Genomic DNA, 60,948 nt, shown 5'->3' on the forward strand with positions numbered 1-60,948 from the left:
GCAGGGGCTTGCCCATTCCTATCTCAGTCCCATTCTGTATGCTGGCTAATGATCACTATCCCAAAAAAGCATCTTCAGTATCACAATGTCCATAATCTAATCTTTTTTTAAATGGGTGGACATCTTAACTTTGAATTCCTACACACATTCTGTGAATCTTTTGCACTTTTGGTACGTGGATTATTTCAGTATGAGCTATGACTTTAAATACTCTGTAATGTTTCATTTCTGAGAAAGAGGTACATTTGAAATAATTTGGATGACAGAGGCACCTGGCTGGCTTAGGTGGAAGAGCACATGATGGTTGATCTCAGGTCATGAGTTGGAGCCCCATATTAGGTGGAGAGATTACTTAAATAAGTTAACATTTTGGGGATGCCTGGGTAGTTCAGTCGGTTGAGCATCTGACTCTTGGTTTTAGCTCAAGTAGTGATCTCAGGGTCATGAGATCGAGCCTCTGGTTGGCTCAGCGTGAGTCTACTTGGGTTTCTCTCTCCCTCTCTCTCGGCCCCCCATCCTATTTTCTCTATATGTAATAAATAAACAAATCTTTTAAAAATAGAAAAATAAATAAACTTTTAAAAAATATCAAAATTTTAAAACAGTAATAACCTGGACGACACAAATGACCAAAATTTTATTACTAACATTTCCTGAAATAAAGCGGAGAGACTAATATCTAGTTACCTGATCTCATGAAAAATTTGCATTTGACTTTCACTTTCTATAAAAGTGTTGGAAATGTACAAACCTTTGACAAAATCTAGGAGCCGTCGATCTAAACAAATCTCTGATTCTATGTAAAACCATACAGTTGGTTTCCTCAATGCTTTGCAGCATTTATGATGGGCAATGATTCACGAGGGCCCTCATTCCCTATGGGTTTCTTTGGATAGAACTGCAGGTGCTAAATTGTAGGGAGCAACCATCTCTGTTGCATGCAAATGTTTGCACCTGAAAATGTTGAGGTGTATTTTTAGACACGTATTTAAAAGTTAACATTATCATTTCATGTGCTTCCCAAGATTATCTGAATCTCCATTCCTTTTGCCAGATGGCATATTCAAATGTTAGCTCTAACAGTGATCTTTGGATGCCAATATTATTTCCAATGATTTTTTTTAAATAATTGAGGATAAGATTTGGCTATAATATATTTATAATGCTCAAAATGCCCTATCAAATATCAAAGAAGGGAAAAAAAATCATATGTCCATTAGAAAATTTAAAAGTATCCCAAACACATGTTTCAGGCATTTTTTCTCACTCAAACTATTTAAATACCCTATGCATGTTTCTTAATAATAAATAATGAATCCTGTCCTTCCCGTTTTTAGGACGGTCAATCGCCTTCCTTTGTGTTTGCAAGAGTCCACGGATGAACACAAGTGTTTGAAATATAAGCTGATGCTTAAAAAGAGCTTTAAATAAAAAAGGAACTTAAAAGATGAGAATTATTGTCTGTGATGGAGAGAAAAGAACGCATTCATGTTGGTTCTTGTTTGATCAAACGGGAGGGGATCGCAAGGATCTTATGGATGGCGTTGATAGAAACATGCTTTATTAAGAGTGGTTTGGTGTATTTACTACTACTAAGCCTACCGCTACATCACCAGCACTAGTCGGGTAATTACTAGTCAGGTGTGTCAGGTGACATTCTCAGCACTGTGTCTAGTAATGCATTGAATGCATTAAATCATTTGGTTTAAAAATGGATTGGAGAAATTTGGGAAGAATTGGATTGGAGAAAAATTGGATTGGAGAAACTTGGAGCAGTCCTGTTTTAGGCAGTCTCACCATCCCAATATTATGGATGAAGTTACCATTTCTGGGGGTACCATCATGTGGAAACCATGCTTGTGGCTTTCCATTAACTCTTGTTCTCTCCCATTTCACAGTCATCGGCTCATTCCACATGCTTGCCCTATAGACTTTAAGACACAGCATCGGATAGGAGAAATGGCGGCTTTATAGAGTTTGCTAACTTGCTCTCATCACTGGGTGAGGTCACACCCTGGTGCTGCTCCTCTGGTTGTAACCTGTCTGACCCACAGAAGAATTTTAGTGATGTGAAAAATTAGAGTGATAGATTTGATATATTTTTCTTAAAGTATTGGCAGCCCGGATGGCTCAGCGTTTAGTGCTGCCTTCGGCCCAGGGTGTGATCCTGGAGACCTGGAATCGAGTCCCATGTCAGGCTCCCTGCATGGAACCTGCTTCTCCCTCTGCCTGTGTCTCTGCCTCCTTCTCTCTCTGTCTCTGTCTCTGTGTCTCTCTCTGTGTGAATAAATAAATAAAATCTTTAAAAATTTTTTTAAAAAAATAAAGTTTTAGATCTTACATCGAAACTAAAATGCAACAGTGTCTGGCTGGCTCAGACGGTAGAGCATGTGACTTAATCTCAGCATAGTGGGCTTGGAGCCTAGAGAACTAACTAAATAACTGAATGAATGAATGGGTGGATGAATAAATAAAGTAAAATGTAATTCTTATTTTGAAAAACAATCTTAAAAATACAATAAGTTATGGACAATGTATCCTATGATTTTTAAAAATTCACCGAATATTTGAAAATGGGCATATTTTACTTTTATAATCAAAATATACTTAAACTTACAGATATTTATGTTTGATTTGCTTTGGCTGTGAGAATAGGCATGATCACACCAACTTCCCAAATTTCTCCAATCCATTTTAAACCAAATGACTTAAAATTTCTAACTCTCCAAAAGATTGGAAAGATTGTACTATTAAATTGATAACTTAACTATTTTCATTGTACTTATAATGTCTGAGTGCCTTTTAAAAGGGACATCATGAATGAAATAATGAAATAATTAAGAAATAAAAATAAAGGAAAGTACATGGATATCATATCTGCTGGATAAAGGAAGCCATTAATGAAACCAGTAATTCTTCAAAAAACAGGATACTGACAACTGGTTCATTGAAAAACCGACTCCTTGCTCACCTGTGTCTATCTATGTATCTTCGGTTGGATAGTATTATGCACAAAAACAGGTTTATTTACCTTTTTATAAATGCTTTTTAAATTTTCCACACTCCGATGACTTTGCTGGTTGAAGTAAGTGATCTTGAAATTATAGTAACTTTCAAGTGTGAAATTTAAATGGGTTCCAATGGGAATGTTTCATTAAACTTTTTGTGTTTCTGCCTGGTTTATGGATGATATTTATTCTATATTTTGTTACCAATAAACAAATTCCCTTAACTTTAATAATGAGATTAATGAGTATTTTACAGTGTTATAAAAATTGTCCTTGTATTTATTCAGCCAATCTACATACTTAATAAATCAGTAGATTCTCATCTAGTAAAGTATTTAGTTTTACCCTTCACACAGATACATTTTAGTATATTTTGAGTGGGGCAATATGAAAACAGATGAACAATGTGACCCACATTTTTGGCATAACAGCAGGTGTTCAAACCCAAATGCTTTAGTTGTGACATATGATTTCCTTGACATAGAGGGTAACTTTCAGGAGCAGAGAAACAGCTTCTCCCAAGCTGGAAATATGTGTGGGGTCCTGGGAGATGTATGCCTGGTGTTTATCTAGGGAAATATCTGGATATCGCGTAGCATGATTTTTTAAACATGTCCCTGTTACATGTTTCATTTACAATTTCCCATATAATCTAATACATTTTATATACGTTTTCAAATTCTTACAGGACACCAGAAATTCAAAGAAATTCTGATTTCAATGTTTAAAAAAAAATGCCTTGATCACTATCTTTGACCTGTTGCTAAGAATTCATTGTCGATTCCCCTGGAAACGCTTTCCAGTACAGATGACTAGGTATTGAAATCTCGTTAGAATAGAAAAATACATGAAAAGCTAAAACAATTTTCTAGGTTGTTGTTCTGGCTTTTTGTGTTGTTGTTGTTCTTTTTGTTGCATTATTCAGATAAGTTGATTTTCATTTTGTTCATACAGATTTGGTTTTAGTTAAACTAGAAAGATTATTTTGAAGTTATTAGGACAGTCTTTTTTTTTTTAATTGCTTCATTCCACTTGTATGCATTATTTCTTCTAACCAGAGGAGTTTTTGTTTGTTTGTTTGTTTGTTTGTTTGTTTGTTTGTTTGTTTTAAGTAGGCTCCATGGGGGCTTGAACTCACCATCCTGAGATTAGGAGTTGCATGCTCTACAAACTGAGTCAGTCAGGTGCCCCCTAATGAGAAGTTTTTCTTTTTAATTTTATTTATTTATTCATGAAAGACACACAGAGAGAGGCAGAGACACAGGCTGAGGGAGAAGCAGGCTCCATGCAGGGAGCCTGATGTACGACTTGATCCCGGGACCCCAGGATCACGCCCTGGGCCAAAGGCAACTGCTGAGCCATCCAGGCCCCCTAATGAGAAGTTTATAATCAAATTCTACACTATTGTTGCTATATTTGGTTGATTGTTATTACTGAGTAGTTTTGAAATATATTTTTGCCTTAATTGTCTTCCTCACAAAAGTTCTTTCATTTGTAACACTGAAATAATTAAAGAATATGCAAAGTTTGAAATTTTCTTGATATAATTTAAGTAGGAATTTTAGTTAAAGAAAGGAAACTAAAGCAAAAATAATACTAATAAGCCTTTTTTTTCAAAACGGTGTATCCACATATTTTCAAGTATTAATAAAAAGATAATTTGCCTCTCAAATACCACAAATGAATATTTAAATTTCTCTTGAGAACCTCTCTCACTATTTTTGTTTCAATTTAATTAAATAGCAAGGTAGCATTGATTTCACAAATCTCTGAATCAAAGCTCTCTACAATACAATTGAAGAGGATTTCTAAAGTGTAACTCTGAAATGCAAAGGGAAAATTCATTATGCTTTAAAGTGAAATCCCTTTATTTGAACTGAGTAACATGAAAATGCAGTGACACCTATGATTAAGCGACTGATATTTTACAAAACTAACATCCCTTCGTGTTTGAAGACTATTGATTTCAAAGGGATCCCACACAGAGTGTTATGCAACTGTGGGCTTTGAATTTGCCCGTGAGCTCTTGAAATTAAAAGCTATTCACAGGTTTGGGAAACTGTGGCAATCCTCCTGTCTCCTCACTTCACTTCATGTCCCACATCTAATCTGTTAGATGAATCCCTTTCACTAAACGATTAACATATACCAAGAATCAGGTACCTCTTTTGACTGAATTCCACAGCTCCCTCCTATGCTGAGCTGCCATTTCTGTTCCCGTGAATTTCTGCCAGCGTCCTTCATCTTCACACTTGGGCACATCCCCAAGACTTTTCTCAACACAGACCAATTCGTCTACCTCAACTCTTTCAAAGCACCTGCTACTCTATTCTTTTCTTCTTAAATGCTGTTTATTTTATTTATTCTATTCTTTATTGTCTGTGTCTTCTACTAAAATATAAGGCTGTCAAGGGCAAGGATCTTTGTTTTGCTCATCATGAAACTATACACAGCACTCTGTCCGAAACACTTGTTTACCAGAAAATAGGTAGGCAATAAATAAAGGAAAATGTGAATACATGAACACAGTCCCTACCATTCCTCTTAGAATCAACTTAACTGAGCATTGCATTATACCCATATGGGTTAACAACAACATTTTGTTTTTATATTTTGGGTTTTTTTCTTCCATGCCATCTGATTATTAAAATAGTATTGCCATTGATTATAAAGCTTTGTATCATTTTCTATTTAGTCTGAATCTCTAATACAATAAAGAGTCAATGATAGATCCATATTGTGACTTTCTAGGTGGAGAAGGAAATATTTTCCATTTGTTTCACAGCATCAGGTGAAGCCGAAATTCAAGCAATACCGAGACTAGAAAGTGGCCTTCAGTTTGTGATTGTGTCATAGCTTGTTTTTCATATTTGGTAACTGGTCTTATGAGGGAAAAAATCTAAAGGATCCAAAATATTTAATCATGAATTTAGTAAAAGAGATAATTATGATATATTGGGTTTTAGTTTGTAGATGCTTGAAAGAAAAAAACAATTATATTCTGTTTATTTTAGGCATAATAATACATTTACAAAACTCTTAGTTGCATTGTGATGTGGAGATGTTGACTACAAATGGAAGAACAATGTGTGTGCTGCCAAAGTGAGCACTATAAATAGGAGAATAAAAGAATTTCCTTAGTTTTGAGAAACTGTGATCCTACCATACAATATTATTCAGTGAAGTTTATTCTGAAGTTTAGAATTCTCTTAGGTGAAGTGCCGTTCTTGGTGCTGAGGAACCCGCAGGTGTCTGACATAAAACAGGCATGATTTTGACAAGCCCAGTTCATTTTGAAACACTGTCAGGAAGTATTACTTTTGGAAATGTTAAAAAAGCCAGAATCACTTTTGAAGCAGATAGAGAGAGTGCAGGCATCTGTTTCTTTGATTTTTTAAATACACCAAAAGCAGTAACATTTATATACTGGATATTCTGTATTCTGGCTGCACAGAATTAGGTAAAAATGTAAAGTGGCTGGTACATGCGTAATACAGTAAGACCTTTGAAATTTATTGGTATTGATACCACCCATATTCTATTTATGTTTTTATTTATATTCTAGTTAGTTAACATACAATGTAATATTAGTTTCAGGTGTACAACTTAATGATTCAACACTCCCATATCTCACTGGGTGCTCATCACACATGCACTCCTTATTCCCATCGTCTATGTATTATTTTCTTTAAGTAGGATGGGCACCCGGTGTGGAGCCCAATGTGGGGCTGGACCCTGAGATCAAGACCTGAGCTGAGACCAAGAGCCACCCATCTAACCGACTGAGTCACCCAGACGCCCCATCCCATCGCCTATTTCACCCATCCCTTCCATACCCCTCCCCTCTGGTAAGCATCAGTGTGTTCTCTATAGTTAAGATGCACATAGCATGTTTAAAATAAAACATTGTACTTTTTCTATTTATCTGATAAAATAGAAATTGTTATCAGGATTCATTTAGAAGCTCAGGAAGTTGAAACCACTAATAGATTTTCATAATCTAGACATATATATATTCTGAGTGAAAAAGAAAAGTATTGGGACGCCTGGTTGGCTCAGTGGTTAAGTGTCTCCCTCTTTCTCTGTCTCTTATGAAGAGATGGGTAAACTCTTAAAAAAAAGAAAGAAAAGTATCATCATATCAATAGATACATTTGACCAAATCCAACACACATTAATGACTAACACTGTCAGTAAACTAGGAATAGAAAGGAACGCTCTCAACTTAATAAAGACTATTTATGAAAAACCCACTGGTAACGTGGTACTTAAAGATGAGAAACTGCAAGTTTTCTCACTAAAACGAAGAAACAAGGCAAGGATGTCCCCTCTAACCACTGCTTTGTAGCATTGTAATGGAAGTTCTTCCTAATGCTCTAAGACAATAAAATGAAATAAAAGGTATCTGGATTATGAAGCAAGACATAATACTGTCTGTGCTCACAGATGACACAATCACCTACGTAGAAAATCCCCCCCCCCAAAAAAAAAATCAACAAAAAAAGAAAGCAATTACAGAAAGGTTATAGGATACAAGGTGAATATACAGAAGTCAACTGTTTCCCTATGATTCAGTGCAATTTAAAATTAAAACCAAAATACCACTTATATTTGTACTTTGAAAATAAAATACTGGGTATAAATCTAACAAAATATGTACAAGATCTACATGATAAAATCTATAAAGCTCTGATGAGTAAAATCATGGAAGTAGATAAATGGAAAGGTGGTCTGTGATAATGGATAGGAAGACTGAATATTTGTCAATTCTTTCCAACTTGATCTATAGATTTAATCCCAATAAAATTTCTAGCAAGGTATTTTATGGATATCGAAAAACGGATTCTAGAGTCATATGGAAAGGCAAAAGACTCAGAATAGCCAATACTGTACTGAAGAACAAAACTGGCGGAGCGATGCTATTCAGCTTCAGCACTTACTATAAAGCTAGAGTAGAGAAAACAACAACAACAACAAAACCCAGGGTGGTATTGGTGAAGGAATAGATGCATAGATCAATGGAACAGAATAGAGAGCCTGGAAATAGACCCTCATGAATACAGATCAAGTCATCTTTAGCAAAGAAGCAGAGGCAATATCGTAGAGCAAAGATCATCTCTTCAAGAAATGCTGTGGAACAATTGGACATCCACATGCAAAACAAACTAATCTAGACATGAATCTTACACTCTTCGTGAAAAGTAACTGAAAATAGATTAAAGGAAAATGCAAAAATGATGAAACTCCTAAAAAATGATGTAGGAGAAAACCTAGATGTCATCTAGGTGTGGTGATGACTTTTCAGATCTCACACTAAAGACACAGTCCATGAAAGACAGAATTGACAAGCACCACATCATTAAGATAAAAACTTTCCACTCTATGAAAGACAGTGTCAAGAGAATGAGAGGAGAGGCCACAGATTGGGAGAAAATATTTGCAAAAGTCACGTCTAATAAAGGACTGTTTTCCAAAATATACTAAGGGACCTTTAAAACACAACAATATGAAAACAACAACAAAAAAAACGGATTAAAAAAAATGGGTCAAAGAACCTCACCAGAACAGATATGCAGATGGCAAATAAGAGTCTGAAATGCTTCAGACCATACGTCACCAGGGAGATTACGCAAACTAAAACAACGATGAGATACCATGGCACACCTATGAGAATGCCCAAAATCTGGAACACTGATAGCACCAGATGTCCGTGAGGATTCGGAGCAACAGGAATTCTCAATCACGGATGGCGGAAATGCAAACTGCTATGGCCGCTTTGGAAAGATAGTTGGGTGGTTTCCTACAAAACTAAAGAAACTTTTACAAAAGATCCCATAATCACACTCCTTGGTATTTACCCAAAGAGTTGAAAACATGTCTACACAGAAAGTTGTGCACGAATGTTTATAGCTTTATTCACCGTTGCCAAAATGTGGAAATAACCAAGAGGTCCACTAGAAGGTGAGTGGATAAATAAGCCATCGCTGTGCTTGTTCTTTACAATGGAATATTTATTTGGGGCTAAAAAGAAATGAGCTAACAAGTCATGAAAAGACATTCTGGAACCTTAAATGCATCTGCTGTATGTCAAGTACCTTCACCTGAAAATAATGAATACGTCAAAGAGACATATTTTGGGGTGGCGTGTTTGGATTCACCAAAAGACAAGTACAAAAATGTTATTAGTAATAATCAAAAACTGGAAGCAACCTAAATGTCCATCACCAGTAGAATGGGCAATTAAACTGGGATATTCCTACAATGGGATACTATACAGCAGCTAGAACCAACAAATTAAAAACCCTCAATGGAAGAGTAATGTATTTCTGGAATACGGAGGGCTCTTGTGTCCTCATTTCTTCTCAAGCTTCAATTCTGTGTCCTTTCTGCTTATCACAAGGTCAAGGAACAGGGAAGATCTCATGGTACCTCCAACTCCACACCAATTCTTGTCCTTGATTAGTTTGTAGGGCTTCATCTACTAGGAGTGCAGTATCACCCCGGTTTCTGATTTTCTCTCAGTAGTCATTGACGATATCACTTGTTCCTTGAAATCAACAAGTAGCTCTTCTTGAAAACCCATATTGCGTTTTTTTAGCTCTCTATTCACCTTTCTATCTAATCCATCATATTAATAAAAAACTATATCTTTGTACCCGCTCTCTGCCACTAGAAAGAAACCTGTTAAAGCAGCATCAAAAGTTTAAATTCATCTTTATTCTCTCAGAACATGCTGTATTAGATGAAATTTTAGAATCCCTAATTAGGTAGCATGCATTTAAATTTAATATAAAATAATATCTTAATTTAGAAACACTGCTCCATCTTCTTTGTGTTTCATGACGTCATTTCATGCATAGTTTTCAATACATTTTAAAAACATTGTCTTCAAAACAAGGATAATCCAATGCAGTTGTTCATAGCACATCAAATTTATATCCATCAAAGAAAAATTTGAAGTCACGCAGATTTTCATCCCAGCGTGATGCTGTTAATGGACTTTTATTGCAAGACACAAGTGCCCATTTCTATGACATTAGGACTGTATTTTTCCATTCTACAAACAAAGCCTTTATGGCATGACTTTACATGTGGATTTAAAATGTTGGAAAATCACGTGGGTATTTTCACACCCTCAAGAAATAACACTAAATATTAATCATGAAATTTAATATGTTTAATAATAATAATTAATAAAAGTAATGAAATATTTATTTAGTATTATATATAGTACATAGTATATGTATTACTGCATATGTTGTTGCTATATTATATATATTATATATATTATTATATTAATTATATATTATTATATATATTATATATATTATATTATATATAATTATTATATATTACTATATATAGTAATAGTATAGTTATGTATTAGTATACTAATATATATTAGTCATTAGTAATGACATATATGTACTATCAGATTATTATAAATTATATACATAATAATCATATATGTATAGAGTACTAAAATACATATGTACTTATATATTATGTATTAGTAATATGCACTTATCATTATTAATAATAAAAGTGATTATATATACTATATATAATATACATAATCAGTTAATGTAACATATATTACTAATTAGTTATGACATATACATATTAGTTAATATATACATATACTTAAATTATTTTGCATATTTTTGAAAATAGTAATGTATTATATTCATATATTTTTGCAGACAATAATATATTAGTTATTAGTAATCATGACATTAACTATGACTATATATACTACATATGCCATGTGATAACTGAAATACATATAATTATATAATATACATTATATTTTATACATATAAACTCATGTATAATACCATATATTAGTAATATATATACCAGTTCTTTTTTTTTTTTTAAGATTTTATTTATTTATTCATGAGAGACACAGAAAGAGAGGCAGAGACACAGGCAGAGGGAGAGGCAGGCTCCATGCAGGGAGCCTGACGTGGGACTCGATCCCAGGTCTCCAGGATCACGCCCTGAGCCGAAGGCGGACGCTCAACCGCTGAGCCACCCAGGTGTCCCTATATATACCAGTTCTAAGTAATGATCTACATATAAATGTGTAATTATATATGCTATATCTACTATACATAATTACTAATAACTAATAGGTATCTGTATATAACAGTTATTTGAGGGATTCATTTGAGGGTCATGTAGCCTCTTCCAAGATTATATGGGGATTTAAATTCAGCCAATTATCAAACACCCCTACCTGGACACCCCAATCTATAGGTTGAACATGCATCGCAGACCAGTCTGAGAATTCCATCCTGCCTTGTGCAATCCCAGCGTAGCTCCCCCAAAGCCAGTCTACCTGCTAAATCTTGATCAGCTCTCTTCCTGTCTCGTTCCTGTTTGCAGCACTTTGGCTGAGAGAAAGAAACAGGGAGGCATGGTGTGCATGTGCTTCACTTCCATATGCTTCTGTCCCCTCTTGTCATCCATTGTCATCCAGGGCAGTCTGTGCTCTGTCTTGGTTTTTTTTTTTTTTTTTTTTTTTTTCATATTTAGGTCTCTACGTCTCTGGGAATCATAACCTTCAATGTCCATGTCTGCAGCAGAGTGAAATTTTGGTTTTACTGTTGACCTCAGTATTGATTTACATACTCAAGGACCTTCCCCTCCCCCAACCAGGACTCACTATTCACAGCAGTCAATCAACTTAATTGGTTTTATTGACATTGGTGCTTCCAGTATTGGCTTTGAAAGCGGAAGCAGTTTGGAAGAGTCAGACCCCAGCAGCAGCTGGATGGAATATGTGGTGAGAAGCAGGCAAACGGATACGGTTCTTCACTCCTTCTTCCAAAGCAAACCCTGAAATGACTCCATAATTCGGCTTTACAGAATTGATAAAAAAATAAATTTTTATTAGTATGAAAGACGAACAGAAAACTAGAAGACAAAATATGGGTTTTCAAGAAGAGCTTCTTGTTGATTTTTCTAAATGTTGAGACAACCTATGTCTTAACTGAAGAATGAGAACCAGGAACAGGGTCTTGTAGGCTCTGCACATAGTGACATCATCCATTAGGTGCTTACTACCGCGCTGTTTCCACCCTCCACTTTCCTATCATCCTCCAAATAGATACTGTAAGCTGTGTTTAAGGGACTTTATAGGGACACCTAGTTGGCTCAGTAATTGAGCATTTGCCTTTGGCCCAGGGCGTGATCCCGGGGTCCTGGGATCAAGTCCTGCACTGGGCTCCCTGCATGGAGCCTGCTTCTCCCTCTGCCTGTGTGTCTGCCTCTCTCTCTCTCTGTATGTCTCTCATGAATAAATAAATTTTTTTTAATTTTAAAAAAGAGACTTTTTAATAAAATCTGTTACCGACTGTGTTTGAAAGATCACCATGTTGCACAATACAAGCTTTTATAATTTAAATATAACAATATCAGTGAAACCAACGCTCTCTGGACTCTAATCCCAATGCTTTTATTCACGCAAACAATTTATAATAGGAATAAATGAAAGCATAGGAACAATGAGTCTAAATGTGGAAGCGACCAAGTTGTCCTCCCGCAGGAGAATGGAGAAGTAAATGCTGGTCTGGTCCACACAATGGGATGTCATTCAGCACTAGAAGGAAACAAGCTATCAGGACTTGAAAAGATATGGAGGATCATTAAATGCGTGTTAGGAAGTCAAAGAAGCCGATCTGAAAAGGTGGCATATGATATGATAATAGCCAGGTGACGTTCTACAAAAGGAAAAACTATGGAGACATATGAAAAACATCAGTGGTTGCCTGGGTTTTGGGGAAGAAGCGATGAATTAAGCAGAGCACGGGAGATTTATTTTTAAGATTTTATTTATTTATTTATTTATTTGAGATAGAGAGAGAAAGTGACCGATGGGGGCGAGGAGCAGAGGGAGAGGGATAAGCAGACTCCGCGCTGAGCACTCAGCCAATGCGGGCTCTACCCCACGACCTTGAGATGGTGACCTGAGCTGAAATCAAGAGTTCCATGCTTAACTGAGTGAGCCTCCCAGGCACTCCATGGAGGATTTTTCCGGCAGTGTATGATACCATAATGGTGGATACAGGGCATTCGACATTAGTTTAAACCCACAGAATGTGTAACACCAAGGGTGAACCTGAGTGTAAACTATGGAGCTTGGGTATTATGAGGTATCGATATAGATTCATCGATGGTCACGGATGCATCACTCCAGTGAGGGATGTGGACCATGGAGAAGGTTATGCATGGGGCAAGGGATGGAGGATCTGGGCAATCTCTGTACTTTCCCCTGAAGTTTACTAGGAACCTAAAACTGCCCGAAAAGTATGACGTCTTGGCAGAAAGAAGAAGTGTAGGTTTTGTGCACCTGCTTCATAACTTCCATCCCAAGACTGTGATGTTTGAGCATGCTCGCTAGGTCATTCTGCAGGCTTGTGCTACGGGTGATATGTTAGCTTCTGAATGCAACGGTGAGTCTTGCCACTCATGTGGGAATTTGGGGACTTCTGTGCAAAGGGGCAGGAAGATATCACCAGAACTTCAATTCAGTGGCAGGTATGCAAAGTGAGGATGTCACCTCCCCATCTGGTGGCAGCCTGCAAAGCATATGACAGGGGGAAGATTTGCACCAGCAACCAGCACCGTGCTGAAAGTTGCAAGACATCTTTTGGAGAAGTGAGTCAGCAACATCATCACCATGACTATTAATGCCTGACAATAACAGCCTTTTGGTGCCAGTTTTTCCTCAGAAATGGCAGTTTATAGATAGCGTAAAATCCAAACATTTGCTCACAGCTCTCTCTTTGCTCCAACCCAAGAAAATGTGAGCCACGGAATTGCAGAATAATGATGTTTTTTAGAGTGGTCACCTTGACCTTGCTGTAATCGGAGGGGAGAAAGTTGGCACGTTGACTCCTATAAATTATTGAAAAAAAATGCCCACAAAATTCTTAACACAGGAGAGTTTACAAGGAGACAGTTTTCTCCAGCTGGTAGGAGAAGGCGAAACCAAATGCACGAAGGCTGAGGAGGAGATGCTGTGCCATCGCTGGATTGGAGGGCATGGTTGGAGGGAGGCGTGTGCAAAGAATTTTACTAAGAATTTTTGGACCCCTTGGCACATGTGTCATAAGTAAGGGATAGCTTGAAAACAGTTAATATTTGAGAAAAAAAAAGCAAGGACAGAAATATGTTAGAATGAACATATTTGTCCACCATATTTATTGATATGATACATATTTTGATATATATTTTGTTGTGCGGTAAATGGTAAATGGGATCAACCATATCATAGGACAATGTATGGTTCTCCATGCTTAGTGCTTTGAGGGTAATGGTGCTCCAGACCCTTCTTTGGATGACGGCCTTACAAAGTTGGGGGATGGAGGTATTATAAGGTCTTCTGCTTCCTTTCGCGAAGAAGTCAGTGCCATGGATACAACGCTTTCTTATGTGGAGTTTGCTCGATAGGCGGAAATTATCTCAAGGAGCGTGCCAGCCCCACATCCCTAAAAACCGAGTCATGAATCCTTGCTTTTCTGTCATCCATCAGCTGTTCTTCTGTATGGAGTCTACATAATCTGTGGCTGGGTTATGGGGACAATGATATGGACACTGTGTTTGTTAGTCTTCATGCACGTTACCCATTTGGAAGCAAAATAGGAGAAGACCCCCCACCCTCAAAAGCATCTAAATGGATAAAAGCTGAAAGTGATGCAATCCCCCCAAAAGCATTTAAATACATGGACAAACGTTGAAAGAGATGGGACGTAAATTGTTTCAATCTCCCCAACTGCTCAGCACAGAGATTAGGTTTTAGACACATTTTTATAAATCCCACCCTGTGTTTTTGCATAAACCACGTTGACAGCAGTAAGAATAAAGCCAGGAATTGCTTTTTATGTTCCAAGACTCAGTTAGTTCCCCTACTCGAGGTTGGAGAAGGCTTTTCATTCATTGCAACTTTGAGAATGAAAAAGTTCATGGAGTCATGGCGGCTTGGGCCCCCAACATCGGGGGGCTGAGCCTCGCAGTCATCGTGAAGAAGCCATGTCTCACACGCTGTTTCTCCAACGATGGCCCTATCCATCCTCCATGGGCTGTTGCAAAAAAAAAAAAATTACTTTTCATAAGTCGTGTGAAGTCAAGTTTCACAATCGCCTGTGGATGTTTTCATTTGAGATGTGAAATCGCCAGGAGGAAATTTGGAAGGTGAAGAAAAAAAAAAAAAAAAAGAAAAAAACTTAATAGGGTTTATGTTTCTGTATGCAATCTGGTTTTTGTTAAATTCTGTTAACACATCCATTGTTACGTGTGTTCTAATTTCTTCCGTTGAATTTTAAGTGTGAGTTGACACAGGTCTGCTAAACACGTAACCGAGGCGCAGAGGCATGTACAACAGAGTAGAAAATGTATGAAATGTATGAAATAAGATGAATGCATTATGGCTGAGAGTGTATTTTCTTATGAAAAATAAGACCTCTGGCTGCTGTGTCCTAGTGACCGCCAGCTTCATGGGTCTGCCAAACGGCAGATCCATTTAGCCAACTATTTCTCACCGTATCTCGCTTAAACGTGTTTCAAATGTAAAGCTCTCACATTCCTCCTACAAGCCTACGTGTGTCTCTCTCGGGACACATCAGCATGTCTGAAAATGCCAGGACAGAAAACCACGTGTCACCCGTGACTCCTGTGTTTGTCTCACCTGCACGCTAATCCTGGATCACTCCTTGGTCTGTAGTATGTGCTTAATTAAATGCCTGCAGGAGGAATCAGCCAGGCAGTCTGAGTGAACGGCAGAGACCACGTACTGTCCAAATCCTGGGATATGTGGGATAGGATATTGGATAAATGGATTTGAGGGAAGGGGAATGACCAAAGTTGCAACTGCAGGATGTAAATCTCCAGGGGGCCAAACCCAAAAGAAGAGACATCAAAGAGAATACATAGAAGCGACATTCGGAAAGTCTTGGCCACGAGCTTTGTGGGTGCGGGGATCTGAAACCATGTTGGCTACTTCCTATCACCTTCTTCCTGTATTTTTTTTAAGTGGTTGATCTTTATATATATATATATATATATATATGGAAAGTCACCTTTCCAAGAGTTGGACAACTACAAAATAGGAATAAAATAAATCATTCTAAATGTCAAAAAAAAAAAAATAGTGCTTAAAAAATAGGTAGCTGGGACATGTAAGAAAATTTTTAAATAATCAAATTTCTTAAATTGGGACTTAAAAGAGCTCAGTCACCTCAGTGAGAATCCTCTATGGATGAAGAGAATGTAGTATGTGTGGGGGCACCTGGCTGGCTCAGTTGGAAGAGCATTGACTCTTGACCTGAGGGTCATGGGTTCAAGCACCACGTTGGGTGTAGAGATTACAAAACAAATTTTTAAAAAATTTTAAAAAATGAAAAAATAAAAGAATAGTATCAATGATATACAAGGGAAGTTCCACTCATGCTACTCAAGCTTATCAAATTCTTGAGGGGCACCTAAGTGGCTCAGTTGGTCAAGCAAGCACCTTGGGTTTAGGGTCCTGGGTTTGAGCCCCACGGCAGGCTCCCTGCTCAACGGAGAGTCTCCTTCGCCCTCTTCCCCTGCTTGTGCCCTCTCTGTCAAACAAATAAATAAATAGGGCAGCCCTGGTGGTACAGCGGTTTAGCACCGCCTGCAGCCCGGGGTGTGATCCTGGAGACCTGGGATCGAGTCCCATGTCAGGCTCCCTGCATGGAGCCTGCTTCTCCCTCTGCCTCTCTCTGTCTCTCTCTCTCTCTCTGAATAAATAAATAAATATTTTAAAAAACAAATAAATAAATAAATTTTTAAAAAAAAAGTATTCCTGACTGACTATAAAAGGATAATGAGGTCAAAACTGCAACATTTTTGCAAAAGGTTCAAATATCCATTGCCAGACAAATGTGCTAATGCCTTCCAGAGCACCATCAGCCGCTTCTTTGGGGGCCAAATCCATGGCGTTCTAAAAATAAATGATAAAGTAGGCTGTCCTACTGAGGTGAACTTCTGTCTCCTTTCGAGTGGGATCTTCTCCATCCTACCTGCCTCCGGCGAAAAGCCTGTATCCACAAAGACAATGAAGACTTGACACAATTATGTCAAAAGTGGGTGTCACAGAATTACTCCCGTCTATTTCCCCGTTTAAAGTCTTTTATTTCGCCTGACTGTATCATTTATAAATTGTAAGTACGTGATGGGATTTGAAGCACCCATAATAGGACTGAATTCTCATCCCCATGAACCACATGTAGACATAAAGACAGTGTGGATCGCCTGGGACTTGAGGTTAACTTTAGCACCAGGGGAGGCTTTTCCCTTATGTGTTGATGCAGTAGCAGTGTCAGGCATCTGCAGAGAGCTGGAGCTTGCAGATCGCACTTGCTGATTGCATCGCACACCTTGATGAGGGCAGAGCCCGGGAACGTTTGCATCCAACAGCCTGAGGCTGGCGGCAGGGATTGGATTGGACAACCTGGAGAGTGGTTGGCAAATTTGAAGGCAAGTCCTCAAGTTTGTGCGGATCCAGGCTGACTTCTTTCTTTTCTTTTAAATTGTTTTAAATAAACCTTTTATTTTTCATTTTTTTAGATTTGTGGAGAATTTCCAGTGATGGTACCAAATGCCCAGATAGCACCTGCAGCCGACTCCACACTACGTGGGGATCCTGCATCCTTTGGTCAAAGCTGAGATGCAAACGTTGATGCCTCCTCGGTAGTGAAAGTCCAGTTTACCCGGATTCTTGCCATTTTTGTTAAATAGATAAAGATGTGCCAATCACCTTTATATGCCAAGAGGGTGCTTTTATCTCTCTCTCTCTTTTTTTTTAAGATTTTACTTATTTCCGAGAGAGAGCACAAGCATGAGCGGTGGCAAAGGGAGAAGGAGAAGCAGACTCCCTGCTGAGGGGTTTGATCCCAGGACCCCAAGATCATGACCTGAGTCGAAGGCACATGCTTAAGCAACTGAGCCACCCAGGCACCCCTGGAATGATGGTTTTTAATATACATTTTCTAAATAAACGCTTGTAGCAAAAGATGCATATGTTGAACCTGAGGCTGATGGGTTTTCATTGATTGTCTCAAGGTTGGATGGTTTGCACTTGACTTAGCCAGGACGGACAATGAGGAACCATGTAACCCAGAAGACAGGATGAGTCTGATTTCTCTACTGTGTTGACGTTCATTTTTATGAGCAAAATAGGTTTGCTGCTGAATCTGGTTTATTTTTTTTTCATAATCATTCTTGTTCCGATTGCCAATTGTTCCGAAGCCAATTTATACATTATATTTAAACTCTACACAAGCCAGAAAGTGCCTCACCTACCGCAACTCTCAAACCTGAGTAGGTTTGTTTTGAATAGCAAGAAGCTTACATGGGATGTTTATTTGTTCAACTGAAGCAAGAATACCTTCTAGGTCAACTTCAAGAGACAATCAAAAGTGATGGAAACCATCAAACAATTTACACTATCTCTTTAGAGTCTAAACACTTAAATGCAAAATAAACATCAACCCAAAGCAACTTTCAGTGGGCCTGAGGTAGCTCTTGATGACGGTGTTTGGCAGCTGCGTTGTGATGAGTAAGGGCAGCTTTCTTCGGGGAGTTTTATAAATCCAAAACACACCACAAAAATGGCATTCACAGATTCCGTATTGATAGGGAAAAAAAAAAAGTGTGTATTTTATTGAACTTGATTTTTTTTAAAGGCGATGCTTCTCCTGGATAATAATTCAATGCTTGGAAGACAATACTGTTAACTTTTATCTCCAAGTATTCCTTTTCTTATAACTAACGTGAATAGATGCTTATCACAACACAACTATGTAGCTCGCTAAATGTCACCAGACGACGTAGGCGTAAAAATCTATGGCTGAGGGTCAGTCTGTGGATCACCTCCTAAAACTGACAATGACTGAGCCACCAGATTTACTGTATGAAATCCCATCAACCGAGACTCGTTGAAACTTTAAAAATCATCATTTTCATAGTATGTGACATCATAATGTTCCCTCGTTCAGGATTATATATTCGAAGCATCATCGCCTGTTAAGATATTATAAAATCAGCTCCTGCAATTCTTTGGCGCATGATGTTGCTGGGTCGGTAAAGCTACATTGTTAAAGATACCAGAAATTCTCTTGAGATGGATTAAGGAAAATGGAACGAGAAGGCATCTTAGAGCATCAACGACTTCCTTCCTTTCCCTGCATGAAAGCTAGAATGAGTGATCCGTATTGGAGGTTGCTCCAGCCATTATAAATGGTGAAACCAACCCAAGGACCCCTCAATTTAAAGTTAATTGACAATAACTGGACCTCTGTATTTCACTTGCCACTTCCTTGCCATAGATCAGGTCCTGTGCCTTTGGTAGTCTGTTCTCTTTTTTTTATTCATACACACGGTGTCATTTTATCACAAAACAGTCCCTAGAGGAATGTTGAATAGTATTTGAAGCAAAGAGCAAACACCTGTCTTAGGTGATTCAGATTTTGGTTTTTAGGTCATCTCTAGAGAGGCTGGGAGAACCACAGCTACACATCTGCTTTGGCGATTTGTTTTTTCCCCTTTTGCACATTCACGTGTGTGTTGCCACTCCGTGGGAAGGAAATCTCATTGCTTTGCAACTCCTAGGAAGACCTCATGGCCAGATCTCCGGCAGAGTAACAGCCTTTGTTGATGACGTCCCTCCCTACCTGGGGAATCTGGGCCAGTTGATATTCTCAGAAAAAAAAAATTAAAATTAAAAAATTCTTCCAAAATGCAGCCACAGTTAATTATTCCTTGTTGTCAAAATGCACCTAAAATATCTCACGAGTTGTCAGCATGCCACCGTGGAGAAGTGACACGTTTTGACAACTACCTATTTGTTGATTTGGGGATTTACATTGCATGTGACAAGAGTATTTTACGATATAAGTACTGACTGTTCTTTCTTCCGACTAGTTCAGTTTTCCGCAGGAGTTAGCTTTCTGGTGAAGGTCACGATGCCAGATTCTGGTTTGGCCTCAAAAGGAAGTCTTTAGTGTCACAGGAATGCAGCAGAGTGGTGGGTGGGCAAGGGCGGAGGGTCTCTACCCAAGTTAATAAGGGGGAAAGCAGGTGGCAGCTGCCTAGTGGGCTCTGGCCATCTGCAGATACGAGAATCCGTGGACATGACACATTACGGCAGTCGGCATTCTCTAGAATTTGCGAAAAGTGATTTTATCAGAAACAAGCCTAGATAATTCTAGTGACGACAGACTTAGGAAGTTTGTCTCTACCGTTCATTATACAGAGTTCTCATTTAAAACGAAAACGTGCGGGGCGTGTCACATAACACATTTAAAAAATTGCTAGCTTCATTAGGAAAAGTTAGTCGGATCGTTCAAGTGTCTGATTTTAAATCGCTAGGAATTAAATAATTCAAATGAAACGATTGCATCTATTATTTTTAAAATAATAGAATAGTCGAAATAGAGAGGAGGAGAGAAGAGAGGATAAGAGAAGAGACATTGGTCCTCTGAGATGCCCAACAGGTGCAGCCCCTCTTTCTTACCTGCGGAGCAGAAGAGTTGGAGGAAGAGAGGCTCAGTTGGAGGTGTTATTCTACAGATTTCCTTCTATGTGAGGGAGCAAGAAGTATATGGGATAGGCACGTCCCTAAAAATATGCCTGCAGAGAAAATAGGAAAATAACATTTGGCTTTAAGACTGTATCGGATACCTGACATCACACATACTAGGATAACATGTTTTTTTTGGGTCTTAAAAGTTTAATCCTTTCCATATATACTCATGAACGGTGTGATGGAAGATGGAAAGGATGTCATGCTTCCCTACACACATAATCTTGGTCTACTTGGTTAATCAGTAGGGCACGGTTTTCGTTCATCAATGTAGGTAACATGAGGAATCTAGGGTATTGATAACACAAATTATGCTCTACAACTATGTTAAGTCATATTACCCATCGTCATGGCAATAAAACTCATGGATCACATCTCGTGCTGTTCATATATTTAATACATGTTTTAGAAAGCCATTCATCATCAAAGGCAATGCAGGTAATTATATATTTTTTTATTTTTTTCTAAAGATTTTATATATTTATTTGAGAAAGGAAAAAGAGAGAGAGAGGACAAAGGAGAGGGAGAGGCAGATGGAGAAGAAGCTACCTCACAGCTGGGAGCTCGACTCGGGGCTCAATCCCATGGCTCATGACCTGAGCCAAAACCAAGAGTCAAACGGTCACCCAGGTGCCCCACAATACACATAATTTTAATTGGCACTCCCCTTAGATGTTTCAGGTGCAAACGATAAGTCAGAAATAATGAGAATTATTTTGAAGTAACTTCCTTATTGGTGTTTACTTCAATTTCTAGTTAATTTTTCAGGCAACTGTTGTCTCAGTCAACAGTAAACGGAAAGTTACATGTTTCTCATCTTTCTTGAAAGCAGAGGTGAGTGTAAGATGTTCGCTAAATCACAGCTCAGTAGAGATACTTGATCAAGAAAAAAAAAAGACATTCAATCAGCCCGATTTTAATGAACACCTACACCCGATTTTAATGGTCCTGCATTGCAGCCGTAAAGAAAAGAGAGTGCATTTGTAGAAATGTGTGGCACTGGACAGGTAATCAATGATAAAGCAGCCCAGTGGGATCGTTGGGAATTGCAAGGGCCTGTTGACACGCTAATGTAGGTGCGATGAAATCAGGACAGTCCAGCCACTCTCTGGAAGAAGAGTCTTTACCGCAGGTCATCTGGCACTTATGTTCTATTTTTCTTGGGAGAGCACTTGGTGAGCTTTGACTATATTTGAGGTTGACTCTGAGCTGCTGAGCTTTGGTGTCTGGATGAATCACTGTTTTTTTGAAGTCGGGCATGGGGTCGCCGTGTGTATGAGTCTGAAATCTTGTCTTCTGCTCCCATGTCTGAAATGAACAGCACTGTGATTCTTGGTTGACCTCATTCCTGTGGGAGAAAAGGAAAAGTGAGACCATCTTTGGCAGCTCTTTCAAGTTGATCTGTTTATGTAAACCCTCAGGGAAGACCCAGCATACTGCCATGCATGGACACAAATTAAAAGAGAGAGAGAGAGAGAGAGAGAGAGAAATCCATCCAGACTTTGAATCTCTTGTTTTCTCCTTCATGTTCTGCCTAAATCCCACCCCTACATGTGGAGAAACTTATAAGCCACTGAGCATAAATAATATAAACTGACATAAGAGCATAGGCCAAAATATCTCTCAAGCTGGTGTTAAATAGAGGTGGGAGGTGTGTACTCAAATATATGTGACATTTTGGGAAAAAAAGGTGTGAAACAGAAAATGGTATCTATTCAGGAATGTAATGCAAGGCTCATGCTTTCCTTAAAAAAAAAATGCAATTTTTACATTACTTTAGATAAACATTGTGTAGCCAGAGTTCCTTTTAAGGAGGCCACAACTCCACTTAACAGTGTGTGGTTTTGGGTCTTTCTCAGCTTTTTCATCCCCAGGGCACCGGTGGTCGGACTAGAATAATCCATTCAGATGCAAATTCTTTCATGGGGGCAGGAGTCAAGAGCAGCATGGACATTGAGGTTGGGTTTAATTAGTTAAAATGTAGTCTGTTAAATCTTAGGCCACAAAGTGAAACACAGGTGTTTTCTAAAGACTTCTTGACAAGACTCAAGAGGAGAGGGTCCTTGGGATGGACAGTCTCATTACAAGGGAAATGGAAAAGATGGGACCATAAGAACCATTGGCTCATGAGGTCGTTAGGTGGTGCTGGTTAATTTGAGAAATATGGAAAGGGACGTCTGGGTGGATCAGTGGTTGAATAAATAAATAAATAAATAAATAAAATCTTTTAAAAAGTTTTTGAGAAATATGGGGAAAATTCTGGAAACACCCAGTAGTTAATTATGCTTGCTAAGGAAGAGGAGCTTGCAATCGTTCTTTCTTTCCCAAATCAGAAACAGGTCAGCCAGGATGATGGCTTGAGAGCACTTCTGGCTCAACCTCACGGGAATAATATTGTTTTGTAGGTTACAATAGGAATCCTGTTCACCGTCACAGGCACGGAGATCCTTTTGTGACACAAAAGGATTGAGGCCACCAATTGAGGAAGACTGTCCAATCGCATTCGCATGAAGGCGCTGCCTTTGCATATTTGTAGGTATAACGTCAAAGCCACTCAGGTGCGTTAAGGGTCCCCACAGTCATATATACTTGTATGAAAAATAATTTCCCACTAAACTTGTATGTCTCCTCAAATGCTTCGGATCCGATTTTGCAGGGAATGCAACATGACAAGGTAATGACCTGCCAGAGAGAATCCAATCAGATCAAAACTTGAAAGATAGTGTTTTGCAAACCTGTTTTTAAAACAAGCCATGCATCTCTTTAGCTACTCATGCTATTGTCTCTGTGATATATTTAAAATAAAAAAATAAAAGTTATTTCTCAACTTGTTGGAGATGTGTGCATGTATGTGTATATATAGAGAGAGATTTCTAAACGGCACACATACACATATATACATATAGAGTGTGTGTGTATATATATACACACATGAATATATGTATACATATATATTCATATGTATATATGTATATATTCATATGAACATATTCATATCTACCTATATATACATATCTACAGAATTATGGATAAATAGGGACGCCTGGGTGGTTCAGTGGTTGAGTGTCTGCCTTAGGTTCAGGGCGAAGGTCCCTGGGATCAAGTTCCGCATCGGGTTCCCCGCAGGGATCCTGCTTCTCCCTCTGCCTGTGTCTCTGCCTCTCTCTGTGTCTCTCATGAATAAATAATTTAAATATTTTTTTAAAAAAGAATTATAGATAAATAGATAGATGGGATGCCTATATTATATACAACTCATGTTGCATTATTAAGGCTCCCAGTTTTAACCCAAAAGTCAGTTTACTGCTTCCAGGAGTATAAATTATATATAACATTTCTAAATATTTACATATCAAGAACACACACATATTAAAAGCACACACGTATATACATATGTATGTCTGCAATACATATGTACACATATATGTGTAATAAATGTGTAGAACTTAAGGACACCCACATACAAATATGTTAGAATATACAATATATAAAAGCAGAATTGAAGGTACAATTTTTTCCATTTCTAGTGGAAGAACTTGAAATGTAGCTCTTTGAATGTGTTATGAGTTGTTATAAAAACTGTAAAAATATATAGCCAGAACTCGCTTCTGGACACTGAAAACTACTATCTGTTCAATAAAGCACTTATGCCCCCCAAACCCCACATATATTTCGAGCACTTTTACTTTTTAAGTCGTACATAGGAAATTCTAGGTCGCTTGTAATAGTAATAAGTAGTATGTCTCTTAGGAATGTCAGAAAAGGCAAGGGGCTCTATACAGAGAGTTATGGGCTACACCAATAAAAAGAATCATGGTTAATCCTGTTGCCGTCTGTAAACTACACACTAAAATGGAAACCCTCTTGGATTACATAATATCAAAATAATTCCGGGGCACCTGGGTGCCTCAGTCAGTTGAGCGTCTGAGTCTTGATTTTGGCTCAGGTCATGATCTCAGAGTCGTTAGACTGAGCCCCACAGTGGGCTCCGTGCTCAGCTCATTGTCTGCTTGGGATTTTTTTCTCTCTCTCCTTCTGCCCCTCGCCCCACTCATGCTCTCTCTTTCAAATAAATAAATAACTATTTTTAAAACATAATGATCTTGTGCTGCCCTAAGTATTCAGCTTTCTTGTCTACCAGGTTATGGTGCCACGGATAGTTTCCCACTTCATTTCAGGCTATACTAGGTAAAAGGAGACTAAACTATCAGTGGGGAGCAAGTAAGTATATTCAGAGCTGTCCATGTGGACAGAGACAAATATATAATTTTTTTTTTCATAGATTGTCCAGAATCTGGAGAGTTTAGATCTGTTGGTATGGCTGCACTGGCTTCACAAGAATTTTAAGAGCCAGTGCAATGGACTATAGATCCCAACACTGGTGGCTTTGAAAATGTGTGTTAGCTGTGTCATATCGAAGCAGAGGGAAGGCAGGCAGATGAGTGGCAGGAATGCATGCCTTCAAACTCTAAATAATCTAATAAGGGCATTTGTTCTGCAAGTGACTACAAATCAAAACTAGTTTGGAGCAAGAGGCTACCATTCAGTGTCTGGGGAAAAAAAAAAAAACAAACTTCTCAAGACTAAGTGTATCTGCTGATGGGTTAACATGTCCATGAAGCAAGCAAACTGCCCAATATCTGGGAACAGTGAAGGTCAGTTCTGGCAATTTTTGAAATGGCATTTTTATGGGGCGATTTGATTTTAATGTGGAAACATGGTTTCTGGTGTGAGGTTGGTCAATGACTGGCTTGCTTTCCAAGGCACAGGGCTCGGTGACTGGGTAAGTTTCAGGACCATCATTCATGATGCTAGGCTGACGTTGAAAGATCACGGTGCTTTTGAGACCGGTTGTAGTGTTTCTGGTGGTTGAGGACAAGGAATAATCAGTCTCCCTCTGATGCTGAATTTGGAGCAAAAGATCTGTATAGCCTCATAAATGTCCAATGCAGGACCACGTGCATGCTCTTACTTTGATCCATTTTACCTGCCAATCTTCTGGTTCACATGTTCATAATCTTAATTTGTCTACCTACATCCGGTTTGACCTTCACAACTTCATCTACCCTGTGTGCTTCTGCTTTCAAATTTCCTCAAAGTATGTTTTCTTGATCAGTTTTTAACGTAAGAATTTCAGCAGCCCCATGGTTGTTTACATAACATTCAAAATGTAACAGGCACACAGCCATCTACGAGAAGGCACAAAACAAAAACACAGAAATCCCACAGAAATCTAGTAACTGAGAAATAATGCAGTTGACATTCCTTACGTGTGTGGTTAGCCAATCACTCCACTCTCTAGAGAATGTTTTGTAATTTGAAGATTATTTTTAGGTAACAATTTTTATGGCATTGCTGAGATATGCGCTTAATGAGCCTTTCTATGCTCCCCAAATCATATTCATTGATACCTTTGCTGACTTCAATTATTATGGTGGATGTGGATGAAATCAATCAATAAAACTAAACAGGGAAAGGAAACAAGAGTATTAGGAAAACCTCCTTTCATTAGGAAGACGACAGATTCACATCTTGTTCACGTTTCTGATCTGTATTTATTCAAGAGAAGCTTGTGCTTTTCCATTTAGAAATGATCAACAATACCTCCCTTCCACCACAGAGCCGAGACTGCTAGACTGTCCTCAATATCCATGTCAGTCTTCTTCTTCAGTTAATGAACTGAATTCTTTGTCCAGCCCTGGCCAGTGGGAGCACAGGCTACATTTCTCCGCACCTCCTGGGATTGACAGTTGTCTGACTCATATCCAGGAAATGTCCTGACCACAATGTCCTGGGTGCTTAAAGATCCACCCAGATCTAACCAGAGGTTACGGGTCTATCTTAAGTCATGAAAATATGCCGGAGGTGGAAGAAGGCGGAAGAATCCTTGCCTTCTGATGCCATCCAAGACTATGTAGTCCCGTAGTCCAACTATGTAGTATGTAGAGGAAAATATCCCCACCTGCTTAATGGTGATAGACACTATTCTTTTATGTTCAAGCACACTGAGTAAGTGGGATTTTGTTTTGCTTTTCACTACCAGTCTGAATTCTACACAATCCAAATCTAGCTTTAAATACAGTCTGTATCTTACAGTGGTGAAAGGAATTCTCCTGTGTACGGTTGACATTTGATCAATGATGGGGCAGGGCCACTGACCCCCCCTCATTCAGCCAAAACCCTATGTATAACTTTGACTCCCCCAAAACTTGACTAGTAATAGCCTACTGTTGACCAGAAGCCTTACCAATAACAGCCAATTAACATATAACTTGCATATCATATGATAGCACACTATATTCTTACAATAAAGTTAGCTAAAGAAAATGTTAAGAAAATCATAGGGAGGAGAAAATGCATTTATAGTACTGTACTATATTTATAGAAAAGATATCCACATATAAATGGACCCACACGGGTCAGATCCATGTTGTTCAAGGGTCAACTGTGTTTCTCTTCTCAAGTAATTTATTATCGCCTATGTTTCTGTGGTTACACTTAAATAAAAGGAGTTTTACAATAGGAATCTTACGCTTCAACATGCATGTGATAGCCACATTGCATGATATAAGGAACATAATGCATATTTATGTAAAGACAATCATCCCTAAAATTTTTGGAGTCTGAATGTTCCATTGTGGGAGATCTATTTTAAAAACCGACTGCAGTTCAGACATATTCTAATTTCAGAAACAAGATTCAAATTGTACGCTTTGTAACTTCTTGCTTCTGCAATTGATATTGGCAATGTCAAGTCTGCAAATATTCGTGTAGGTAGGACAGGTAGGTAAATGTTTGGGATGTCATGCCGGTATGGTATCAGGTATGCAGAAGGAGATTTTTTAAAAAACGAAATGTGCTGTTGATGCTGGTCTAGAGTAGAGAAAAAGATGTTTTTCTTATACATGCAACAGTGTTGCTTGGTTAAACTATTTCAATCGGCAGTATAACTGGACTGCCTTTAAATATCAGGTCTAAAGGATGACAAGGGTTTGAAGTTGTTCAACAGATTAGAGGAAGCTCGAAATGTTGATCGTTCTTTCTCAGAGGCCAATAGGTAGACACACACGTGATGCCCAACTTTATAAACGTTCAGTTAGGGGTGAGAAGGCAGTAGCAATGGAACATAACGCAACAGAACATCTGTGTGGCTTCAGAGTGAAGGTGGCACATAACCACGTCTGGAAGAATGAGTCTACATCTGCACCGTGTTGAACTTGTGCAGCCAATATTTTTTTTCTTTCAGATGCAATGTGCCCTCATCCAACTCTTCACTGACTCCAACTCAATCATTCCTATTGCTACCTTTGCACTGTGTTCATGGAGGATAAAGGGTGGACATCCCCAGGGAAGGGAAGAGAATGAAAAGATACGGCAAAGAAGCACATTCGTGTATGTCACAAAGTAGTTAATGCATATTCATGATGTGATTGACTACGTTAATTAATTGATTATGCAAGTAGCTAATGGCAAATACACTGTTGCCCAGCACGGGCTACTTTGAGTATGAGTGCATTTGCAGATACCTCGTTAAACATAGCAAGTTGAAAACTGTTATTTCCCATAAACCCACTAAGAAGACAAAAAAAAAAATGTGTCGGTAAGAGGCAAAATTTTTCGAGACAGAAATAGGAGAGCAGATGACCACATGTTCAAGATTTCAACAAAGTAACATAAGCTGGGAAGCAGATGGATGAATCCCAATGTATCCAGATCAGAGAAGCTTGGAACATCTCATCCTCAGGGGAGTAAAACCAAGAAATAGGACAACTCTGGGCCCCAAATGCCAGAAATACTTGGGAACTGGTGGTACAAGAAGCCTCTGGTGGTGAGGTCCCAGGTGGGGATAAAGCAGGGCTATCCTGAAAAACAAAATCCCCCAACCCCTGCTCAAGGCTTGAGAATCACCTCCTCCTGGACCTAGCAGAGCACCCACTGGAAATCACGTCTCTCTCGGAGGGGCTCCGTTCTTCCAGACGCCAGCTGCAGCTAGTGGGCAGGGTGGAGTCAGATAGAAAATGAGAGCATTAAGGGAAAGTCTACACACCGCATGTTGAGAAGCACAGCCCACTTTCCACACTGGATTCTAAGCTTGCTAACAGCTGGGGTTCAGCTATTTCTCCCTAGGAAAACGGACAAGTGGAGAGAAAACAGAAACAGATACTGCTATTTACATGTCCCCATTGACAACGCATGCCCCCGATTTAAGTGTAAGTCCCTTCAGTTGGCAAAATCTCTCCAATCACATGCAGCTTCCAGCCGATTTTCATGCAACTGAGGATCACCCAGTCCTTGAAGCGGTGCTCTATCCAACGCAAAACAGGGGGACTGCTAGAAAAATGGTCCGAGCGCACCTGAGGTTCCACTAAGTTGAAACTCTTCATAAAAACAATGGGACTTGACTTAAATTTTTTTTAAAAAATTAAGTAATTACTTACTTAATTTATTAATTAAAAAAAATTTAGTTTATTTTGAAAGCATACTTATTTCTAAAAATTATTTAATTTTTTAAAATTACTATTTTTTTATTTTTTAAGTAGGCTCCATGTTAAGTGGGGCTCGAACTCATGAACCTGAGATCAAGACCTGAGCTAAGATCAAGAGTCACCCAGGTGCCCCCCAAATTCTTCCATTTTTTAAAACAGACACTGCATTTATTTTTTGTGATTTAAAACTGAATACACGGAACACCAGGATGGCTCAGCAGTTGAGCATCTGCTTTTGGCTCACAGCGTGATCTTGGGTCCAGGGATCGAGTCCTGCATCAGGCTCCCTGTGAGGAGCCTGCTTCTCCCTCTGTCTATGCTCTGCCTCTGCCTCTCTCTCCATGTCTCTCATGAATAAATAAATAAATACAATTTAAAAAATAAAATAAAACTGAATACATGATGAAAACTTTTAAAAAGTCTTAGTTCTAATTTCTAATATGGTAACTACCGATAGATACGAGTCACTTGTAAAACATACCTGCATGCACACATATCAGAAAGATGGGGGATGGTCTTGTAAGTGGTTCTTTCCATTTACCTAGACTTGGTGTTTATATTCTTTTATCTGATAGAGGCGCAAAGTTCTTACCTGGTAGGAATGTGCTGGAGAAGGCTGCCCTTACCTTATATTTACTAATTTCCCTCTGTGCGTGCATGTGTGTATTCTCACAAACACAAATATGCATGCACACACACACATATATATACTGCATATATGTAATATATACCTATATATATATCCCTGGAGAGAGACAGATAGATTGATGATAGATAGGTAGGTAGATATGTAGGTAGGTAGATATCATGGATGGATGGATGGATAGATAGATAGATAGATAGATAGATAGATAGATAGATAGATAATGATAGATAGATGGATAGGTAGGTAGGAAGATAGATAGATATGATAGTTGGATAGGCAGGTAGGTAGCAAGATAGCTAGCTAGCAAATAGACACACAGATATGATAGCTGGATAGGTAGGTAGGTGGGAAGATAGATTGATAGGCAGATAGGAAGATAAATAGACAATAGATAAATGGATAATGGCATAATAATTCTCATCAGACCCTTTTTCCTCCTCAAAAAGTCTAGATAATTTTATACAAATGGATGTATAACATAGCATGCTTTACAACCGTTGTCCCTGCAAAATGTCTCATGTATTACCTCATTTGATCCATTTGCTAATTTCTCCTCAACAAGCGATTTGGCGACTGTTGGGTCTCATCTCTGAAATGTGCAAGAACAATGGTGAGCACATAAATTAGGCCAGCGTCGCTGTGTCTGAAAGCAGCATGTGGGTGGTGTGTTAACTGGTTCAGAAGAGACGGATGTTGGCTCTTTGTGTTATGAAGAGTTTCCATCATCCAATAACTCATCCAAACGTTTGTTTTCAAGTGATCTTTTCTCTCGTGCATTATGATATTTCCAAACCCAACCCTTGGAATCCAACCAGGAGTGTCCCCTCTCCCTCAGGGCGCTTCTCGCCCCAGCTCCCTAGATTGAGATCAGGAAGCAAACACACTTCCCTGTTAGAAAGCACAGTCTAATTTGAAATGTAGAATGGAGCAGATCCCAAGAGTAAGAAATTAATGCCCACACCCAAAGGCACAAGTAATTATTTTCCAAAGAGTGTGCCCGCTAATCCATAACTGCCAGATGCACAGTACTTCCACGAGAGGTGCAACGGAGAATGAATGGCAAACAACTCTACTTTCCTCCTTCGAAATCCCACCCCTGTCCGAGACCACGCAACGCCAGGCTCTACAAACATCATAAGAAGTATCTTCAAAAAGCAGATCCAGGGCAGCCCGGGTGGCTCAGCAATTTAGCGCCGCCTTTAGCCCAGGGCCTGATCCTGGAGACCCGGGATCGAGTCGCACGTCAGGCTCCCTGTGTGGAGCCTGCTTCTCCCTCTGCCTGTGTCTCTGTCTCTCATGAATTAATAAATAAAATCTTAAAAAAATTAAAAATTAAAAAAATAAAAACCAGACCCAGCCTCACCTCTATCTGTCCTCATTCAGCCCTTTATTGCCTTACCCACCCACCCACTCACCCAGCTTTTGTCTGTTTATGTTCAGCTTGATTGCAAAGCTGGGAATCACTGCTTAGGAATCAGGATCTGAGAAGTTGCATGAAAGAGACAAAGGAAAAATAATGTGGAGTCGATAGGAAGACACACGTGAGTGGGGAGACTGGCACCACATTGTCGCCTGTTGTATGCGTGGTGGAGATCCTCACCTGTCACCCCTGTTTGCGGGTCCCTAACGGCTAGTACAGGCTCTTTTAGTATCTGTTTCTCTACAGTCAGATGGTGCAACCAGATGCCGTTATGGGTGACGCGCCCTGTTCTCACCCTTACCCCTTTCCGAAGGGTTGCTGCGGACACACACGAGCTTGAGGGACTTCCTCTCTTCACCTACACCCCATGGCTGACTGATGTAACGCTAAGAACTGAGACCCCTCGTCTCCAGCGGAACAAACCCTGAGCTGCAATCCACACTCCTGAGTTCCCGTGGGGCCAGGCTGGGATGCTTTGGCCTCTGCCCTGCCCATTCTGCTCCCCTCACTCCCTGACAAGAGTCCCCTGAGACCACACCCTCCATAAGCCTTGGGCCCTTGCTCAGCTTTCACTTCCAGAAGGGACTGGCCGGTAGTTCAACAGGAGGATGATTCCCTTATACTGTTCCAAAAACTCTCAGGGTTACCTTGAAGAGGCAGCCACTGCCTGCATGCTCAGTCCAGCTTTGTGGTGACATCAGCAGAGAGAACCAGAGAGCCCAGCAGGGGTGCTGTGCTGTTCTGGCTTCTGCTGCTACACCTCCTGGGGCACCATGGACTTCTTTGGACACCCTATAGCAAGACACGTGCCTCTGAATGAGCTCCGTGGAGGCAAAGCCAAAAGTGATGCTGTAATGGGGTCACGTGCAGCCCTGTTCTCCTGATGGTTCTCCTTTACTCTGTTGTCCCATGGGAAGGGAAAGGAGTCTCTGTCTCTGATTCTGCTACACTCATCTGAAAACACTCTTGCTCTTGGACGCATTGGCCAGATTCTCCATCCCTTTATACTCGGGAGCTGGTCAACATGCCAGCTGGGCCAGATGGCTGTTTGGACAGCTAGCTGTTGGTACAATGCGGATGCTTGGGTGAGTCCTTTCTCAAGAGCTCCTAGCACTCTGATTCAGATTCATCCCAACTGGGACTCGACTTTAGCGAGAGATTTCTAAAGATATCGAGTCCTTCTGGCTAAATCAAAACCAAATGGAACTTCTACTGAGAACCGGGGAGCAGCAAGAAGAATCTCCAGGAGAAAATAATAGGGAAGACCAGTGATTGCCACTGTACACAGGCATGTGGTCGCAATGCTATGGCCAAGACATGACCCTGCCTGTTCTTTCTGTAGCATGTGGAAGGGTGAAGGAGTAGAGCAGACACGGTCTTCTCCACCTGCCCAGTAGACATGCCAAGAAAGTATGAGGTCCTGGGGTCAGCCAGCTCTCTAAGCTGGGAGCTCCCTTCTGCATTTGAGGGGCAAATAGCAAATATGCATTTAAATCCATATGCAGGAGCACCTGGATTGAACATCTTCCTTCAGCTCAGGTCATGATCCCAGGGTCTTGGGATGGAGCCCTGTGTTGGGCCCCCTGCTCAGTGGAGAGTCTGCTTCTCCCTCTTCCTCTACCCCTCCCCCTGATTGTGCTCTCTCTCTCTTTCTGTCAAAATAAATAAATAAAATCTTTAAAAAAAACCCATTTGTACTCTCCTCTTCAAGATGCCTTTTAATAAGACATTTAAAAATCTAGATAATCTAGACAGAGTATTAAAATATTTTACAAGGCATAGATATTTTAGGAAAGCTTAGTAGAACATACGGGGAAATATTCGTAAATAAAGCATGCTTAATCAAAATCAATAAAGTAAGATAGCAGGTGGTAGGTATTGGGACCACACGTGCGTTATCTGCAAGTGTTCACGAGTGTTTTAAGATGCAAGTCAACTCTTGACACAAAGGAAGGACACACATTCTTGAAACTGAGTCCAGAAATATGACGGGTTCTCGTGAGGAAATAGTGTAATTCACCAAAGAATGTCTGAAATAGGAAGCTACCATGTATGAACTGGCGTCCTGAGGGCCATCCCTCACGATGTTCCCCACACCAGCTGATGTCACAGCTACAAAACATGGCTCATGAATGAAATGATTCAAGGGCCAAACTCATACGGGATATGCTTCGCTACAGATGATTCATTCCAAGGTGTCTTTTAGAAGAGTGGGGGTCAACAGACATCTAAATGCTGACAAACACACACACACACACACTATAGACACATACATACGCTATACATGTACACATCACACATTCCGTAGCAAGTACACATATGTACACATTACACGCATACTTGACACACATTACACACGTACACATTACACAGTACTTCAGCCACACATATTACACACGCACACTTACACGCGGACTTCACACACATAACAAATGTACGCGTCACACTCATTACACGTGCAGATTTACACACATAGATTTACACACACACTTCACACATATTACATAAATGCACTACACTCGTACGTTATAGACACATGACACGCACATCACGCACACAAACATTACACACACATTTAGGAGAGCTGTAGTTGTGCCTTTGGAGAGATACACGTGGACACCTCTGGTTGAGAAGCAGTGCTTTTGAACAATGAACGGATTGTGCACCCCCAGAATGAACTTTGTGAATTTGTGATAAATAATGCATGTGAGGTCTCAATCCTTGGCAAAACCTCAAATGCAACCGGTTTACGTTTTAGCTAAGCTGTAACATTGCCTCTCTTCCAGGAAAAACTAGGATGTTCATTCATTTATGAGAGTCGATAGCTTATTCTAAGATAAATAGGCATCCGACGCTTCACCTAAATAAGGAAGTGGTTTCACTAGATGTGGAGGATTAGATCTCTATGCCCGGGCCCTGATGCTGAGCTGCTGTCTCTTCCCTATATTAGCTAGTGGGATGTGGATGCTACAGGTTTTCTAAGCTTGACACTGCATCCAAGGGTTATAAAGATGAGTTTCATAGATGTGGCACCATAGAAACCTACATTTCTGGGACCTGGCATAGCATGTGAGGAAATGTCATGAAAACAATGTATGTTATAAATACTTGAAATACATATTATAAATAATTAATTCAAAATAGTATCAGTTTTAGGGGTAGTTCTAATTATTTTACAATAAAAAACATAGTCATTGCTATGAGTAAATAAAGAGTAAATGCCCACATCCTCGCATTGCTAATCAAAAATTTATATTTTCTTTTTCTTATTTTGCCAGTAAAACCTAAAAAAAGTTGGTTTCGTGTCTGTGTTTATCTGCTTTTTTTATTACTAGCGTGACTAGCCATTTGTTTATGTTCATTGATCATTTAAATCTTTACCGTGAATACATTTTTTCTTATTTTATAATTGTGGTCTTGTGGTCTGATGATCTTATCAGTATATATTTTCTTACTTATTTAAAGCACTCATTAAAAAAAAACCACTAACATGGGCTCATTGCTCCTTTTGTGTGTTGAAATGGTAAGAGAGGGATAATAACCATTTTGGTTTTGTTTCTTTGTTTATGGTTTCTGGCTTTTACAGAGTCAATATGGTCCTTGATACCATGAATTTTGATATCTAATATCATGATTTTATGATTCTCTGCTGTCATGTAAAGCTTAGGAAGGCTATTTCACTTCCAAATCTATAAAGATATTATTATTCTTTTCTCCTCATTTTTTTTTGTTTTTTTGAGGGAGCTTTTGTGTTTTTAAGGCTTAAAATTTTATTTGTGCAGGTGGAGACCTGTCTGTATACTATTCCCCAAACCCCAGTAGACAGCCAAATGTCCTAACAGTGTTCATGGAAACGGCTCACTGATTGGATCTGACCTTCTGATGTATGACAAATGCCTTATACACATGGATCTGCCTCGAGATTTTAAGTTTTGCTCTTTAATGTTACATTTCTCTCTCTGCTTCACTCACCCACTATTTCTATTGCAGGATCCATTAATATCTGAGGGAGCAATATTTATACCTTACACTTCTGTCTCAGATATTTTTTTCCTTAATTATCACAGCACATTTCTCAACCCCAAAATGTGAGACTCAGTTTGGTAAGTCACGCCAAAACTCCCGTCCATTTGTTTGAACCACGTCACATTCACAGATTAATTTAAGATGGATGAGTTTCTTAAGCTTAGCATTTCAAAGTCACAAGAAGAAAAAGAAGCAGCGGTTTAAAATAATAAATATCCCAAAAGTATTTGGTAAGAGCACACTATTTACACTTCCAATACAAGATTCTCTGGACCGTGCTCTTTTCCTGAATTATTTTTAAGCCATGGAAGCCATAGGATATTCTGATGATGCATGGTCTCATGAGGGAAGCCGAATTTTGCATGGGCTGCTTTATATCAGACCTAAACCGGTAAGATTTAGTAACTGATCTTGCAAGGAAAGAACATTATGCATTAATTGACTTCTGCGGGCTTTTCATCTCTGTTGTCTCTGTTGCAAACAGCTGGTGTAGCAGGTGGCGTACTAGAATGTGTACAATGGTGGAGACTATGAACTCAAATTTTTCCTAAATAAAACAAATAACAGTAGATACCACAGATCCTCGCTACCATGGTCTAGAGAGACCCCTTAAAATTATGAAAAAGGCATGCTGCAATTTAATTCCTTGGCTCTCTAAAGCTGACTTTGCCCTATTATCAATATCAGATTCAAAATTAATCAGTGTGGTTTTCTCTTCAGCACATGTAAGCAAAACTAAACTGATGGCTGTGTATATATATAGAAAGCATGAGTGATTTCCACGTGCATGTGGCTGAGAACCAAGTCTCTGGATGGCTTCCCCCCCACCCCCAATCTATTGAATACATACATACGTACATACTCGAGAGGAAAGAAAGCTCACAATGACATTGCCAAGTCTTCGAAAATGAGTATTTCACTTTGAGTGTCGATAATAGCGTCAAATTGTTAAGCCTCGCTTTGGTAAAAGGATGGTGAATGAGTACATTTATGTTTGCTCTGTGGGGCCACAGCATGTTTTTCTAGATGTCCACTGGAGAATGGCACAAAGTAGGGATCTCCATTTGTGGGAAATTTGAAAATACAGTGCAACAAAATTTATGAGAAGGCTACTTCCTCATAAATTCTAGACTCTGAAGTAATGGAGAACGTGTACTTCTGTGTTCAGATCGCCAAGGTCAGAGTGATTCAAAAGACTATGTAGCTGGTCTGTTCTAGAATATTCTATAATCTCCAAGGGCATACACATCATGTCTCCATATCACAGGTAGCTCATGTGCTTCTCATCTACATATTTGCATTGTGTGCTGTCAACTCAAATAAAAACACCACGCAGCCACCAATGGCAACGGTGGGCTTGTTCTGTCCATTGCCAAAGTGGCAGTGATGCCATATTCACATGTCTATAAAGCATCCCCAGAAATCTTTCTCTTTCCCTCTCTGTTCAACCATTCCCATGTCACCCCGTCAATCAAAACCTACGCTGTCTCTGGATCTGAGAGCTTTTCCAGCTCCTCTTCTGTCTGCATCTCTTCCTTGGCCATGAGCTGTCTGACATTCTTCTACCCTCTTTGCTGTGTCAGTGATGTGATTGTGTTCTGAAGACAGATTTCTAAAGATAAATTTATAAATTTATAAACATAAAGCTGAATTACCCCAAAGCGATGGGCATGGGACCTATGAAACTCCCATAATGCAAATATGTATGCAATTGAATGTGAAGAAATACTAAGATAGTTTGCGTCGTTGGAAAAAGGAGACGGTCATTTTTCATCGAAAATGTTCAGAATATGTTCCCTTCCTCTTCCTACTTACATGCGTTTCATAAGCAAAGATACCGCTGAAGCTAAGATTATTATCTTTGATGTTAGTTTTATTTTTTTGTTTTGTTTTGGAGGGAGGAGCAAGATTTCAGGCTAGAAACTCTATAAATGGGCTTAAATATAATTGCATGCCATTTTAATTGAAGCTTTCATAATCACTACAATAAAATTACTACTTTACCAAACGTAAACTATATATTCCAGTAACTATCAATCACACTGACAACCTTTGGAGCAAATGCAAGAATTTATCTATTTCATCTCTCCTTGCAATTCTCGTTCTATTTATAGAGGCCCCTGTGGCATTGATTAGGACCCGTTTCAGGGAAATCTTCTCCAAGTCTCTTATTCTATCCTGATCTTTTTGTTGCTGCTTTTATTTTTGCAATGATAGCTTTGTTTTTAAACCAGAGCATCTGCTCTGAGTTACTTGGGAATGAAGACATGTAGTAACACTGTGTCTCAGCCATTTAGCCTTGAGTTTTAGCTAGACACAATTGCCATAATTCTGAATGCTGATAATATTGACAATATATGTGAATAACTGCTTATCAATGAGGAATATCGGGGGATTCTTTATGGATTAAGTTAAAGCAACATTTTAAAAAATGACTTTATACTCCATAGGGTCACGAGGAATTGCTTTAATATAGTTCTGGCTTCTCTCCTGCTTTCTCTGCTCATATTATTCTGCAGAAGAGTCTTTGCGACAGTGACCCGAGTGTAAATATTTCTAAACTGGATCCCCGCCACCCGTGGCTACGTCATTTTTCATTCTTTTCTTTTCTGTATCTTTTGTGCCAGGGTCATTGGGATGTTTCAGTATCACATTAGATCTTGTTGATGCAAAACACGAAAGCTTGTATTTTTATCTTTGTAATAAAGAACGTAAAAGAGTCCCCCCCTTAACTACAGGAGATTGGTTCCAAGACCTCCAGTGGACACTTGAAACCATGGGTAGTAGCAAATCCTATATATGCTATGTTTTTTTCCCATTCACACATGCCTATGATAATGTTTAATAAGTTAGTCACAGTAAGAGATTAACAAGAGTAAGTAATGATAAAGTATCTCATTGTGTCATACTCATGCTTCATGTGATGATGTGAGATGATAAAACATCTATGTGATGCGATGAGAACAGGTGAAGGACACAGGTGTCCTGAGTGTTAGGCAACTGACCTTTGCGATACATAAGCAGGAGCATCAGCTTCCAGGACGCTATTGAGCACAGGCAACCAAAATCACAGATAATGGGGGAGAATTCTGTCTGTGGATATTGTACAAAAAATAGAAAATAGAAACACAAAACTATAAATACTATTAATGTCATCTTGAATCTCATGAGTCAGGGATACCTACTCCTAGTGAGGCATCCTCCGTGGTTTTAAATATGCATATAAATTTTTATTTACAAAAACAGGATCTCCCATGAAACTCATTTTTTTTTTTTGTATTTTTTGCTTTTTGTTCAGCCTTTAATGCTGGATCTTTTTTCCATTTCCACATATATGCACTGACATCATCATGTGTAACGGCCAGGGAGTCTATCCACGTTTGGATGGTCAGGATGTTTCCTCACCTCGATGGCCATGCTTGAGGTTCAGTTTTCAAGGTGGTAAATGGAACACACCTGCCAGCCACCCTTTGTTAGCTCACCGAGCTACAAATCAAAGGAAACTGATGCCCTGAAATGCTCAGAAGAGCACATGGTTTATAAAATTCCCAGTGGAGGATACAAAAAACACCAGACCAAAGAAGAAATGAAAGCAGAAGGCATGATCTGAATTCTGCTTCATGAGGCGAGAACAGTGCTTTATTCCTCTAAAGAACTACATTTCTGGAAGTTTCAATCTCTGAATACAATTGACCCTCGAACAACATGGGTTTGGGCCACTTACATGTGGATTGTTTTTCAGTAAATGCAGTGCAGCACTATAAATGTATTTTCTCTTTCTTAATCATGTTTTCTTTTCTCTGGCTTGCTGTATTGTAAGAATACAGTTTATAATACATAGAGCATACAAAATGTGTGTGTGGGGGGCGGGGGAACTCCATCCAAGGACCCAAGGATCACACCCTGAGCCAAAGTCAGATGCTCAACCACTGAGCCATGCAGGTGTCACCAAAATGTATGTCAGTGGACTGTTTATTTTATTGGCAACGTATCTGGTCACAGGTAGGCCATTAGTAGTTAAGTTTGGGGGACTCAAGAGTTTACACAGATTTTAACCTGCAGAGTGGGTCATCGGCAGCCCTGACTCCCACGTTGTTCAAGGGTCAACTGAACTTTCCTCTTGTGCAAGTTGATGAAATCTGACATCTCGGAAATTGATTTCTATTAGTAATCCACAGTGGAAACATATCACCGAGTAATAGTATTTATGATGCATAAATATTTAACATGAATCGCATCATTTTATGAAGCAAGTTCCGTATAAGCCACAAATAGTTTGCATTCCATTGTACCTACAGGTCATAATTGGGGATGGTAGCATTCATTTTATTCTCAGATTTGTTTGTTTTTTATTCTTTGTTTTTGCAAATGACCTAAACCTAGTCTTATCAGGAGATTTCTCACAAATAATTAGGACTGATGTGCTTTCTTTTTTTTTTTTTAAAGATTTTATTTATTTATTCATGAGACACACACACAGAGAGAGAGAGAGAGGCAGAGACACAGGCAGAGGGAGAGGAAGGCTCCATGCAGGGAGCTGGACATGGGACTTGATCCCGGGTCTCCAGGATCACGCCCTGGGCCGAAGGCAGGCGCTAAACCTCTGGGCCACCCAGGGATCCCCAGGACTGATATGCTTTCTATAAGTTTTGTGATAAATAAATATTAGAGCGGAGAACATCCCTTTGCTAATTGAACACGTGATTATATGCAAACACATGTGAAATCAGAGGAGACGCAATGGTCCGTAAGGGAAGGAAGTGACCTCCTTTCTCCACAAGCATTTCAGACTGAGACTAAATTGCGCTCTGAGTGAGCACCTGCAGGAAACCTTGCCTGCAGCCTCAGCATCTCCTCCCACCCCTCTGGACTCCTGCCCACCCTCGGCTGCGGATTGGCCCCAAGGCTAAGACAGCTGCAAGAGAAAGAACGCTCATCTTCATGAAAATAGGCTTTGAAGCCCTTCTGCAGATAAACACTCTTCATTTGTTAACGACTTAATCCTTTAATTAAAGCTCACTTTGTTAGGTGGCTTGGCTTTCAAAAGCAGCCCAGGCCGATATTTGCATGAGTCCTTTAAAGATCGTCAGACCAGGGGAGATGGTTAAAAATATATTGTCCCAGGCTTATGGTAAACTGATGCAATCTATCCCTACGCGGGATGGGAAAAGATTACAGAAGACTTTGTGTTGAATTAGGTTTCCTGAAATATAACTCTTCCTTTTGCATCCATCTCAATTTGATACGTGTGGTCGTGTAATTCAGTCTTGGATAACTCACCAACAGTAAAGTTCTTTCCTTTCCTTTTTGGTTGAAATTGTAGACTAGTGAGAATGGGTCAATGGACTTTAGTAAGCGTAGACAGTCTAACACCTTAATTGAATGGGATCAGTAAAATATTGTTCCACTGGAAATGGGGTTCTGGTGTATCTCTGGTTCAGAAAGGCAGTTAATTGAAAGCGCAGTCTGGATGGATAGTGTGTGAAAATCTCATTCATGCTGCATTTACAGTGTCTGTGGGTCTTTTCAGCTTAAGGGATAGAAGCAATAATATCGATATTTTAATGTGCTACAGGTATTGCACCAACTAGGAGTGGCATTTATCGGATAGCTGGAGAGAGGGAGATGTTATAAAATGCCAAAGTGATTTTCAACTTAGAAGAGAACTCACATTTGATGGCCTGGTTCTTTTTCGGGGGGCAGAGGTGGGCAATCCCCAGAGATGAGCAATCACATATAAGCTAGGGTGCAATCAGGCATGAACCTAAACAGAAAAATAAAAACTAGGAGAGTTAATAAAACCCTTCAAGAAAGTGAGCAAATAAAACGTGAAAATATCAGTATCTCTAAGTCTGATGTGGCCACAGTGAGGAGACTGAAAACAATCACATTCACCGCATGTAAAAATGAGTATTTTTAAATCCTCTATAAAAGTATCTGTAGAGGGGCACCTGGGCGGCTCAGAGGTTGAGCATCTGCCTTTGGCTCAGGTCAGGATCCTGGTGTCCTGAGATAGAGCCCGACATCGGGCTCCCGGCATGGAGCCTGCTTCTCCCTCTGCCTGTGTCTCTGCCTCTCTCTGTGTGTCTCTTATGAATAAATAAATAAAATATTTTTTTTAAAAAAGTATGTGTAGAGAAATGGGACCACTACAGAAAAGTATCACATTTTAAATTAAAAATAAGGATTTAAAAACGAGTTGCACAATGGACAGCCTTTCCCAATAAAACTCAAAGACACCAGCAAAAAAATAAAAAAATAAAAAAAAAATAAAAACGAGTTGCTGGCCACAATGGACTAAGAGACCTGCTTGAGCATCCTTCATGAGACATGGAAGAAATTGAAGGAAGGCTTTCAAGTGAAGTGGCCAGCAGGAAACAAAGAGCAGTGACCTTTGAGAGATACAAGACAAATTAGCTGACACCCAGCATTGCCCCAGCTCCCTAACTGCCTTGAGAGTCCTGAGGTAGGGGGAGAGAAGCCAGGTAGAAACCAGAAAACGCTCCGAATCTCAGGAGACCAAAGTAGGTAGGGTTCTTAGGACAGAGTACCATAGAAGAGAGCTCTTTGCCCAGACAGAAGAATGGAGAGCTGCAGAGAGTCCTCCCACACTCCCAGTTGAGTAAATACCAGGGCATTTAGATGAAGAGACCACTACTCGGGCTGCTCAAAGCCCGGGAACTAACCACCTGAAAAATACAGTAGGATCTCCACAAAACAACCTGAGGCCGGTAATGTGGGAAACAAAGGCAGAAGAAAGATGCCTAAATCTCCTTACTACCTACAGCCCAGTGGCCAGTCCTTGAAACAGGCAGAGGGACCTTCCTCTAAGAACTCAGCTGCCTTGATGTTAATACTTTGCTAAAGGGAAAAGGCCATCTTAGCCTGACCTTTATGATCCTGGGAGTCTACATTAACATCTAAAAATTCCTTTGGAAACTTTCTTTATCTCTGTCCCCCAAGATAACAGTTGGCAATCATCCTCCATGCATATGACCTTCCTCTATATACATCTGAAGGGTGTCATGGCTCAGGTTTAATTAGACGGTAATAATGACCTTTTCCCAACAATAGCTAGCCCTTTGAAGGTCCTGGAAACCTTGCTTCCAAAATTCCTTGAGACTCATGCTAAATCAAATCCCCTCCCAACTTGAAAGCATATAATGGGCCACCCTTCATGACCCCCATGCAGCTCTCTGCCCGTGAATCCTGTCCCCATGCTTTAATAAGATCAGATTTTTACACCAAAATCATCTCAAGAATTCTTTCTTGGCCATCGGCTTCGAACCCCAACATCTTTCCTACATCAGCCAGGAAACAAACCAGCAGAGGTGAGAGGGAATGTTTCCTAGAGATTGCCCAGGACCAGGAACAGCTGCTGTTCCAACCAACCACCCTAGGAAACTTCATGAAGCATGGTGGTAGCAGATGAGCTGCCCAGAGGATTTTGCATCAGTAGGAGAGGGTTTGTCTGGGCCTGACAACCACTGTGGTCCAGACTAACAAATCCTAATTAGCAAGATGTGAAAGAAACAAACTGTGTGGTGTGTGTGTGTGATATGTATATGTGTCCCAGAACAAAGGCCAAAGATATCCATGGGAATATAAAAATACCCAGCACCCAACAAGGTCAACTTCACAATGTTTGACATCCAATCCAAAAGATTGCCCAAGACATAATCAGGGTACAAAAATCAATCATTTTTCTGTATACTGGCTATTGGAATTAAATACCATTTACCAAGAAACGCTTTTTACTGTACCATCAAAAATACAGAATGCATGGGCCAAACCTGACTGAAGAGTGTAGAGCCCTGTACATGGTCAACCCAAACCATTCCTGAGAAACTTAGAATAGTAAGAGTCAGAAGAATCAGTATTGTTAAGATGTCAATTATCTTCTCATTGATCTATACATTCAAAAACATCCCACCTAAATTTCCAGTAGGCTCATTGGGTAGAAAATGCCAGGTTGAACTTGACAAGTTGAATGGAAAATTTAAAACACTGAGACTGGTCAAAACAACTTTCAAAAACATGAATGAAGTCGGAGAACATGTATTACCTGATTTTAAGTCTTATTTTAAAGCTATCATGATCAAGAGAGTATGCTATCATTGATGATGTAGGAAAGTCATTAGGGTTCAAAGCTGACAGCCAAGAAAGGATTCTTGAGACATCTTTAGTGCAAAAAGGTGATTTTATTAAACCTCGGGGCAGGACCTTGTATCATATTAAAGAGTTAACTCAAAATGAGCCATAAGCTTGAATATAAATTGTGATTGAAAATCTAAATGTATCAAATTTCTAATGGACACAAATGCAACCTAGGGTCAGCCAGTGATTTCTTAGACAAGACACCAAAATTGCAATCTGTAAAATATCATAAGTAGAGCTTTGAAATTTGAAAGTACCTGCTCTTCAAAAGATGCCGTTAAGACATTGAGAAGACAAGCAACAGAAAGAAATCGTATAGCCAATAAAGAACTTGCAACTGGAATACACAGAGAACTCTCAAAACAGATTAATAGAAAACAAACAACCTAATTTTTTTTTTAAATAATGGGAAGAGATTTGGACAGACACTTCACTAAGTAAGATGCATGCATGGCAAATAATCACATGAAAACAGGCTCAGCGTGTCAGTGATTTGCCGAATACGATTAAAACTAAAATACTAGTAGTTGTGGATGGGACTATTAAATAGTGTAACCAATTTGGAAAACAGTTCGGCAGTTGTTATAAAGTTAAATGTACACGTACCATGCGACAATGATTCTATGACACTGACTTTTACTTCTGATATTTATTCCCAGAGAAACCAAAGCATGTGTGTCTACCAAGGCGTGCAAGCAAATGCTCATAGATTCTTCGTCGCTGTTGCTGACTGGAAACAACCAAATATCCATCCAGGGAAATAGATGAAGTATGGTATATGATGGATTGCTGCTCAGAAACGGGAAGCAAAGCACTATTGATACATGTAAAAATATGGATAAAAATATTTGTGTTAAGTGAAAAAGTCAGACCAAACACAAAAACCCAGAGTAAATACCTTAGGGTCCCATTTATGTACGTTTGTAGGAAATGTAGACAAATCTCTGTGCCAGGAAGATTACTGTTTGCCTGGGCAGGGGGTGGTGATAGGGACCAGGAAGGGTCGGAGGTGGGGTTAGAGGCGCCAATGTAAATTTCTGAGGGTGATGGCAATGTTTGTAATCTTGACTATAGTGATGATTACACACACACACACACACACATCTTTCAACACTAACCAATTAGCAGACTTTAAATATGTGCCCTATGTCAATTTCATCTGAATAAAACCTATTATTTTTAAAGGGCGGGGGAGGGGATATTAAATAACTATAGGGTAAAGCATTCATATGTGCTAAACGCAGGCTACCGGATTTTGGACCTTGAAATATTTCATAATTTAAAAATGCAAAAGTGAAATACACGAAATGAATGATAGGTTAAAAAAAACACTGGAAACGGGTATGTGACAAAATTATCATCTAAATAGCATATTGAAATACTGTTGGGAGAAAATACTAAGATATCAAGAATTTAATCTGTAGAGAAAATGGACAATATTGTTCAACAAATTGACAATCATTGAGTTCTTGAGGGGGAAAAGAAATCCGGCCTTGCTAATAATAAGTATATTCAATGTTAACATGTTGCTCTATTTCTTGTATTAATTTTAGATTGCATTGTCCCTGCCTGGCTTGAATATTGTGCAACTCTTCCTACCACATTCATGACTTTGTAAAGGTAGCGTAGATTTGTGGAAAGCAGTCTGTTAATCTGAATGAAAAGCCAGGAAATGATTTATGCACTCTGATCTGGCAATTCAATTACCGAGAAAGTACACTAAATATCTCCTCGAAAATACTGAACAATCTGTAGTTCAAATGTGTTTTGAGATAATTTCTTATTATGTCAAAATGTTGCAAATAATCTAATTCCTGCAAGCTTTTATAACAACATGAAGCCTAGCAATATAAATGAGGAGGAGGTATATTGTAACAGCATGGGGAATGTCTTAGGATGATAACATCATGAGTGGAAACAAAGTACAGAAAAGGAGACAGGGCGGGAGGTGTGGGGTTGCGGAAAGACAAGGAGACATCGTCAGGTTGCATAAGTTAAGAGCCTAAAGAGAAGTATCCGTAAGATGAATAGTGAGTAAAATACATTTATTTTAAAATTTTCTATCATGGGACAACATTACTGTTATAACTAAAATAACAGAGACATACAATCAAATATCTTTGTAACGATTGGGCGGGGAAATAAATGAATTATAACCTAAATTTTCGGAATTGCCTTGCAGAGGCAAACTGATGTTTTTTTTTGTTTGTTTTTGTTTTTTGTTTTTTTGGCAAACTGATGTTAAAGGAGAATACAGAATTTTGAGGGAGTGACGCCAAATGAGAGGGATCAGTATTTTTGAGAAAGGACAACTGGAGTGCATTTCATGATGACTTCCAGGCAAGAGCTTAAGACGTGATGGCAATGCTAGAAGGAAGAAAACGTCCAGGTGTGGAAAATTAAGGCCATGGCTGATTGGGTGTAAGGACAAGTCCATCAGGTGGCTGCGAATTTCCATCTTACACTTAAAGGAAAAGAAAATGCAGACAGAGACATTACTTTACATCTTGATATTTTGAGGCTCTGGGTTCCCCAACGTTGAACTGTGTGGGTCATGAAAGCTCAGGCTGAGGAGTTGATAGGGTAGATGGTGTCCATGGGTATTTTGTGTGTATGTGTGTGTACGTGTGTGCAGGATTGAAGGTGGTTGTGAATTAACAGGTGGTGAGGAAAGAACCAGGGAGGTTCTCAATGTGCCTTAAAAATGGTGTCCACAGTTGTTCATATGTGGGAAACAAAAGCAAATCCCCTTCTCTTGTCCCCACGTTGGTCCTTCCTGTCATCCTTTGGGCAGGCAGTCCTCACAGAGGCCATAAGGACTCAAATGTTTGAGGGACTCCCCCTCAGTTGTCTGAAGCCAACAAAGCCAACAGATGAATTTGGAACAGGCTCCTAGAAGAATAAAGAACGGAATCTGTCCTTTGGACCAAGCCAATCCCTTCCCTGCTCCCTGGTGACAGCATCTGGTACTCCACCAGAATTTTCACTTGTGCTACAGATGTCTGGGTTATGATGCAAACAAATCTCAAATCTATTGTCTCTTTCTTATGTACACTCATGTCTCTCAACGTCCCTCTCAGCTGTAGGCTTGCAGCATGCCCATAAAACGTTCAAACAGCAGCCCATTTGGTGAGCCGGCCACTGACAGCTCACATCCTCTCGGATGCTCCCTGAAAAAATAAACCTTTCCATCCTCCCTACGTATCCAGAGTGGCACCTGCTTCAAAGCTCCTCGTGCTTTGCTACCTGCTCACCCTCCACTCCCCCACCGGCCATGGTCATCTTCTGCTTGTGCTCACAGGATGAAATTCATCTGTACCAGGAATGATGGATGCTCCTCATCCCAACCATCCCCAAATAATTATATCTGCCCAGGCATTTTTAGTTGGCTGACGTTCACATACGGGCATGTAATGTTGGGCATTTTGAGCTTCCTCTTGGATCCTGTGAGTCAGTATAACCATTATTTAAGTGTGTGGTGTTCCAGGAAGGTGGAAGAGCATTGGTGGCATGCGACTGAGGAAAACGTCCTTCCTATCAAGGTTCCCCTGAAGCATCTGAAGGCTGGTGACATTTTTCTTAAATAGCAGATAATAAAGTGTTGAGGTGAGGGGGCAGTCATATAGCGATCCCTATCATCTCAAGTATTCCTTAAAATGGTCATATCTCAACTGCTGATGGAACACCTCAATAGCAGCCAAGCTCAATATTCCAGGAAAACCTAAATTTTGCCTTCCAAAGATTCAGAATGGCTCCACTGGTTTTAAATCTAGCAGAGGAGACATAACTGAGGCAGATTCATATGCTAACTTCCCTATTCAAGTCTCCATGTGAAATATTCTCTTCCATTGTAGAGTCTGTGGGATTTGAATATTTCAGATCCACTGTCCCCCACTTTTTTTTTCACCATGATGTTTAAATCTAGTGAGTAATTTCTTTCTCAAATTCAAGTACTGTTTCTTTTAACATGGCTCCATAATTCCTTTGGGTATCATGGATCATGGACCCTTTTATTTAATTTATTTATTTTTAAAATTTTATTTATTTATTTTTTCATGGACCCTTTTATCTTGTTAACAAGCCTGTGTTGTTAGAATCTCCTGAGCAAATTGCCATATTGACAAAAATGTGTTCTGTATGTAGATGGCATCAGGTTAGAAGAAAGAGTTTACTGTAATAAATGCATGGTGATACATATAAATATTTTCTCATTATATACATCAAAAGACTGTTCTGTATATTTACACTTAAAAAAAGGATAGAGAAAAACCTAACCGTGTTCAAGTTATATTACTAGCAAGATTAAACGCAAGCAAAGAATGAAAATCCACAAGGTATACTATAAGTCTACCAATATGTCACCCTTCTTTATATGTCATTAGAATATTTCACAAGCACCTAATCATTTCCATGTACTTTTGGTTAGAAAACTTATAATCAGCATATGCATTGCTTATTCACATTAAAGCTGCTTCCTTACTCATGAGTAAAATAAATAAGTTGATGAAATATCATTTTTATCCTAGATCCTATGTTACATAATTAATTTAGAGATATAAGCAAATTGACATAATTAGGATATTGAGCTGAATTAGTATTTGTGTGATGCAAATAATAATAGCTATTCTGAAATGTTAATTTTTATATATACAGAGGATTAAGCCAGCCAGCCATTGGACTAAGAAGAGAATGTCAGCTGTGAATTTGGATAGTAGGCATTTGATTTTTTTTTTTTAAGATTTTATTTATGTATTTGAGAGAGAATCTCAAGCAGACTCGCCACTGCATGCAGAGCCTGACATGGGGCTGGATGCATGGGCTCCATCTCATGACCCTGAGATTACAACCTGAGCTGAAGTCAAGAGTTGGTTGCTTAACCAGTTGAACCACCCAGATAGATGCTAATGTATATTTTTTTAAAAATCAACTAGTCATGCAACTGCCCTCAGAGATAAAGGTTCAGTGGTAACCAACATGGCTCAGAGCATGATGAATATGGTAGGAGGAAACTTACCTGATGGCTCATTGGTTCACATTCGCTCATCAGCACCAATCGCTGGGTTTAACATTCCACATTGAGACAATAGACATCAAATTTCAGTGTCGCAAAATACCCCTGGTAAGTTTCTATAAAATGTACTTTCCACTGGATCAGTAACACCATGGTTAACAATCGTCCTTAGGAACAGTGGCAAGTCTCATGGATTACAGATGATATTTGTGAAGATTACTTATGTGGGGAGGAGAGAAGAAGGAGAAGGAAGAGGAGGAGAAAAAGGAGAGAAGAAGGGAGGGGAGGAGGAAGAGAAGGGGGGAGAAGGAAAAAAACAGAGAGGGGAAGATAAATTTTAACATTTCATCAAACAGAGTATAATTAAATTTGGGACCAATTGCCTCTTAAAAATAATATTTAACATTACAGTAATAAAGATGCTGAATGGTTGCTAATGATTTGATTTCTAACAGCAAAAAGGAAGATGAATTACATATGTTCCAGTACAAAAGGGACTATACCGCATGCCCCTCCAAATCCCAATTTACCAAGTAGAATCTGAAATAGAAACAAGGCGAGAATCTGCAAAAAGCGGTTTGCTAAAAATGTGACGCCATATATATTTCAATAAGCCATAGACTTCACCATAAATGCTTTTAAGCATTTCTTGAAGATAGTCTTCATTTTGTTTGAATAATATTGTAATAATTGATAGCATTGAGGGGACATGAGGTTCTTCATGTAGTCAACTCAATGATTTAACTGAAAGGCCCTCGCTCCTTGCTCTGATTAAGTGTTAATAATTGTGTTTCTTTTTCCCTAGCTTTTTTGTCTCCTTTCTTATTCCCAAGGAGATAAATCTTGCGTAATGGAAAGGCAGTTAAAATTTGTTGAAAAGACTCCGCCAGGTGAGTCGGTGAGGAACACGCTTCTAGGAAATGTAACAAAGTGGGAGGCGAGGAAAAAAAGGGCATTTTCATTTTATATTATCCTCAAGTGAGGTTGACAATCCTTAGGGAATTTGGCCGTGAGTCACTCACTGAGTCTATTGTGTTCGATTCTGAAGCAGTTTGTTGATTCTTAGATGACTAACACTTACTCAAAATGCATGAAAAATGGCCACTTATCTCTGAAAGATGTCTCCATTTTTTGTGTGTGAAATGTGATACTTTCCCTTGAAAATCAAGTCCATGGAACATACGAATTAAGTTAGTTCTGAAATATGAAGTTAGACCCTAGAAACCAATAACCAGGCTATTGACTGCCCCAGTACCTTGGCTTATAGAGGTTTAATAAATGCCTTCCAGGGCCTACTTAATAACACTTTATTGAGTTTTAGGGGAAAAAAAAGATAGGCATCGTTTTTCACTCTGCATTAAACTGACGAACATAGAAATAATAAAACATACAATATGATAATGCCACCACATTTAACTGATCTTGCATGAAAAGGTCATCTTTTGAGCGCTTTTGCTAGATTCAAATGAAGTCTCTAGATATACAAGATGGATATTGAAACACTGACTCTGGAAAAAAAAAAAAATGAAAGAGAACCAGTTCTCAGATAAAGAAAATCTTGATCTTAGTTCAGCTATGCTCCCGAATATATTTTGTAAATTGTGTGATTATGTAAACTATAATGGAATTTGAAAAATGCATTCTGAAACAATTATTCTTAGTTTAGAAAGAGATGTGATGATATTGAAAATTATCAATGATTTGCCTTATAGAAACAATTCATTCCTTTTGTCTGGATCCTTTAGATTGGCACTTTCTTTTTTAAAAATTATAATTAATTGATTAATTTTGAGAGAGAGAGAGAGTGAGTTAAGGCGGCTGAGAGAAAGGGAGAGAGAATCTCAAGCAGACTCCCCACTGGGCACAGAGACCCACCCTGGACTCAGATCATGACCTGAGCTGAAACCAGGAGTTGGGTGCTCAGCCACCCAGGCACCCCTAGACTAGTAGTTTTCTTACAGAACTTCCTGCAAAGATGGAAATTCTCTATATCTGAGCTGTACAATATGTTAACCACCAAGCGTACATGGTTATAAATTGTCAGTGTCTACATTGATGTTAGTTAGAGAACTAGTTAAAGGATGAATTCCATACATAAGATTCCACCCACTGCATATAATCCCACATAAATACAACACTTGAAACATCCTTTAAAAATATCTCCACAGATTTCAATGTGCCTTGCAAGAACTATATGTACATATTGGATTATTGCCAGAATTATATGAACATATGGGACTCTTTCCTTCATTCTCTTCAGTCATGACTTTGAAGGGCACTTGGATCTCATCTCAACCACAGCACTTTTGGACAGAATGTGCCCTTTTACAATAAACTATCTGGGGGTGACTAGATGGCTCAGTTGGGCTGCAGCATGGAGCCCAGTTAAGTAAAAATAAAATAAAATTAAATTAAATTAAGTAAAATATCTGAAGAATTTAAGGCTGCAATGAAACAATATAGCTTCTCTTTGATGTGAAACTATAAATTACGTCAGATATTTAAAAATATATACAATTACTGATTATTATGATATTAGTTTAATTATCTTTTTTTTTTTTTAACCCATATGTCTACATTAGGTCTCAATGAATTCTAAAGAAAGGAAACCTAAGTTTCAGTTGAGGAAGTGTGTGGCTCAAGCAGACGAACCCAGCAGTACATTCATGGGGAGGATCACAACGTATGGACGGGGAAGACTCCGTCATTCATCCATGGCTGCCTCACCTCAGTCAACCTCTTCTAAAGAAAATAGGAAAATGCGTACAACAGGGTACAATCCAGTGCCACCGTCTACAACAGCTATTATACATTCCCTCTGCACCTAGTTTTTAATTTATTCACACTCTGCTTAGATCTAGAACAAGGAAAGAATTTTTTTTTTTTCTGTAAAAGGTCAACATAATAAGCTTTTTAGGTTTTGAGGACCATAAGGTCTCTCTTACAAATACTCACTTGTACTGTGTTCATGCCCACACAGCCATAGGCAATAAAGAGCTGGCCATAGTGATTTCTCAATAAACACTGCTACAAAACCAGATGTCAAGCTGGACTTGGTACGTGGCCACAGTCTGCTGACCCCTGGCATCCATCTCTGGCAGACTTGACACTTACTAATAATGTTCTCATGGCCAATTTGGAAAGATGACATCTTATTTTATGAGAATGTATGTACACGCCCTCCTTTTGCTCTAACAGTAACCATTTCCCCCAACCCAAGCATGGATGTGTCAGTGGGTTTGCTGGTCATAATGGACAAGGCCACCTTGCTTAAAACGAAGTCTTTGGACATCCCTCAAACTCCTACAAGAGCTCAAAGTGGTATCCAAAGCCTCCGAGGACAAGGGGATATACACCCACATTACAGTTGGTCTCGTTATAATTATCTGAGAACCGGTTGGAGGTTGAATGGGAATAGCTACACTGAAGTAGTGCCTTCCTGTTTAGAAAAGAAAAGAACAGATTTATCCGTTTAAGCCTAAGGGAAATGAGTACTCATTTTGGTGGGGCATTTAGAATATAATAATACAAAATACCATGAGAGGCCACGTCTGTTGGCTCTGTGACAGCAACGATCCTGTATAGTTAAGGCTTAGACAGTGTGGTGCCAAGGGTGGGGGGAGAAAGAGATAGAAAAAAAGAAGAGAAGAAGAGGAGGAGGGTGAGGAGGGAAAAGAGGAAGAAGAAGGAGCATGTGGTGGGGTAAATAAATAAATAAATAAATAGATCCTAAAAAAAGAAAAAAGAAAGAGGAGAGGGAGGGAGGAAGAAGGTGAAAGGAGATGGTAAATTAAGCATGCTTTGATCTCTGGGGCTTTGCTATCCCTAAAGGAATCCCCTCTCCCAGGACCAGTGCATCCCTACAGTCACTAAAGATGGTAGGTAACTAGCTCCCAGCTCACAGTTTTCAAATACAAGCCAACCAGCGTGAGATCCACACCCCAACCCTCCTCTATGGGCCTCTCACACTGGAGGGCACCACGCTCCTGTCCTACTCTCTCCAGGGCTAGGTACCCGATAACCAGAGGCAGCCCCTGTAGCCCAGAGCCCAAGGACATTATTCAAGCCAGTCAGTCCTATGCCTGCTCACCTGTTCCTTCCTGTGGAGGCCACAGTAAAGGCCCCTGTCCACGTTTTCCCTCCTCATCTGCCTCCCGAAGGCCCTGGGGCTTCCCCGTGGCGCCCTCATGGTGTGGTGCATCCCCTCCTCTTGGGAACTGTGAGTCTCAAACTATTTGGTCCATGGCACTCATCTCCTGATCTTTTGAGTCTGCTGTACCTCAAGAGTTCTAGCAATACATTATATTATGAAAACGACATATATAATATATACACATTATGTTGTACATTATATAATAGTTCATGCTTAGGTGTATTTATCATACATGTGTTATAAATACATAATACTATAAATGTATTTATGTGTTTTTCATATAAATAGATGTATTATTTACATATACATAAAATTCAGAATATTGGGATACTAGAATACCTAAACCAAATTTTATATATTTATAAGCATATATGTAGACACAGAGCACACATATATGTAAATATAAATGTAATATATGTAAAGGTATATATGCGGTGTGTGTGTAATACATATATTTTTTTAAGATTTTATTTAAATTCATTTAGTTAACATATAGTATGTTATTAGTTTCAGGGGTAGAATTTAGTGATTCATCAGTGTTATATAACACCCAATGCTCATTTCATCATGTGCCCTCTTCAATGTCCATCACCCAGTTACCCCATCCCCCTATCCTACCTCCCCTCCAGCGACCCTCAGTTTGTTTCCCAGAGTTAAGCATGTCTTATGGTTTGTCTCCCTCTCTAATTTTGGCTTATTTTATTTATTTTTCCTTCTTTTCCCCTATATTTACGTTTTGTTTCTTAAATTCTACATATGAGTGAGACCATATGATAATTGTCTTTCTCTGATTGACTTATTTCAATTAGCATAACACCATCTACTTTTAACATATCATTGCAAATGGCAAGACTTCATTCTTCTTCTTCTTTTTTTTTTTTTTTTTTTTTTTTTACTTCATTCTTCTTGATGGCTGAGTAAGAGTCCATTGTCTATACACATCACATCATCTTTATCCATTCATCTATCAATGGACATCTGGGCTCTTTCTGTAGTTTGGCCATTGTGGACATTGCTGCTGTTATATATTATAAGCTAACGAATGCCAGACCTTTATTTAATAAATATTCATGGGCTACCCACACATACTTGCCTCTGTGCATTTACTACAAGGTGCTTTGTTCTTATATCTTGGTTAAAATTAGTGAGACTTCCCCTTTAACCCAAAGATGACCATTCCCTGATGACTTTCTTCATGGGAAATCAATCCATCGTTTTGAGTGAAATAAAAAATGAAGATAATCGTGGAGAACATTCAAAGGAACATTCAAAGGAACAAAGGTAGGGTTTCCCTTGGTGCCTTAGCTAGAGCATCTATAAGTGCTTTGAGCCATTTGGAAAACTCAAGTTTTCAATCCAGGTGATGACTTTGGTGGTCTGCAGGGATTTGCAAGAACAGTGTCTGGTTGCAGAAGGAGGTACCATCAGGGACAACGGAGAGACAGAGCTGTGGGTTCAATGTCACAGCCAGGGAATGGTATGGATGCTCTGTCTGCATAGAAGTCACTGAGTTGCATTGCCCCAAGTAATTCCTTATTTTAAGCCTCTGACTGTCCCTTGGTGCATGAGTGTTAGACATATATTCTCTTATCTTAATAAAATAGAACTTCCCAGAGTAAGCCTCAGCCTTTGCAGGTTCTCGCTTTCCTTTGGTGGGACCTGTGAGATTTTGGAGTGCAGAGTGTTCTCTGCTGATGTTCAAAACAATAGCTCCTGGGATCCCTGGGTGGCGCAGCGGTTTGGCGCCTGCCTTTGGCCCAGGGTGCGATCCTGGAGACCCGGGATCGAGTCCCACGTCGGGCTCCCGGTGCATGGAGCCTGCTTCTCCCTCTGCCTGTCTCTCTTTCTCTCCCTCTCTCTGTGACTATCATAGATTAAAAAAAAAAAAAAATTAAAAAAAAAAAACAATAGCTCCTGAACTAGCAAGCAAGCAGAGGTATTGAGAAAGCTTTTGTCTCCATTTGCAATGCTGTTATTGCCATCTGCTTTTCTGATTTTTTTTTAGCCCACTGTATTATTTTACTGATGTGTCCATTGCCTTTTTCCCACATTTTCAATGAGATTTTCCAATGGGATAAGTTTCTGGCTTTGCTGGAAATGTATGCAGCTTTGTAGGAGATGGGGGAGAAATGGATAAGCCCATCTGAAACATGGAGCGAATAGAGTCTGTATCATAAGGACGAGAGATTATACTTATAGTGCTATTGACCCAGATGAAAGGAATATGATGCAGGTCTCATCAGGTCAAAGAAAATGACAAGAAACTCTTCTTCATAAATTCGCTGTATTGGGATAATGCTACATCTAAAAACCAAGTGCAACACCTTCATCAAGCAGACTGGTATCACCAGCTTGTTTGCAAGTGTCCCCTGGAGATGAAAATGAATGAGTGCCAGTTTCATAGGCTCTCTGAGTGAGAGGAAAATTATGATCATAATTTGCACAATGCTGTGATTTGCTCATAGAGATCTGCTCTGAAATTTAGAGCAGATAGAAGAGACAAAAGTAAAGCAACACATTATATTACCAGTAAGAAAATGCTTTTCAGGTCTACCAAAGAATGGGCACAGTGAAAAGATATTAAGCATGCCTGAATATACAAAATTAAGCTTTTATTCTGGTTTATAGACAGATGTATCAAGATCAGAAAAAAATATGTCAATTATTCATTATTTCCCCATGGCATATATAAATGTGTGCATGCATTGTGACAGTCAGGATGACCTTATGCTTTATCAATCGGAATGTGTTTTCTCAGAGACTACCCATCCATGGTATCCCTACAACATCTGAGCAAGAAAGTAAGGATAGATCCAAGTATCCATCTATCAGAAGAATGGATACAGATGATGTGGTATATATACACAATGGAATATTACTCAGACATCAAAAATAATGACATCTTGCCATTTGCAATGATGTGGATGGAACTAGAGGGTATTACACTAAGCAAAATAAATCCATTGGAGAAGGATGAATACCATATGATTCCACTCGTGTGTAATTTAAGAAACTAACAAAACAAAGAAAAAACAGACCAAAACACCCCAGACTTTTAAATACAGAGAACAAAGTGATAGTTGCCAGAGGGGAGGTGGGTAAAGGAGTGGGTGAAATAAGAAGAGGATTATGGGGATGAAGGCGGGGACTCATTGTGATGAGCACTCAGTAATGTGTAGAATGGTTGAATCATTATATTGTGCACCTGAAATGAATACAATGCTGTCTATTAATTATACACAAATAAAAAAGCAGGAAGCAGATAGAATAAAACAGAAAGTCGGGGTAGGGCTTCATGTCATGCCTAACGTAGGAGCCAAATGTGAAATAAAAAGCACAGGGTTCTGTAGCTGTGACCCAAGTGCTTTGCACCATCCCACGCGGACTCTGTGTCTTGACAAGCATGGGGTAAACAGAGAATAAAAATCAAAGGTAGGGAAAAGAAAAGCCACCAGCCAGACAGGCGATAAGTCAGAGAGTGGAAATGAGGACCAAGATTTAAGCGTGAGGTGTAGAGATACAGGGACAGATACTCACCCAGACGAAGACTCAAGATACAGGTAAAAATAGACCGCACTCATTTCCTGGGGCTGCCGTAACAAATGGTCACAAACGGGGTAGCTGGCAGCAATAGAAACACATTCTGTCACATTGTGGAGTCTGTGTCTACACTGCAGATGTCTGGGCTGGGCTTCCTGGGAGCATCGGGAGACCATCCTTCCTTCCTTCTCTCCTAGTTTCCTTGGGCTCCCCGGTGCTTCCCTCCAATCTCTGCCTCTGCCACTACAAGTTCCCTGTGTCTCCTTTACCACATGGGAGTCTCCTCTCTGCATCTGTCTCTCCTCTTCCTGTAAAGACACCAGTCATCTTGGGTTCAGAACCTGCCCTACTACCTTATGACCTCACCTTTTGTGACCTCATTACACCTGCAAAGAGTCCATGTCCAAATAAGAGCAAAGTCTTAGGCAGTGGTGTTGAGGACACTGACTTTCAGGTTCAATGAACAATACGGACAGTGATCAAAACATGGTTTTAGAGATAGCAAGAGAGACAGACGTGAAGACTTGAGGTTTTTGCACACAGGATGAACGCAGAGCACCATGCCCGCGTTACAGGGAAACCCAGAAATCAAGTATAAACAACACTGAGCAAAAAAGAAATACCGATCTTCCTACTTTGATGGTAAAATGTCCTCATGCGATAATCTTTTCAGGTTATCCATGAAAACATGCACAATGGCATTGGCTTCTCTTTATTGCACTTCTTTCCGTGTCCATCTTCCAGCTGTTAACGTAGCCAGTTCCCTACACAAGACAAAGGCGCCTACTCTGCCATTTGCTCCTTCCTCTTGAGCTACGAGCAGCGATTTGTGTACTCCATGCTGAATGGTTATGTGACCTCCTGCTGGCACCTGATAGCTCATCAATAACTTGTTAGGAAGCGAAAATGACTACGTTGGAGAAGGCAGAGATGTTCATTTCATCCTCCGGCACTTATGAGAATGGCCTCTTTAGGATGTAATCCAGTATAAGGTACATAAGGAATCGAGGCATACGAGACCAGGATGCATATTTGTTAATTATCAGGTGCAAAAAAAAAAAAAAGAAAGAAAGAAAGCAAGAGGTGGTAGACGTATATTTGTATATCTTTCTTTGACGATCTATAAAAACATGCAAAAGATACCAAACCAATGAATCTTGCTGAGAAAAAGGCTGAACGAGTGCAAATACCAAAAAAAATCCTGAAGAAAGCTCAGAAGTTTGGGAAAGTTCTCTGCACCTTAAAGCTTCAAGTCACAGAAGCCAGATCTTTCTCTCTCCCCATCTGAGGGATTTTTTTTTTTTCAATAATGTGACTCAGGCATGACAGTTTGACAATTGCCACAATGGTTTGTGGTCAAGCGTGCCCCCAGCATCCCACCCACTCTCTCAATCCTATCTCCGAGGACAGTCCACTAACCACCTGTATTGAACGAGTTTCTAGTTTCAGCAACCACTCTGCCACCAACAGAACTGATAAGCCATTGGAGGGTGAACGGCTTCTGATGACATAGAAACACCTGCTGTACCCAAGTCCTTATCTGCTTTGCAATGACAACTTCTCGGTGTGCGAACTCTCCAATAAAACACATTGTGGGCCCAAGTCCTGGAATAAAATACAACACGCCTCACAGAGAGAAGGAAACGTGTCAGAAGGCTGACAAGATCACCCCTCCATGTGGAAATTGAAGTTGAATTAGATACGAAATAAAGGGAACGGCGTCCGGCTGGCTCAGTGGGTGGCACCTGTGACTCTCAATCTCCAGGTCAGGACTTACAACCTCACATTGGGTGTAGAGCTTACTTAAAAATATTTTTTAAAAAAGGCAGGGGACACTGATCCTAAATGAGCCCAACAATAGAAGCAGGAGTCTTCTCTAGCCTACTACAGTTTGTAATAATTTATATTTTTTCTAGCTATGCCATTCTATGTTCTGGATTTCTTCTGGCAGGAGATGAGGAGGAGGAACTTAGCCATGAAATTGAGAAAAAGTGAATAGTTTTAGAGATGGAAAATTATAGTGGTTTTACCGAAATCAGTAGCCTCGTACGGAAAACAGGTCTAGGCTCTGAAATTAGATTTTATTTCTATTATGCCACCTAATTCAGATTCTGGAAATCCACAATAACAAAAGACCATACTAGTCTGTGTAGAGCCTTCAAAAGAAATCTAAAAAAAAATGGAAAACTCTTATTTTCAAATAATTACTAAGGAAAAAAATGTCAAACTGAAATTTATATTTTGATATTTTGTGTAATAGTGTACATTCCTACAGAAAGAATCATATATTCTACAATAGTTGGCCTATTTTAACGAGAGTGTCAATCAACTGGCAAATATTTGATGGTGTGTATACATCACTGTACATCATCAAAAACATTGGAATCCAAAACCACTGAAAAAATTTAGTTTTTAAAGTCTGCATTTTTTGAGGATCAATATGTTGTCCGTAATTTCAATTTCTAGAGTGTAAAATTAAAAAAAAATGGTAGCCTCAAAGAATAACCATCAACCAAAGGGATGATGGTAGTCTCAACTCTCAGTCTTAAGATGGTACGTTCTTGGGATCTAATGTCCAGCACGATGACTATAGGTACTTTGTCCCTGCAGAGGAAATTTAAAAAGCGTTGTTCATGCAAAAGAAACTTTAAAAATTTTCGTAAAATGAAAAGGTCAGCTCTCCATAAATAAGTTGTGAGTAGTTTTATAGCTTTGGGAGTTTAATTTTGCACAGTAAAAATGTATCATGAACTGCAATTCTACATATTAGGAAGTATTAGATATAGTACGACACCACCAGATATTTGTACTTGGGGTACGCCACGTGATTTCAGGTTGATTGATCCTCAAGAGAAGATCGAGTTACAGTATCTGCTCCTGTAGCTGGCAGCTTCGTGTACAGGTGTGCCCACCTGCCCCAATGTGTGGTGGAGTTCTACGAGAATGCAGTGTCAGCCCTGGGGTCATGATACTTGGATAACTGTCAAAATTCTATTGAATTTCAGGTCATTTTATAGAATATCTTCCACACAAAAGTCCATCTTGCATATTTCTGTTCAAGCTAGAGGCCAAAAGTACTATAGGCAACTCGTCCATTTCTCATTAAGGAAAAAAAAATTGATATTTTTCAATAGCAGAACTTATGCCAGGCAGAAGCAAACTGCCCTTTATAGGAAGGACTGCTTTATTTGAGCTTTTAAGTGAAGCATAAAAATATCGGCTGTACCTTTCATCTTTATAATGCTGTGGAATTTACATAGTGCTTTTCATGCATTTTCTCTTTTTATTCTTGCAGTTCAAAAAAATTGAGAGGAGGATAAGCATTATTAGCTCATTTTATAGAGAAGGAAATGTAGCCTCAGATCATTACGTGACTTGCACAAGATCTGCCAGTTGGAAGGCAGTACGGAGACCTAGAATCCAGGTGTTCTGAGGCAGGTATTATCCCTATTAATCTTTGGTCCCACTGACAAAACAAATGCCCAGGTGCATCCCCTATGTTGCACGGGCTTCTTGGGCAGAAGTCCTGAATCTGAACTCCTGATATCTCACCTATCCCATGACGTTGGGTGAACATTCCCACTGTCTAGAACTCTCTGATGCCATGGGACTACTGGAGTGCTCCGTGCAGAGAACCGCATCGTAGTGTGCAAGAACACAACACATAGCATAGAATTTTCATCAGAGAGAGAAATTTCTCCTGGTTCGTGGCTTTTCCCCTCTGTCCCCATCATTGGTATCTCTTGGATCTCCTGGGAACCTATAAACACGTGGCTTGAAAATAACCACAGCAGGAGAAAATCACAGCCACTGAAAATAAGGACTGAGAAACGCCATGTGTTCTGAAAATATGAGAAAGTGCCAAAACCATGAGTGGGACAACGTTCTAACCATAGAGTTGTTTGAGAGAAACCAAGTTGTAATTATTCTGACCCAAGGTTTCAACCCACTGGCTGGTACACCTAAGAGCTTTTTGTAGGAGATGAATCTCTCCTCTAAATAAAGAACGAGTGTCAAAAATCAACTGAGAAAGTTTGTAAAGCCACACACATATCTGCATGGTCTTTCTTCCCATCTCACGTGTACCAGGAGGGCAGCATAGAAGAAATTACATTAGGGAGGAGAAATTTATATACTTAAAATATCGAAAACATCCAATTTTCCTTCCTTTTCCTTGGAGTGTTTAAAAATGATTTCTTGTACTGATTGATCCCACGCAGTAGATAATTCTTTCAGAAGAAGGGTCCCAACAGTTTTAGATAAGAATAGAGTTATTCTGGAAAAATATGTGCAGGAGGTAATTTAAAATATTGTACAGAAAGTAGGAATAAAATTGCAAGTGTGCAGAATGTTCATAGTTTGCAGCCTTGAATACTGATGTTTCCAGTAAGAGAGACTGTGTGGGGATGGGGTATAAAGGGGAGGAGGCGGTGCAGACCCACAAAGAAGCCCACTGGAGGAAAAGCAGCATTCACAAATGCAGTCCAAGCCAATCACAGCCATGACATTTCTGGGAAGAAGAGAGCTACTATCTGAAATCAAAGACAAGAAGTGGAGGAGACAGACGACAAGCCTTGGCCAAAGGAAATCACTGCTGGACTCCATGAATGCATTTTTACGGAGGTGTTTGGGAAGACACTGCTGGCTACAATGTTCAAAAAGAAGGAAGTGATGATGAAGCCATGAACTGCTGCAGGATGCAGAGGGACCGGGGCAGGTTGGTTTGGGATGCACAGCATAGTACCTTCCGCCAGGGCAACCTGTTCACAATGGAGCCCCCAAAGAAAGGACAGCGAGGAGAACATGGTGGTGGCTTTCCTCTGGTGTCCCCGTTGGGGGGGGATACGATGAAAAGCACAAGTGTCGTTGGCTTTAGAAGGAAGAGTA

The 60,948-nt window shown here is 39.4% G+C and overlaps 1 protein-coding gene across 3 annotated transcripts; it reads right to left on the reverse strand.

The window, feature by feature from the left end:
• Window positions 1-14,215: 14,215 nt before the first annotated feature.
• LOC102151328 lies at window positions 14,216-56,396 on the reverse strand. 3 transcript variants are annotated; one of them, XR_005386075.1, is made up of 5 exons: window positions 56,059-56,396; window positions 40,872-40,964; window positions 21,554-21,970; window positions 20,554-20,669; window positions 14,216-15,097 (listed from the first exon to the last, which is right to left on the reverse strand). XR_005386075.1 is itself a non-coding variant. In XM_038586739.1 (4 exons), the coding sequence occupies exons 1-3, from the start codon at window positions 56,352-56,354 to the stop codon at window positions 20,599-20,601; spliced, it is 588 nt and encodes a 195-aa protein (XP_038442667.1). In that variant the 5' UTR covers window positions 56,355-56,396; the 3' UTR covers window positions 14,216-14,584; window positions 20,554-20,598. The 3 variants fall into 3 exon arrangements, 2 of the variants coding, with proteins under 2 accessions (XP_038442667.1, XP_038442666.1); XM_038586739.1 differs by lacking the exon at window positions 40,872-40,964 and having other exon boundaries at window positions 14,216-14,584; window positions 21,750-21,970; XM_038586738.1 differs by lacking the exons at window positions 14,216-15,097; window positions 20,554-20,669; window positions 40,872-40,964 and having other exon boundaries at window positions 21,068-21,970.
• Window positions 56,397-60,948: the final 4,552 nt, after the last annotated feature.

This window comes from Canis lupus, chromosome X, assembly GCF_011100685.1.
Source record: "Canis lupus familiaris isolate Mischka breed German Shepherd chromosome X, alternate assembly UU_Cfam_GSD_1.0, whole genome shotgun sequence".
Lineage (NCBI taxonomy): Eukaryota > Metazoa > Chordata > Mammalia > Carnivora > Canidae > Canis > Canis lupus.

What these genes read in the sequence shown, in the direction of transcription:
- LOC102151328 (XM_038586738.1), bottom strand. Translation starts at nt 56,354, where the DNA reads ATGCAGAGAGGAGACTCCCATGTGGTAAAGGAGACACAGGGAACTTGT. An exon ending in TATCTTGAGTCTTCGTCTGG is followed by an intron (nt 21,971 to 56,058) that starts GTGAGTATCTGT and finishes TTTCTCCCACAG; the next exon opens with GAATGAGGTCAACCAAGAAT.